We start from the raw sequence: 72,089 nt of genomic DNA, 5'->3' as shown, positions 1-72,089 counted from the left end.
CACATATGTTGGATCATTTTCCTCAATAAATAAATGAGTCTAATATTTTTGTCTCATTTTTTTCATTTGGTTCTATTTATCTACTTTATTTATCTACTGTATGTCAACTTGACATCAAAGTTGACTAAAGCAGCTTTTGTCACAGCTGACTCTAGTTGGATTAAGCATTTATAATTGTTTGTGTGTCATTTGTCATGTAGATGTCATGCAGCCTTCGATATCTTGCCCTTTAATAAAGTGTTACTGAAAGTGCTAGAAACAAGGTAAAGCAACTTCTGCTGATACTGGGTGGAATTTGCACTGTGTTATGATCTGGTTTCATACAGAGATCAATTTAAAATTCAAATAAAAGAAAGAGAAAAAGCATTAGTCAAATATATGTGCAAGGATAGAAAAATGAAAAGAAGGTGGGTGGGAAAGAGCTAGTTGTTGATTTTTCAATGCTAATACACGATATAAGAGTTAATCCACACTAAGTGAGACTGATGTGCTCTGCCTGATGCCACTTATATACTCCTGTTCTCATCAGGGAAGAATAAGACTCTTGTCAGCTACACAGGGAATCCACTCTGTGAAAGTATAAATAGTAAGGTACTCCTCTTAGCAGTGAGTAGGGATACTGTACTCCAATTGAAGAGCTCTCTTATAGTGCAACAAAATGCTGAATCTGATTTTATCTGCTTTTGACCTCTTTGCGCACAATATTTTTTTATTGACTTGAATCCTAGAATCACTGATGTGTGTATTTGAAACTTGACTTGAGTTGCTTTACACTGTTGTTTCATATATCTGAAATATATAATGTCATTGAATGAGTCAAACCCTTCCATATGAACTTGAAGACCAACAGCAATGTGGGGATGCAGGCCTGTTGTCATCTTAGGATGAGTAAGTTTATATATATATATATATATATATATATATATATATATATATATATATATATATATATATATATATATATATACACACACACATTTATATATACATTTATAAAATGTGTATGTATGTAGTATAGTTTTCATATGAAATGCTGTTCATGCATTAACATTTTGAACCAGAAGGTGTTTACATTTTACATTTCTTCACAGAGGATAATCACATACTTTTCTAAACATCTCCCATACAGTTTAACTGTATCCTTGCAGTTTAATTGTTTAACAGTCTATATATGACTACACCCTGATGGAAAATACAGATTCTAAAATTAGACATTTTTCATGTCCCCAGGAATTGTAGCTTCGTTCTGCAGGTTTGCATCAAAGAGACATGATGGACTGGAGACAAGCTCTGAAGAACATTTCAAAATGTACTAACATTGAGTATCTTCCTAAATGAAGATTAATAATCTGATTATCTGTGTGACAACTAATGTGTGACAAGGCAAAAATCTTCTTAAGTTTTAGTCTACTGCAAATAAACAGAAGAGTTCTCTGGGCGCCCAGCTGTCCTTCAACCACGGCTGTCCATTTGTCCCCACGTGTCCCATCTTGTCACTGAGATATACTGACACCTGTCTGCCTTTTTGAACAGTACCTGGGGGATCAAAAATGGATTGCCTCATCAGCTGAAATCTGTTGTTACCATCCAGCAACACTTCATGGCTCCTGCTCCACATGCTCAACATGCTCAAGAAGGGGATGTCCAGCAGGTCTGTGGGGCCCCACTTTCACCCTGCTGTTGGCTGTCTAGCTCATCTTCTACCTTTCCATCTGCTCACACCCAGTGAGACACTGATTTCATTTCTTTTCTTTTTCTTTTTTTTTGCCCATCAGCACTAGGTTGGGATGAAGGGTGCAGTAAAGGGCCATGTGGGTCATTAGAGTGCTGAGAGTAGACTTAGGAATTATCTCACCAGAAAAGTGTTGTGTCAGTCAGGGGTTATGATTGAGTGCAATGTATGGAATAGGCTTCCCTTACATAGAGGGCAGATCTGACAGAACGAGGAGTGAACATGAAATCACACAGTAGTTACCCGCCATCCTACCCACACTCAAGAGCTTAGAGAGCAGCAGTGAGTTAATACTTTATGAAGGACATAAATAATAAAAACCAAATATATGAGCAAAATGAAGAGTTTCCTGAAAATGCATATTCTGATCATAGTGCTAGACATTCATTTCGTTTATCAAACATTTTGACAGTATAATGGAAATAAAACATTGGTGCCAATCAAAATGGATCCACATATCTGGCTGTATGGATTACTCCTAAATCATTACACTTTCTATAATTCTATGTCAGTTGACTTTCTTTAATTTCATTGCTTTGTTAATGCTTTGAGTCAGCATTCATGATTATCGACCTGCTCCCCATTTGAGCACCCTAATCTCCATGTGTTAACGTCTCAGAAGTGCTTCATGAGTGTCATGCATTCCTAGTGCATACACATTTGCCCTGCTGTCTGAACAGGCTGCTTATGTGGATGGAAACATAACATTTCAGTGCCTATCTGCGAGCGTGAGGAAGCGCAGCTGTTCTCCTGTGGCGTTTTTATAGTGGACATGGCAGGGTTCCCACCAGTTCCCCGGAGGTAACCATGGCCCTGCTCAGATTATAATGAGGTGAACGATTTACAGTCTCTGCCTTTTACCCTTCTTTAATTCCATATGAAGTCCCCTCTCCCTCGGCAAGCATCACGGAGTGCTCCGGGAAAGACTGAGCGCACACCTTGGCTTCGGAATGTCAACGAACACCCGCTTTTTGGCGGCAGCTCGAGGAGATGTCTGAGGATGAATAATGAAAAGACGAGCAGATGAACATATTTTTTTCACAGGTCGCTGCCCACAGAGAATGTCACCCAGCATGAAAGGCGCAGTTGTGTTTAAATTCCATGCTGTGGTCCCGGAGTGTGCATCAACATGCTCACATAGAGTGGACAGTGGAATACTAATATACACTGTGTAGCACATTCACATATCTCATGTTCTCTTCTGTTCTCATGGTGAGAAAGTAGTGTTTGGTTGAAGTGTTTGTAGCAAGCTTCAGCAATTACCTCAATAAACTCTATTTAACTGTGGGTTTTTGTGATAGGGGAAGCTGCATATATGCAGGTGAAGCATTAGTTTTTGCAGGTTTCAGATGTGCTTATATAATGCTGAGATGTCTTCAGACCAGTACACGATTGGCATGTAATTGAAAAGTATAGCCAGGCGTTGTGTGTCTAAGGTGGAAAAGCTCTATAAATGACCATTCATAACCTGGTAAATCAGGGACGACAGGCTGTCCTGCAGTTGAGTGATTTCTCTGCTCAAACGTACCTGATTCAACTCATCAGTTAAATGTTAGGTTTAGTAGGTGCATAGTACATATGTAGAAGTTAGTAGGCCTGGTGAACCAAATAGAAACATTGATAAACAATAACTTTATTCTGTTCCCATATTTTACTAACCTAACAAGCCAGCTATTATGAAATTGTGTATATGTAATGCTTTAAAAGTTTCTTTATAAACAAAACTGATTATTATGGGTAACTATGGGTATTTCACATTATTTAAAAAAAAAGATTTGTTGTAATTTGTTGTAATTCTTTTTCACTTTTTCAACTTACCCCGTATGTTATTGAGCTTTTAAAATATATTGTAGGCTTCTGACCAGACTCTTAAAGCAGCAGGGCATTACTGCCATGAAATATTTTTGACTGGAAAGTATCCTGAAATTTTATGACTTTAAATGCACATGAAGAAACAGTGTTTGCTTAGTAATTGGAATCATAATCTGTTCACATTAGTTTGAAATTCAGCAGGCTTATCTCTCTTTTATAGCAAGCAAATCGAAATTCAGTTGTGCTTTTGCTTATCAATATACAACATGTGTTTTGTCAAAGGCACATGATGTATACAAAGGGCCCATTATCAAAATTTCTGTTTTGTAGAAATAACTGCAAACTAGGGAGTCTTTTCAGAACTTTTATAGAACATTATAGATTATTCTCTTTCTCTCAATGTCTAATTACATTCCTACATGCAGGGGAAAAAACAATTAACATTTTTTTCCTTTTTTTTTTCTCCTTCGATCAATGTTCATCATAAAACAAGAAAGTCCCTATTCTTTGATTTCAGTAATTGGTATTCTTAGAGTAATTTTCATTTATAAAGTTTAGAAGACTCTTCTGGCTTCCTTCAAAATAAGAGAATTAAACTTATGTATTGTGTGGCCTAGCTGTCTGAGAAATTGTTTGTTTGTTTTTGGTAAAAAAAAAGGAAACAATATTGGCTTTACACTTGCTAACAACACTATGTTCTAGAAACGAAGAAAAACACGTTATGACTAAAAAATTATTTTAACCATTTGTTGTGTTGAAGTGAATGATGTATTCACAAGAGTGCTACAGTGAAGCAAAACAACGTTTGAGTGTCTCTAGCTGTTAGTCTAGCATAGTGGAACTGGAAGGGTCAATAATGAAAGCAATAAGGGCCTCGGGATGTTAAAGTTTTAATCTTTTATCACTCAGTTCTGGCGCCCGTCTTGTTGTCCTTCATGCTGAGCTGTCTCTCACCTCTCTGGACTTCTCCCGAGGTCTTCCATGATGAGCAGGCGGGCAGGCTCCTCCCTGCCGCTCTTTGAAGGGAGTCGGCGTTTCTATAGATACAGCGCAAAAAATCAATTTCCCATTGACCCCGGCTCTATTCCATGCGGTTCTGCCGAAACGCATGCTTTGGTTTGGCTGGACGGCTGTGCAGATTGTTCAGTGATGAGGTCACAGGCATTCAGTGGGCCTCTCTGCTGAAGTGAGAACCACCAATGCCCTCCGCAGCTTCTTTCTCTCTTTTAAAAGAGCAAATAAATAACCACCTGCTCATTCTCAGAGCGGCGGAACTTTTTCGTCTCTTAAATTGGGATGTGTCTTATTGCATTGCTCTGGCACGACTGTTCCTGGTAAGCTCACCTCCCTTGGGACCCAGGCATTGCTGAATGCTGTCTGCAGTCTGGCTTCATTTACCTTTCTGTCAGCAAGTGATGGAGTAATTGATCTCTGAAGGGGAGGCTTAAGCATCCAGGGTTAAGGCAATATGTTGCATTTCCAAGTTGCCTTTTTGCAGCCAATTTTCAGTTTGTTGGCATGGACATCTGGTGAACAAACTCATTCAGTGCTGGCTTTCCTCATTCCTGGCTCTCCTAGACAAGATTATGAGCCAAGCACAGTATTATCTCTCACTGTGTTTGCCATGCGCTGCGTTGACACACGCCGCTTCATGTGTTCGACCACATACACACACACACACACACACCCACCTTTTGTCACTAAATGGGATGGGCTGAGAGAGGCCTGCACTTATTTTGGCAGCTGCATATCGTAAATGATGCGTATACTATGAGAGTTATCTGCTATGGCAGCTTGACCTTTGTAAGTTACATCGCTTTTGACTGTGCAGCAGACATCAGCTGGGATGAGTCAAGCTGCATCTCAGCGTACGTGAAGCTGCTTCCTGGTTAACCTGCTAATTTGCCTTCCCTATGTATAATTAGATTTACATTTTTCACTAATAGACTCCCCATAATTACTGATTGTAGTTCATTTTAATATCCTTGGTGACAAATCAAACCATACTGCAGCCATCAGGTAGGGTAATGAATTTTGGGCTCATGTTCTGTTACAGGTGCATGTGTCTATTATGAATTTAAATATTGTCATACAGCGTGACTGAATGAACAATTTAATGTTTTGCCCATACTAATAGAGGTGAACTGTGGGCAAAAATAACTAATTGTCTTTTCCCTGCCAATGTCATAGGGTGCTATTTGAGCTACAGCCAGTACGCTCTAAGTTTAAAGCAAAGCAGCGAGTGATTGGTGCAGTAATTTATGATAACCTATGAATTCAGTTCTGTTTCTATTTGTTTCTCTTTGAACTAAAATGCACATAAACTTAAACATAAGAACATGTCCACCCTCACATGTCTGACATCAAGCTAACATACTGATAAAAGTAAATATGTGTACAAAGTGATTTCGATTAACATGAGTTTAAATAAAGTATCAGTCTCCATCCTGCTTACCTTTCAGGTCTGCTCAGTGAGGTGAGCAGAGGGTTAGTTCCTGCATTGTGTGCCATAGCCTCTGGCATGTCTCTCCGCTCTACACATAATTGCCCCAGTATTTTCCCCTCTGTGATTGAATTCATCAGACCTTCTTTGTGTGCAAAGCATGGACTTGAGAGGCAGGGCTGTGAAGCTGCTTATTTATATTTATGAATTCACACTGTTTGCCCTAGTGTGAAATAATGGGTCATTCCAACACAACATGGAGTGTGCAGACCGAATTTCAAATGGATTTCCAGTTTTGCACCACTGAGCTCTATGAATGCAGAGTGCTGGAGTGGGGGTGTGAGAGAGTGAGAGAAGGGCACTGGAGAGTATGAGTTTAAAAAGCCGAGTGGGCGTTCATACAGGACTGGCATTGTTCCGGTCACTGGCTTTATTATTAAGAGCTGTGGTACAAGTGTAGTGGCCTCCTGTAGCATATATCTGATACAGCACCAGTACTCACAGCAACACTGGTAAGGGTTACATACCACAGAAAATGACCCACGATCCTAGCAGCTATGGAGTGCATTTTTAGCTCCAAACACCACAACTTTATAAAATCACCACCATTACTGAATTTTGGCTTTAACAAAGTCTTAAAAACTTATATGTCTGAGGGCCAGTCCGAAAGTCTCTACATCAGTCAACCATTGGCCAGCTGCCTTACTGCTCGGACATGCCTCGCCGAGGCTCCTGTGGGCTGTGACCGACTCTGACAGCTAGGTGCATGCCATGACGAGCAGCACCACATCCCGAGCATACACAGCTGGGCTCCTTCATCCCCCCCACCTATGTACCCTGGCAAATGCATGGAAACAACATGCCCTGTGAAGCCAGGAAGAGGGACATGAGTCGGCAGAGCCAGAAGGAATAAATCAGACAAATTGCTCCCTAAAAGAGATGTCTGTTGAGTGCAACTCTAAAAGTCTAAATGCTGCACTAAACACACTGCCAGAAAACATTAATTACCAACAATAAAACTTTGTCGAGGTAATGTATTTGTGGTATATTTGTGAGAAGTGTAATGTTCTTGCTTGAAAGGGTAGTGAACCAGATTTAAGAGCCATCCTATAATTATACAAAAATATGTTTTTTAAAACCAAAATGGTTGGACTATTAGAGACTTGTCTGATATGATACTAGGACCCTTATGGCTGCAGCATTTTAAGCCTTGTTAACACTTTTCAGTAGACCTTCCAATTCCAACCTGTTTCCTTAATGGGCGATCCATCTCTCTAACAAGCTGTCAATACTGAAGAGACAAAGTCAAATAACCTAATCCCTTTTGCAGCATTAATGCCATTTGGGGTCTCCAGAGCAGAGAGCAGACTTGGTACATGGCAATGAGTCATGAGTTCTTCCCGAAATACGTACAGGATTATTTCTAAAGGCTCACTGGAGTCCTCGGTGCTGAGCATATACTTCAAGCTTTTGAGTAGTTTTACTGCCTACAAATGCTCTTTAACACTGCTCATTTCTGAGGTCTACTTTATGCTCAATACAGCCATTAAAGATCCCTGGGCTTACTCACCAGTCAGGTCTGATGACCAGTATTCCATCAATACCCAGACTTCATGCTTCGTTTAAGGGAGCGGTGACGATTGATGCCCCTTGAAAAATCAAGACACCAAATGCTTTCTTCTCCTCACCAACATTGAACCATTCTCATGGCCCCATAAGATTCAGCGCACGCAGATCTGTGTGAAGTGAAGCTGGGCTGCTGCTCTGAGATTGCAGTCTTCATGCTGTGTCTGTACGCGGGGTGGGTGTGTTGCACCACAGTGAGCGCAGGTGTTCGTCTGTTAGCAGTTTTGCCCTGCTGCTGTCCTCTGCTCCTCTCACCCCTTTGCAGCTGTGGCCGCCATGGCTCGGGTGGCTGGAGCTGCTCCATCCAAGACCTCCGGGAGGGCGGAAGTGAGCTACACCACAGAGAGTCACACAATGGCGGTAAATGCTGGAGACGCCATTAAGGGGCCCACGTGGCTTAGAAAATGGCACAAGTACAAAGAAGCTCTGCGCTCAATAGCTAATTAAGTGGCTTGCATCCATTCCCAGCAGTGAACGTGGGAGCCGGCAGAGCTGGACCAGCTGTGCCTGTCCTGATAACCAGTGCCACGTTGAGACTCGAAACCTGCTGACACCAGTGTCGCATCCACCTGGCTTGGCCTGAAGGCACGGAAAGTACAGAAAGGCTGTGCCAGTGGTTAGAGGAAGTGGAAAAACAGCGAGACACACAACTGTCCTCTCGAGCACTCCTCCCTGTAAGCACTGAGCCAGGAAGATGGGCTGTCTCACATATGGATTTATGAGCGCTGTCACTCTGTGATCTTCTTTTCCCAGAGCCAAACAACGACGCCTAACCTGAGCAGACAGAGAGACACTCATTATTCACACCGTGGCTCAGTCCTTAGAGGCTGCACCAGCAGAGAACTGGATGCTGCCAGTTCTCCACTCTGTATGCCCTGCCATTTGGCAATTAGGAGGCTGATACTAATGAGAAACTGTCAGCAGAAAGTTTCAGTCACTCCAAAGGCATATAAAACATAAACAAGGTGAGTGTCAATGAGAAATACAAATGAGAGAGGAGCCCAAAGATATCAGTGAAGAACATTTAGTTATATTGTTTGCTATGTTATCACTGGTCTCTGGTGGGTTGTGGGTTGTACTTTAGACAAATCCCTGTCACACTGGTGCTGTGACCCAAATCACATCCTGCTGACACTTGTCAGACTCAAAGGGCACTGCTGAGAAAACAGAGATGGCTTACTGTAATAAAGCAAAACTGGGACATGAGAAGTTGTAGTAGAGCATGTGCTCCTTGGAACTTGAGATTGCTACATTGTAAAAAGCAGAGTAAAATTAAGTTGGATATTCATTCACCATTCAGTGTGAACTCCTGCTGTGTTTGTACATCTTTTAAGAATATTACCTCCGCACCTGCTTATCAGGTTCTCTCTACACTGATTGTCTGGGAATTCTGCAAATGCTTGCTTTACTCATGACCCTCAGGCCATCTATAACCTTGCTACTGGCCCCAGAGAATATAAAAATATTTGAAGTTAGGCTTTGCCTTCAGTGAGGTCTTTAGCCCCCCGAAAGGTTTAGCAGGGGTTCCACCAGCATAGAGCTTCATTGCTTGCACCCTGTATGAATCAGAGGCAGTTCTATTTCTGTCTATTGAGTTAATGGATCTGAATTCACTGTTCCTATGCCTTAGACACAGCCAGACCTCAGATCTTTGTTGGCATGGGAACAGATTTAAAGTCCCACTATGGCACACAAGAGGGACAGAGTCATGATTGCCTGCAGCGCAAAAACACTTGGTACTGTTTCCATCAGTGCATCCAGGCAACGTCTCACACTCAGGAAGGATAAGAGCAGAGATAGGATGACTAAACTTACACTAATGTCACAGAGTCCTCTCATCCTCAAATGACTCTAATAAAGAAGGAAGCATGTACTTCACAAGTCAGTCCCTGAAGCTGTCCATTGCAACATAGAGGGCATGCTGAAATCATAATTGTTAAAAGAAGCATCCTGCTAAGTTTGCCAAGAAAATTATACTTATTTACAGTAATTCATTTTGGCATGAAAAATCCACTGAGTCTAAATAGGATCTGCTAATTTGGTTTATGTTGAGTGTCCAGTCCTCTCTCCTTGCATGTCCTTTCTGTAACGCATGGTAGCCCAAGTGCGGAAGGGGCGAGGGGCAGGACGCACAGACTTCAGCGATGTGGACGAACATTTATTTACATATAACGACATCGGCACTGACAAGTATTACACATGACAAACACAAACATGAAACGGTTAACAATAAACACAGACGATAAACACGGATACGTTTAACAATGACGGAAAGAACATTAACCTTAACATTAACACGTTACATCCACATTTTACATTAACAATGACCAACACTGCACACTTCGACATGGGTTTAAATACATATAAACAAACAAGGTGCAGGTGTGTGCAGGTGTGGCCACAAACAGATCCTCCCACTACACGTGGCTGGTCAAACCACATGACTCGCGGAAGGCGACCGTTCCGTGACACTTTCCTCTGCTCTTACTCAGGTTAGGTTATTCTATTCTATTGTGCTTTCTGCTGTGTTCTGCATAGGTCACATGTTCTGTACATGTCTAGCACCATGGTCACTGTTTAAGTGATACCGGCCATCAGATCAGCACACAGTGCCATGACTTTAAGAAGCTTTCTGTGGCCTGCAGTGCAATGAGTAATAAGATGTGTTTTCTGCAGGACCCTCGAGGCAGATCAATACAGTGTACTGTTTCTAAGCTGCCAGGGTTGGGTAAATAGGCTAAGGAAATGAGACAGATAGATGGGCCCAATACTAGGTTAGGCCACTTTGTATTAAAGGTTCTGAATACTTTATCAGGGAAGAATTATGTGCCAGAGTTGCCTGATGACTTCTGGACTACATTTGTTTCTTTCTACAGGTGTATCAAAAAGAATCCATTCCTCAGATGCCAGACAGGCTTATTAGGTAGAGAACTTCACTAGGGACATTCATACATCACTCAGAAACACTTCCGTGTGCATAGGGCTAAAATCCTCCCAGTCCAGCTAGGAGCCGGGTGCTATATTAATGTGGTACCTGAAGCTGGCTTGGCTTCTCCTGTGCAGTGGGCAGTGATAGGCAGTGGTGTGTTTAATCACCAGCACTGTCTCAAATTCATATTCTGTCCTCTGCTTCTGCTTTCTCATCCTCTTACTTCCCCTCCCCTCTGTGTTCATGGTAATGGGATCTCTTTATGTTCTCCAGACTCAGAATGCACATATATTATAGCTCCTTAACTCTCTCTCTCTCTCTCTCTCTCTCTCTCTCTCTCTCTCTCTCTCTCTCTCTCTATATATATATATATATATATATATATATATATATATATATATATATATATATATGTGTGTGTGTATGTGTGTGTGTGTGTGTGTGTTTGTGTGTGTGTGTGTGTGTGTGTGTGTGTGTGTTTATATGACACACACACGTCTGCTAACATATGTGGTAAAACAACAAGGCCAAAGCATAGTAGAATAGTGGCATTCTAATTACACAATTCAAATTGCACATATCTCTAGTCCACACAAAAACCCAATGGATCTGACTATTTTTTCTATTAAGCTTGCCTGCATATGTGTATGTGCACGTGTCTCTCTCTCTCTCTGTGTGTGTGTGTGTAAGAGAGAAAGAAACAGAGAGGACAGTTCTGTGGACAGTCTGACAGTGTGTGAAGGGGCTCGCTCCTTTGTCCTGTGCCTCTCTAGCTCTACACAGATGCGGTTGAAGTGTTTACATCATGGCTTTAATCCAGCTATCCTCTCTGCTTTAATAAGATTATCTGCTTTTCATCATGTTCTTTTCTTCCCTGTTTCTTTCTATAATGCTCCATCTGTACAGAAGGGGTTTGAGGGTAATAGAGTGAACATAAGTGGCCATGTCCCTGTGAGTTCACATCCTGTCATTGTTTCCAGTGCCATCTCCCAGTGGCCACTGTCCTCACTGTTTCCCATGTGGAGGTGCTGATCCACACACCACATTATTCCTGATGCTCTGATATGAGGCTCAGGCTGAGGTAATTTTACTAAATGTTACGAGGTATGAATGATTTAAAGCAACTATTTGCTGCATGTATCCTGGATGTGCGAGCCGTTTTCAACCACCAGAGTATTATGGCGAGGGATCCAACTTATCATCCATTATTTACACTCATGAAACTGGCATAATGAATCGACCGGCCCATGGTTTGACAGCAGCCTTCAGTTTCTCGTTTTACCTGTGGTTCAGACATGATGTTCCTCACTACGGATCATTGATCACGGATGAGTCCAAACTGTGCAGCACTGATATATGGTTCTATCAGGTACAGCAGACTCCTGCTCTGAACTAACTGGTTTACACCTGAACTAAAAAGTCTCTCACTGTCTAATTAATCAAATTAAACACACAAAATGTTTAACCATAAAATGTCAAAAATTTTGGAAAATCTTTCCAACCTATTTTATGGAATTCTCTTTTATGGATTTCTTTTCTGAAAAATATTTTGAATCATGCAAAACTAAAATAGCTTACTGAGTGCTTACACTACAGCAGTCACAATATTGGATTTCCACTACACCATTATTGTGGCCGAAATAATTCATGATAACAATATTATTGCAATAATTATAGAAAATATGAACAAAATAATAATAATGCCATCAGTCAAATTCACCTTTATTTGTTTGTGTGTTTCTTTTTTGGCAAATTAATCATAATCAAAATAGAAGAGAGAGTGAGTTTCAGTTTCAGTTTTTGCAGTGTTTGTCTATTTTCATGTCTGCTGTAGTCATATAGTCATATATAGTCATATATACTGGTGTATATACCAGTGCAGTTGACCTTAATATTTTCCTGTGCACAGTGTTTTCAGCAAGCACTTGGCGATGCATTAGTTTTTCTTAAAATAAATTTTAGACAAGTCCATATCATGTAGAGGACATGCCTTTTAAAGTGACATTAGATCATGTTGAATCTTTGAGCGCATAGTGATTGGCAGGGGGGCAGAGCTGCTTGTCCTGTTGATGATGAGTGTCTGGTTTCATGGCCCTCTCTAGTCCTGGTCCGAGTGGCATGGTCTTTCCTGACCTCATCACAGTGTGCATTGGAAGCAATTCCAAGCGCTGCATCTTCACACTGCCATTTCTTTGCTATCCATATTGTTTCAAGACACGCCAGAAAGCCGAAACACATCCCTTCCCTTTCCACGGCAGCTATTCTTCTATTAGCTTGTTCCTGATTCACCAACCAGATTTTTCTGGCTGCCCCTGAGAGCCTCTATTCTACCATTCCATTCAGAGTATTTACCTTCGGAAAAAGTCAAAGGCCATTAGTGGTCTACATAATGGAGTATATAAATTGGTATTGCATCTCAGTGTATGTGATTTATGTGGTATGAAGGGGTTCGTGAATAAATATTAAAACACTGGTGTGGCATAGGCTGCCAGTAATGACAGGCTGCCTGGTTTCCTCTGCTGTGTTTGATTGCCTCCTACCTGCAGAGATCCTGACAGGGACTGCAGGAGAAACAGTGGGGACTGGCAGAAGGATATGAACTGGCCATAGTCTGTCTATACAATCACTTTAAATCATGGATGCAAGGTCTTCTAGACCACTGCACATATCAGATGCTGATATTTTGTGTTCTTATGCTCTTAATACCACTTCTCTTCTGTGGGTGCAGGGCATTGGGTCAAGCAGTGAGGGTAAACCTGACCCTGTGCACATGTAAACACAGACCCTGGGGCTGTCAGTCAGCACTACCCCACCCTGCCCCAACTCTAGTCCTGCACCCTGCACTGGTATCCTGCAGGGCTGAGTGCGGGAGCCAGAGGCCATTGAGGAGCTCATTCCAAGCAGGGGTAAACGCACCAGGAGCGGGTGTGTGCTGCTGACAAGAGGGGCCATTAGAATTCATAATTATCATTTCGTGTTGCCGCATGCATGGTTTCTATGCTAATTAACTTGCAGGAAGCGGAGAACGGATGGTGCTGAATGTGTTGTTTTCTTTATGTCTCGCCTGGCTTGGTGGTTGGTGTGAGTGCTTAAACCGGCTGACACACACGCCCACATACACGCACATGTGTGTAAGAGAGGCTGTTTGCGTGGTTGTGGCTGCCATTCATTAGCTGTTTGACAGTACGGGAGCGTGCGTGCTGTGCATGGGTGATGGATCTGAGCAGCAGATGCTCCATCATGAGCTGTGAGTGCCACAAGCACAGCCACATCAGTCCTGATGGCACACAAATGGGACACATTCCTTCCCTCTTAGTATTTCAAATGAGAGTAAACACTCAATGAGAAGACCCTCTATCATGCACTACCTGGGAGGGAGAGAGGGGAAGGAAAGAAAAAGAAAGAAAGAAAAAGGAAAGGAAGGAAAGAAAAAGAAGAGAAAGAATGAGGGCAAGGAAGAAATATAAAACAGAAGTATAGTCTGTCATGCAGGGTTGACCTACAGTGGTATTGTGTTGTATTCATACACCATGTACTGAACTATGCTGTAATAAACCACAGTTCCATAAACCTGGTGCACAGCACGCTGACCTGCTTAGTTTTCTTTTTTAGCTGTATTATTTTTTTATTTGTCACTGCATAATACAATGATGCTAATGCATTCACATCCCAGCAGCAGTCCTGGAGGGTCACAGTCAAGCACAGATTGGTGATTTCCCTGCTCTTACACACTTACTAAACCTAATAACTAAACAATTAACTGATTTGAATCAATGAATTGATTCAGCTGAACTGAGTTGACTCAGATGGGATTAGGCAGGGAAATTGCTGAGCTCTGCTGGAATCTGGCCATTCAGGACTGGAGCTGCCACTCAAATCAGCATTTTATTTGAACCATATCTTTTTAATTATTATCTTATTGAACTGTTCTTCACAAGAAGTACTTTGTTTGACTTATTTGAAATATTATTTAATTGTTCTCTTTGTACTATAAACAAATTCAAAGATTCAAGCTTATTCTGCAACAGCTTCTCTCTTGTGTAGTTCTCCCCCACTCACTCAAATGGAGTAAAGGCACATTTTAAAATAGCTCATTATTCTTCATTGATTATATTCCTCTAATTTACTTTTCAAATATAATCATCATATTGTATATATAATCACATATATTTTGCAGTCTATTATTGATCTATGCATTAACTCATTTATGCAAAACCCAGTTACCTAACAGGGCATTGTCTTTAATGCATTCACGCTACATGAATATTTAGTTCTAGTTTATAGTTATTTTATTATATACCTTCAAATTATACACATGCCAAAGCAAGAGCAAGATTAACTCCCATGATCCTCCTTGCTTCAGCGCTGCCGGGAGTCAGTTGTTCCCAACGTGTCATCCAGCCAGTGGAATTTCCTCCTACTGGATCCTGCGTTACACGAGTTGCTTATGTAAATGGCCCTAAAGCTGTGAGCGTTGCCTGCCGTCAGACGGAGTGAGCTGCGGGAAGCAGCACACCGCAACTCCTCATCTTCACAAAGGAACAGTGCCTCAGCTTTTAAGAGGAGGAAGTGGGTGGGGGGTGGGGGGCACCACAGACTCCTGGCCGCCGAGAGAAGAGAAGATGTTTGGATTAGGCTCAGGGTGATAGAGAGGGAAGAGTACAAGGAGCGCTGAATGGGGGGGGGGGGACTTAAAGTGTTTGGAAGTACTGCTGAAGGTCTGCTTTTATAGAAAAATGATGGGCTTCCATGATTTCAGGGTAGATCCACTTGTGGTTAATGCAGGATGCATTAGTGTGCTCACTCTTTGTTTTCAGATCCATTCTGTAGCCTCCTATTTTGGTGAAGTGCACTTAGTGCATTTTGAAAGAAAAAATTGAAAATCTTGAATATCAAATTGATTTTCTATATCAAACTTATATTTCACTTTCATGTGTTCAATGTCAGTAGCAATATTTCTCATTTATGTAAAAGGTCCCTTTAGAATGGTTAGAAATGCAGTCAGTCTGGTATTCTTGTGCCTGTACTTGCATTAATGATTGATCACAGTGGAGGATGTGAAAGGATCTATCAGCTCTGTAGGGCTACTGACTTGGTAACCCTCTGACCATGGGTCTCATCATTAGTCCACGGTAACCTTTAACCTTTGCACTTGCCTTGTCCTCTCATACTTGTGTACATTTGGCTCCATGTTCAACTCCATGTTAAACAATACTCCCCCGCAGCCATGCTAGCTACAGGGACACCTTTTGATAGACACGACTCATTAATGTCCTACTGTGTCATAATCAGACATATGAATGAATGATTTTGATCCATATGCTCTCCCCCCATGAGCTTTCAGCAGCTCTGCACTGCGGTGCACACTCGCTGCCAGCCTGAGCTCTGCCCATGTGGCGGCTGACGGCTGCTGGCGAAATAATGCTGAGTGCTTCTGACAGGGAGGCAGCACCCCTGGACTAGATTTCTAATGTGCACTTTTATCATCTCGCTGCACGGCGTGCCTCACCCAAACATAGCGGACTGGTGCGAATCTGGAGGAAGAGGACTTCTCATTTCCAAAGGCTCTGACCCTTCCTTTGATCTGCCACTGCCGATTCCTGCTCTGCTTCGGCGCTAAGCTCTTCTTTAAAGTCCGACAGAATGGTTCGTCTCTTCCCCCACTTCACTAAGCTCTGGCTTACACAGCTGTGCCTTTCATACACTTGTACAGACTGATCTTTCTGCCAGAGCTTTTACCACGAAATAGGCTTGAAGAGGACAAATGGCTGGTGACCCGAAGAAATGGGTCTTACCATACCTCTTAGCTATTTTTGCAAGGTTGTGCTGTACTTAATATATTGTAGGTATATTAATATAATAGCAATCATTTTGGCCTCATTGCATCTGGAGAGAGATCTGTAATATTAGTGAAACTATTATGAACAGACAGAGTACCAGTCCACCTATGATTAAGAGTTGATTTATAATATGCAGTTTCTCTTTCTTTATTCTTTACTTTATTCTTGTACAATTCTGTCAATACAAAATGTCATCAAATACTAGTGAACAGCATATCATCAAATGGTTCATTTCAGCAGTAATTGGCATGACAGGATCTCTCTTTCATAAAATGTTGTTAGAAGATACAAACTATTCAAAAATGCTTGTTTGGAAGAAATGTTTCTCATTTCACCTCATATTAATTTGCATATCCACATTGACCTTGTGAATACTGCTGGTGTGCAGTAAAGATGACAAATGAAATGCTCAAAGAAATTAGTCAATTATTAAGCCACCCTGCATGCTCATTATGCTCTGCACCCTAAGTCTCTCACTCAGTTTTTTTTTTTTATATGAATGACTGGGAGGACGTTTACATGCAGTATATGTGTGCTCCAAATGACTAATGCACTAGTAATTGTCTTGGCTTTTTACACATTCTTTTGTCTTTACCACTGTGCTTTTTGATTCTGCCTCTCTAGGACTCTGTTCTTGCCACAACACGTGGCTCCACTCCCATGTCTACTGTCTGCTCCGAAATGAGTTTAATGACAATCAGTCAAGCTGAAATGCTGTGCCGTAGTCTTGACCCTGACCATATAGTGCAGTGCTGCTGCCTGCCAAGGTGTGAGTGGAGAGGGTTCTGTCAGGGTGGGGTAAACTGAACGAGAGCAGAGGCTTACAGGAAGTCTTTTGAGAGTGAATGAGATCTGGCTGTATGGAAAGTGTGTCCTATTCCACACTAAAGAGATGGTGTCCCAGACCTCTGGCCTCACAATTCAGAGGGCTGTGAACATTAAATGCCATTAGCGAGTGTGGCACTGCTAATAAGAGCACCATTCAGCCTAGCCAAGCGGCTGGTACACATCGGCATGCACTACTCTGTTGTGATTTTCTCTTCAGGGAGTACAAATGGCAAATATCATAGTTGCACTGTGATCATATTCATTTTCTTTTTACTATTTTGCTGCACAATGTAATACCTCACATTGAGAGTGAATTAACCCTGTTAATACATTGTGGACAGAATGAAAGTGTAATGAAATGAAAGTGTTTGTTATTCTCTGACACCTATTTCCTTTAGTCCTTTGGTTATGAAGAAGACATTGTCCTAAATTATACTTAACAACTAACCTTTTCTGAAAATATGTTATTTCAGAGCATTTTGTAGTGGTAATGTGAGGGAACCTCTTGAGTTAATCTGCCTGTCTTAGATAAATCAATTTGGGCCCTTTAAAACCCCAAAAGATAAATTTTGATCTGCAATTAGAGAGGGCACCTTAATACTTTAGTTATGCCAGTGTGTACCTGAAGTTTAACAACTTATATTATAATTAAATGTTTATTCAGATTGTTTATAGAAAACTGGCTGACTTGTTCAAACTGAGTTGTTTTTACTTGCTCAGATAAATGTATATGTTCATGTCAGATACGATTATAGAAATTATAGTTATTGCAACTCAAATGAGACAAGGCAGTGGTTCTTCCGGCAGCGCTGACCTGTGGAGTGGCCAGCAGGGGACACTGTGAATGTGGTGCCGGGTCAGTTGCAGTGGCATGTGTGATGTCATGTGCCTGGTGTGTGTAACCCTCCCAGGCCATAGTGGCTCATGCATCAGCTTGGTGTTGGGGCGCATCAAACACTGCGCTGCTCACAGTCTGTGGAGAGGAGCAGAACTCCCTGCAAATCCTCCACATCCTGCTCCCCTCCTCTCCTCTCCCCACTAACACTAACCTAAACAACGTCACCCTCCTCCACCTCCCCAATGACCCCGTGTGTGGGAATATACACTACTATATACACACCCTGCTGTCCATAAACATAAATTACTCCAAGAATGACAAAGACATGGGAGACTACTGCTTTAGTTCACAGTTTTTCATCTTCTCTGTCTGGTTATTTATTTATTTTGGAATGTGCACAAGTCAGGGAGTCGTATGAAAAGTGATTCGATGAGTCTAAATCGTTGATGTCTGTCAGCTCTTTATCTGCCTGTCAGTAGCTGGCACTGATATCCTGTTTTATGTAAGTCATTAAATGCTTAGTATGAAGAGAATGTCTGCTGCTGTCATGCAGGTGTTCCCTGCATGCATTCCTCCCCCTGGAGCTGTGAGGCCCAACGTGAGCTCACTGTTTACATTCCCTGTTTCTCAGGCACTAAAGTGCCATTGCCTCAAGTATGTTAGCTTAGCTTATCTAAATTAGCTGAACTCCTCAGTGACGGGCCATCTGTATTGCCCTGTCTTGTGAGAAGGGACTATTGTTGTCATTTACAGGCCCTATTTACAGATTTTCTTCCCCTTTTGTGCCTGTAATTTGTTCTGCAATCATTCTGCTGCCCATACTCACATACTGACCCACATGCCCACACATGCACAAACACACACACACACAAACACACACAGAGACATTCCGAAGCAAAACAAACAAAAAAAACCCACCTTCTTCGGTGGTTCTCTGCTGCTTAACCAAGGCCCTCCCCAAGTACTGAGCATAATAGATTGTTTGAGCAGCAAGATAAACAGGTTTGGTGACTTGAGGTTGAAGAATGTTTTCACCAGGTCAGTGTGCATGATTTATGGCTTCCTATGATGAATTGTCTCCTTTTTCCAGTAAGGACATAATGATCAGTATGGCCCACCTAAATGCAGCCCAGTAATGCCCAGTTATCTGCAGATTTAGTTGCACCCAATACACCCCCACGCTTACAGCTGATGAGAGATGGAGGTATGTTTGTTTAATTTGACCCTCCCTCACCTCCCCTTTTCTCTCCCAGTCTGAGAATCTATTCAACCCAGGCAGCATGGCCAAAGGGATAGGGGGAAAAACTGCTTCCAGATCTGTAAGGGTATTAATTCCCTTCTGTTTAGCCTGTGTTCCTCTCTAAGGCAACTACGTACCTTTATATGAGTACGTCTGATTGACCAGATGCACCAATTCATTAAGATCCAGGAAGATGTGGATTCAACTTTAATGGACCACCTAATAGGCCATTGATCCCATGAACAAGTTAAATCTAGTTAACTGGCATCTGTCACTGCTTGATGATGTAAGGGAGTAGCAATACGGGTCATCAGACCTTATCATTGAGTTACAAATCATGAGAATCTAATCATTATGCTGTTTGTACAGTCTAAATGTCCAGAGACATTTGGTAGGAGAGGAATAAGGCCATCAGACTGGGGCCTGTACCTCCATTAGCTTCCCCAGTAAGAGACCCGTTTGTGCATATTCAGATAGGCATCTCTATTTCCTGAAAGGATTCTGAAATGACCGTCCAGCTGCAACTCCTGCCATCACACATAAGACCTGAAATTTGGGTCATGCCTGAGCTAATGCAGTGTCTTATGGGGACACACACTAATACACGTGCACACATGGATGCGCACTGCCAGAGGTGCGTTCTGAATTTAACATGCTGGCCTGTGCTGATATGACTGTGGCTTGAGGCATGGGACACACACACACACACACACACACACACACACACACACACACAGTGATCATTCTCCCTTTCTTATTCCAGTCATGTTCCAGTTGTTGTAGAAGAAAAAAAAAACAGTTGAATGAGTGTTCACTTGCTGAGGTCAGAACGATGCGTTTGGTCTTTTGAGGACAATATACTTCCATTATGCATTAGCACAGCATCACAAACTTGTATCTATGACTGATCTCAGGCATCTGTAACCAATGAAAAACACCACACTGATTAAACAGGAGTGTGGATCTGGCAGAATGCATAAAAGCTTCATAGCTGGAGCTGGATGCTGGGGTTCTGGTGGTCATAGTGTTATTAAAGCAGTCCTGGGAGGTGTAGCAAACCTGGCTTACGTAGATTTTCTCTCCCACTAGAATGAACAGAGAGAAAATCAGGGTGCTGGCTTTTGATTTTGGTCACTGACTCATATGTCAATCTGGAGAAACAGTTCACTTCAGTGGGTGTTGGAATAACCACTGGTTGAGTACACATTCAACCTTGCATTCACACACACTCACACATGTTGAAACCCTCATGCATGCACATGCAGTGGCACACTTCTATAGTGAAATAAAAAGATTCAGAAGAGTAATCCATCTTTAATTTACACCTTATTAACTGATCTGACATCGCTGTGGCTGGCAATACTATGAGAGAAGAGCACTGGAGAAAAAAACACACCTGTTAGTCAGATCCAGATCTCAGCTTTATTATGTCAGCACACATTTTTCTAATGAGGAATTAGGTAAATAGCCCCGCCAAAAAAGTAAACAAGCAGCCAGATGTGCTGGCGCTGGGCACTGTGGGGCAGAGCCCAGCCAGCTGATGGGGCGTTGCTCAAACTCAATTTCCAAAGCTGTGTGAGGTAGCGGAGATCAATACATTTCATTTTTTACAGAGGGGTGCTATTGATCCCAGGGAGTACATTTACACAGGGCCATCTCATTGTTGCACGCTAAGGCACGTATTATTTTAATCATCGAGATGTTTCATCTGACAGCCTGGCCTCTCCACGCTGATGATGGGTACACTTTTGAAATGCAAGCAGAGGCAGGCAAGAGAGAAGAGTCCAGATGCTGGGTCTCAAAGTGAAGCTGAACAGATTCTCTGCAGCGAAAATGTATTTTTCATGTAATTTGGTGTGCGATTCTGCTCTTTCTTCCACCCCACCTTTCTTAGTTGCCTTGGTCCTCCTTTCATTCCCTCCATATTTTTTGTCCATTCTTTCTCATTCTTTCCCTTTCACACTTTCAGTGTTTCGTTTTCCAGTCTCACTCTTTCTCATGAACGCAGTCGGACACACTCGCACTCACTTGCACACACCAAAACCTGCTTTCTCCCTACACACAGAGACATGTGCAAACGCACAGACAAAGGCATGCTATGGACTGTGACAAATTAGCTGGCCAAATCGCATGATATGTGAATGAAATATTCATCCCCAAATCGTTTTCATCTGTAAAGCCCCATTAACCCAATTCCCATCCATCAGGGGCCTCTCGGGATGCTGAGAGAACTGTCTGTCACTCCAAGACGAGGAGCCAGGGTGTGATCTCTGCCTTACGTGCCCGGCTCCATGTCTGCATGACTGACAACTTGCTGCCTCCTCACAGGTGAGGACATAACATCACACTCTCTTATCCTCCCTACCCAACAAACAGCTCACAGCCATTAGGGTGTGCTGATCCAGCTGGTAAATACCACAGTCATTAGAATAGTGCGAAATGGCATAAGGAGCTCTCGCTGAGGTCAGACTAAATGCCATGGGGGTACTGCACTGGCTTGCTGGCTTTTGGAAACAGTTCACCTCTGCCTATAGGATTTATGCCAGGGAAGGACCAGTCTTAATGGACCAGAGGAACTAGCATCTCCTGCCTTGCATGTGGTTACTCAACCAGTCAACTTAGGCTGGGAGTCAGTTCGGTCTAGTAACACTATGTTGTTATGCTTTCAGAGTATGTTGCTCTAATCCACTGAACAGTAAATGCATACAGATACTTTATCTATAGTAGTTTCTGACTGTGGTTGCTGACTTGTTTGTCATAATGCATTTGTCCAGTTTATCAGTGATATTACGTGTATTAAGCACTTTGCTTGCACAGCAATGAAGGACCTCTGTGTGAAATGTCCTGTTTCACTGGAAACCTTGCATACTACATTGCAATTGTTGCTACTCCCCCTCTCTAGAAGCACAGAGAGAGAGAGAGAGAGAGATAGAGAGAGATAGAGAGAGAAGCAGCCCTGCACTGTTCATTTAGATGCTGTGAAATCGATGTAGACACAATAAGGAAGTTACCATGCAACCATATGTAAGTGCTTAGTTAATATTTGTCAAATGTCGTATGCAGGGGGTAGGTTGGAACATCACAAACAGTTAATCATTCTGAGTGGTGAACCCAACACTCCCACCCAGTGTAGCGTAATTTTATTCACTCATCAAATTTGCAAATGAAAGGAATGTCATATTCATAACGTGCAAATGGGCATGGACAGAAAGCAATCACAGACTATGTTGCAGCTTGCCCAGAGATTCATAAGCCAGGGCTGCTAGAAGCTGCTGCACGGAGTTTCTTCTCCAAGGACAGACGTGCAGACATGCAGAAGTGGCAGTGTGCAGTGTTTTAGCTGGGGACTAGCTCCGTTAAAGGCTCAGATACTCTCATTCATACTACAGGTTCATTATTTCAGGTTATCTCAACATTTTACTCATTGAGCATGCATGTTTAAAAGGACAAAGGCAAAGGGACAAAAATGCAATGGGTTTAAATAACTAGCTTGATTTGGTTGGGTTTGGTCCAGTGTAGATGACCTCATAAATCCTCAGGTTGGAGTTATGCACTGTCTATGTTTAGCCGTGAAGCTGGGAGCATTTACCGCCCTGCTACTGACCTGGATCATATCTATCCCAGCCTTTTTTTCTCCTTCTCATATCTCAGGAATCTTTCCATATGTCTGTGTTTTCTCTGAATACCTCTTCCTTAAAACTGTCCGAGTCCCTTGATCTTTTTTTGCATATGCAGCAGTGTAAAATTCATACTCTTCTCTTCACAAGATTTTCGGGTGTTTGAAATGAATGATGACGGCACCTTTCCCACAGTGTGATTGGAAAAGTGGGAGACTGGGAGATGGTGGCCCACGCCCAGGCTCTTGGTGTGCTGCATTTAAATAAGAAGCTCTCCCTCTCACATATCATTACAGAGAGTGCACTGGAGACCATAAATCTCCACTCCTCATCTCATTTCGGCATCACCCTCTATTTCAGCCACTTGGCTACCACAGTCTCCCATATGCCTTGCTTCCATCGAAGAGCCACTATGCCGACTACTCTTTCCTACAAAGAATGAGTTGTGAGGTGCACAGAGGCCTTGATCTGACCCCGCACCAACCCCTGGCCTCATTAGAATGTCTGCCTAATCCCGCAGAGCACATTTCTACAGTTACTAGTCAAAAGAAAAACCCAGCTCTGAAAAGTACACCTTCTCCTCATCTTTACGGGGGAGGTCTCAAAAGGGAGCACAGCTGCGGAACCTGCGTTAAAACCACTGGTACTCAACAGCTTCTCATAAACATGTTTTTTTTTTTTGTGTGTATAAACATAAACTCAAGCTGTGTGTGTGTGTATGTATATGTGTGTGTGTGTGTGTGTGCGTGTGCATGTGCGTGTGTGTGTTCTGGTGTGTGTGTGTGTGCGAGTGTTTGTGCCTGCCACTGTTAATGTGTGTTCTATAGCAGGGCTCTGGAGAGAGTGCGCTGGGTGCACATGGCGGGCAGCCTGTGTTTGGGGTTAGCTGGATTAAGGTGTCACATATAAAGCTCTGCATGCGCCCTCTCCCTGATGAACCAAACTTGTTCTATGTACTGACCCTGCCTGCCACGGCTGTGTGTGGCATTGCTGCCTGGGAGAATGGCACCTTGTTTTCGTTGCTGCTTTTGACTAATGGGCGCATTAAAAAGGAACCTGCTCAGTGCGGAGAGTGAGGGAGAAATAGTGCGGTGGGAGCCATGCACAGTGTGGTGCAGCAGCAACCTGATGATGTCCAGGCTCCTGTGGGCCACCCTCTGCTGAGCGCCTGCCTTTTGAAATCTGTCTTCACATGTTTACCATTCTCTGAACTAGCACTGTCATACTGGGATTAGGAGTCGCTATGGCATGCATCGTATATGAGCGACTCAGTAAAAACCACAGTTTTAGCTGGGATCCGAGCAATTGATACAAGCTCATTTTAAAACAAGCCTTGGTAGGAGAGTAGGGTTAAGAAAGTGTGAGAAGAAATAAGCATGTGGCTGTAAATGTGTGTGTGTGTGTGTGTATGTGTATGTGTGAAAGAGAGAGAGTGTGGAGGAAAGAGAGCTACAGAGCACTTGACACTTTCTGGCACTAATGCATCCTGACAGGGTGAGTGAAGAGGCAGCTCATTATTATGCCATGCATCAGGAGTGTGGTTGTGACCCTTGACTCTGTCCAACCCTGGTCCAACATGAACCCCACGCTCTCCAGCTCCCTGCTCCGCAGCCTGCAGTTGACAGACCCAATGATGTGGCCTTTTGCAGGAGAAACTACCATTATTATTTCATATCTGTAGGCACACAAAACTAGGCTCGGTGGACACTGTTCACTTTGAACTCTGTACTTGAACTGTTAGACGTAGAAGAGGGCTAAAAACTAATTAATCACAAGAATGGCAGATATCGTAAATCTTAATAAGGAAGCTATTAGGCACATCAAGAAACCAATAAATCAACGTTTGGCGTCAACAACGTTTACCTCATCCATTTTTAATGAGGGCTGAGAATTCAGAGGTACGACAGAAGCTTTCAAGGGTTGACAGCAGGCAGCCTGATGCCACTGATTATTTGCTGTAGTGTTGTGTTTGATCCTAGCTGGCCGAGATGTGGTCACCTTGTGATCCACTGTTCTGTGGAAGATGGAGCGGCGTGGTCTTCATAATCACTCACCCGTGACATGGCTGTGTGGAGAAAGCAGCTGCTCACTGTTTTATATGCCACAATAACTTTATTGAGTGAATGAAAGATACTCTGTTTTAAAGGGGAGGTTGAGGGAGGATCTGACCTATTGTTAGTTGGCGTGGATGAGAATGGGATAAGTGGTGAGCTCATCTGATAAGAGATGAGAATACTTCTGCATAGCTGGCTAGAGACTGATATATTATAGTGTTCCAGGATCCATCTTAATTGGTCCCCAGTGAACCCATTGAATTTTCCAGCTATAGGATAGATGAAACCACAGAAGCGAGTCTTCAACAGTCTTTCCAGCCTAATTACACCAGTGTCTTCTGTTCTTAACACAAAACAGTCAGAATCTGCACCGTTATTATCGCCTCTTCAAAGCTCTTTCAAAGCGACTGCTTCTGTCAATCACATGCTCAAGAATGTACAGGGAATGACTTGAGCAGACAGTGTCTTTTCAGGCAGTGGAGAAGGCCACCTCTGGCCCTCTAGCTTTACGGAAATACGTCTGTCTGTTTCATTCATGCTCAGCTGCTCCCATAGGAGGGTCAGGTGTCTCTCTGAATTGAAGCCAGACATTCCTTTTTCCCAGTGTATTCCTATTGTGCCACACAGACCATGTCATGTTCAGGTCCTTGTGTGCACCGGGGAACTCCCGGCTGGTCTCATGTGATGAGGAGCATGGTGTTGTCTCTCTCACACATGACTTTGTGGATCTGCTGTCCATCTGTGAGCGCTCATGCCCTCCTCAGACCAAACTGGTCCCTCCCCTTATGCCTGTCCTCAACAAGTGCCTCCTCCAGTAGAAATACTTTATATCAAATAATGTTTAGGAGGATTATGTCTGCTCACTTATGAATCATGCAGAGAAAATAGAAAAAGCATTGTCTTTCCTAATGTGTCTGATGAATACATTTGTGAAATTTGATGATAAGTTCTAGCCTTTAGCTAAAATTATAGTCTTAAATGATAATGCTCCATACCTACTGTATCTGCGTGATGTCATAGTTTTGAATCTGCTTGGATGGAGCCTTCTTTTTTTACATACATATTTCATAGGACTTCCCCTTACAGCATCTAATTCACATATATTTTTGCTAGTTTGAAGTTAAAAGATCCCCATGGGTTTGATACAGTAGAGGCTGAAAGGAAGTCCTGTAATACTTCCTGACTTGCATTTCTTTATCTGTTGGCCTGTCATCTGAGAATGTGCTCTGAGACAGGGATTTACCCAAATGAAGTCAGTCTAGTCTAGTGAGCAAGCTGAGCCAAGCTGGCTGAATGAATCCAGGCTCTTGTGTTCTGATCTGGCTCTGTCAGCAGCACGGCCCGCAACGCTGATGCCTTTCTCCTCCCCCATGCCACACTTCGGATCAGAGCCATGTTGCCTGTCTCCACGGCAACGCTAAACCATGGCGAGAACTTCCTGCTCTGAAATAGCTGGTGCGCTGATGTCAACAGCTCTTGCTTTGCATCCAACGAGTTCTAGGGAAAGAGGCCAGTGTGCATCATGGCCACTCGTACCTGACTGCAGGGACAAAAAACAAGTGTGGTATATGAAATTAGCATCCTATGTACACCTCCCTGCATGCAAGCAGGTGAGTACCAGTGCACATGACACAGGGGTAACTTAAAGAGAAGCGAGCACAGTGAGTCAGGGAGGCCACATGCGCATCAAAAATAAATCACGTTTGTACACGTCCAAGTGGCTTGTTTGAAGCCGAGGCTTAGGGATAGTCTGCCAGGGCTCCGGCCTCTGGCTCTGAGTAGGCAAAGTAAAATTATCTCCAAGAGTCCGAAAATAGCCTCTTGCATTTTTAGTTAAGGGCTTTAGCACCTTATTATCATGGCTTCAATAAAGTGTTTTCTTCTCTTTTCTGGATAATTGTGTGATTTACTTCTGACTATATTTTTGGTGCCTGTTTATAAGGCATCCACTTAGTTTTTATGTACTGCTAATAGACATTAATTTAATAACTCATTATGGTATCTTAATATCATGTTCAGTGAAGCGATATTGGCAATTGACATTATATGGCCAGGCAATTATCTTTTCTGACAGTTAATAGTTGCCGTTTCTCGTGTGAATCCCATTAAATTTTACATATTATGTTTTCTAGTTTTCCCATTCACTTCAAATTATCTTTATTGCTGAGCCTGTGCTGTAATCTATTTTGTACAGACATATTTTAGATGCTTCCTGCTAGCAGAGCTATCAAGCATTGGCCACATTTTTCAAAAGAGGAGACTGCATCAGAGTTTAGATCTGCCATTATCAGTGGTCACATGGAACATGTCGAGGTAATCAATGATTAAACCCAGCCTCACTCCTCCCCACTCTCACACCAGCAGTGACCTCATAGCCTGTATCCATCATGCTTGCTCTCTCTCTCTCTCTCTCTCTCTCTCTCTCTCTCTCTCTCTCTTTCACTTTCCTTCACATTCCCCCCCTCCCCCTTCTTTTTCACGACATTGTTGAATTTTGCTCTTCCTTCTCTAAAACCCCTTGAATCTGGACACACCCAGCTGGAGTCATTCAAATGAGACTGTAAGACTTAGCTTGCTAGGACACAGACATCTGTGGGCTTTGCCGGGGAAGAGATAACCATTCATTCCACCAGGAGGGGCTTGTCGACCAGAGAGCACTGCAAGGGGAACTGCTCTCAGAGAGGAGGACCCATGAGCAGAAGAGAATGGTGCTATGCTTCAAACGAACTGAAATTTAGAAGATACTTCACAAAACATGCTACACCAGTGAAAAAAGGACTGTACATTTTTATTTGAAATTATAGTAGATTAAATTAGATCTGTATGAATGTCTTTGCTGGTTTTCCAAAAAAGCACTCAAATACATATGTGAATGCTTTTATTGGAGAGTAGATCTTACATATAAAATTTGAGACTCATGCAAGGATAATCAAAGAAATGCTTTTGGGTGCTCATTTTCTCTCAAATGGGGAATGTGAGATGTATTCAAAGATTTTCATGCTGGAATTGTGCAGTTATGATGTCCTTACTCAGAGCTGCCTTTGTTATAAACGGAGGAACAGTTTTAATCTACACATCATTTCTAGTATTTCCTAAACTGAATATGCATCTCAGGCATTTCCCTTCAGTGCCTTTGTGTGCATATTTACACTTACCTGACACTTTTATACAAAGCAACTTATAATTATGAGTGAGTACAACTTGAGGGCCCCCACCAGTGGGGCTTGAACCAGCAACCTTCTGACTACTAGTCAAGTACCTTAACCACTGAGCTATGTGTAAAGGGATTACAGTGGATTGATTGAACTGGACTTTTGGCTCTTCTGTTCTGAATTTTAAAAACATTATTTTGTCTTTTTGTGGACCTGCATGTATCTCAGCTAAATAGAAGTGATAAATCCATTCTGAGATTAGGTGAGTTGAAAGTGATTGTTGACCTCTTAATGAGACATATTAGCAGGACATCACATTCTCAGTAGTCAGTCCTGTGAGATCGTTGATTTCTTTACTGCACACCAGATAATTTATCAGTCTGTAAAGACAGACAGACAGACAGACACACACTCTCTCTCTCTCTCTCTCTCTCTCTCTCTATATATATATATATATATATATATATATATATATATATATATATATATATATATATATATATATATATATATATATATATATATAGCCTAGGCAGTTACAACGCACAAACATATATCTATGACCGCTTTTCTGTCACTCCACTACGGGGCGTGTTATGGCTTTTCGCAGATGTCAGATTCAGTGCTGTATAGTACAACGACTGTAATGAAAATGAACTAAATTACATAACCTGTGATACAAAAAAATTGTAGAAATATATTGAGAAACAATTTAATTTACGGAACGTAAATTTGTTCTGCCACATTTTGTGCCACAGAGGAGTTAATTTCCGCATAAAATAATCTACAACCAAATCTAGTCCCATAAATATCGAAATGGTGTAACAAATCTAAATAAACTGTGTAGCGGATGTAAACATGTCAACAAAATACTTGGACGGCCCTGTACTTAGACAAGTCTTTGAAAGTCTCAAAATAGTCAACAATTTTAGTATTAATTTAGCGGTATTTTATTTTGAGTTTTATTTTTGCTTATTATTATCATAATTGTACCTGTATGATTTATCCACTCCATCTAACCTATGCAATGAATTATCTGACAAACGAAGGAGGATATACCCCCCCTTTGGAGGAGGGCTGTTGTTTCTGTAAGCGAGACGCCCATCATTCAAAATGCAAGCCAATGGGACTGCGCTCGATCCTGAAACTGTACCCTTGCTCTCAGGGAAAGCATGGCTTAAGCGTTTAGCAGTTGATTCCGAGGATCTCAGCTGTACGAAGAGTTACAATATTGCGCGCAGTTTTATATGTTCGTAGTGTAATTTGTTTAAATATCCAGGAGTTGAAACATAGTAGGTTTCAGTGGCGAACTGAAAGGCATTATTCACCGCATGTTGTGTGCATTCGGGTCTTTCGATTTTAATTTCTCCGTCAAACCTGACAGTTTGAAGACAACGCTGAGACAGAGAGCAGAAGCAGAAATTCAGCTTCAAGAACAACGCTGGATGATAAACCAAATTCATGCTGATGAATAGTTTCTGCATTTCTTCTCCGACAGTGGAAACCGTGTTAGGAAGGGACATGCGACTGTTAATTCACAAAACTCTTACAGTTTGAGTAGTAACAGTATTTACGAACTCTTTTGTTCTGGGCAAAGAATTTGTCGGAGCCGGAAAGGGAACAAAAATATTTCAAAATAGATAGAAGTCGCTTTGTTTGTTAATTTTTGTCTGGATAACGAAATTCTTCTGCATTCCGCAATAGCCTGATCGCGGCGTGCGAAGATCTGCGCTTCTACGAGGGATGCGCTCGCCGTCAAACGGGACGGTAGACTGAAACGCAAAATATAAAACGTGAAACTGTAGCATTTTAATCCATCGTATTCTTTGGCATAATTTTCCTCAGAACTTTGACCATACGAAGGACTTCGTTGGTATTGGCACTACAAACATTCTCGTTCATTTAGTATAACAGGATCTGTTTTTACGGCCATTTATAGGCAGTGTACATATTCACACGTGGAAATATTAAATAAAGACCCGGCCAAAAGGCCCCAGATGTGAACTGACTGGCATTTTGCCTACTCAAGCCACCTCAAGATACATCCAAACACTGTAGTTGGACTGAGTCTAAGACTTCTAGAAATGCCGCAGGTGGGGATGTTTCTTTGTGTTTTCGTTATCTTCTGGATGGCTGTGTTCGGCCAGGAGCCTGCTTCTAAGGTTGTGGCAGATCGCTATGCAGTCTACTGGAACCGTACAAACCCAAGGTGAGTTTCGCGCACTGGTAGAGTCCTCATTAAGTGGGCAAGCTGTAATTTGAGAATTTAAGACCACTGTCATATTTACTGTAACGTCTAGTGGTACGTGTTCTTATACGAGCTTTATGTGTTTAATGCTTGTTGTTAATGCTTGTAAGAAGGCTTTCCAAAGGATGCTGTGTGCTGTATGTTTACGCATAAAGCGCTGCGTATGCAAGAAGTGGCAATAGAAGATTATTTTCACACCTATCACAGCAAACACTTGTTACGGCTGCTTTACACATAACAGCGTTCACGTCTGTTGAGAAACCCTCGAAAAATCTAAAGATTTTCCGCGCACGAACATTTCTACTGATTCAACGTGCGCACGAACTCCTCAAAAAATCTAACTACTCTTTGACACTAGAATAATTCAAAATTCAGAACTGACAAGATACCATAATGAGTTATTAAATGAATGTCTTTTAGATTAGTTCTTGTTCGCTGTCAGGTATAAGTGACTTAATTGATAGCCTACATGGTAACGTGCGTGGTAAATGTAAGAGAAACATACTCACCTGTTGGATCTAAATGTTTAAAATATATCTGTGTTGGTTTATGGAGTGTTTGAAGATTAGCTAACAGTTGATCACTAGTAGATACTTAATTACTTAATACCTTCTAACAACCTGTAGCCAATATTGGCCACTGTTGTTATTAATTGGCAGATGGTGAATTTAATGTCTTGCTTGCGAATGTGAATTTCTTTTAGATTTTTTATTTGTTTTTTGTGTGCGATTTTGTTGTACATTTCTAAGTTATCACAGAGTAATTTGGTTGGTTGTAGTTTGTGTGTGCATGCGGTGTGTGTGTGTGTGTGTGTGTGTGTGTGTGTGTGTGTGTGTGTGTGTGTGTGTGTGTGAGTGTGTGTGTGTGTGTGTGTGTGTGTTTTAACATCGAAAAGAAGCATAAGAAAATTTCCCAGTATATGCTTCTAGAAGAAACTCTTACAGGGTAGGCTTCTTGTTCAAAATCATATATATGTGCATTCTTGGTTACGATTTCCTAAAGTTACATGATAATAATAAAGCCCAATAAAATGTGAGTGAGTACTTACCTTTAAAAAAAAAAAAAAAAAAAAACTTAGTCAATAACTTTATTGGCTTAATCATTATTAGGCAACTAAATGTGCAGAATGAATTCACAAACAGGAGTAGGTACTTTAGAATGACTATAGAATTGTTAGTAACGCTAATCCATCCTATCCTTTTACGATTATCCCCTACCACCAAGCCCCTCCAAAATAACAGGTCATCCCTGAGAGCACATCTAAAATGGAAGGCCTAGTGTCCCCTACTCTTTGCAGGACTCCACAGTTTGTCCCCGAGTGTCCTGAAATGAGCTCTTCCCCATTCCCAGTTCTCCCGCTCAGTTGCCATGGGGCTCCCTCCGAGCTAGGCTGTACAGCCCCATGCAGGACTGAGACAATGGCCCAGGCTCCGAGAGGCCTGCAGGAGTGGCTGCTACCCAGCTGGGGGCCTGCTCGTGAGAGTGGAGTGCCTGCTGTGATCACACATTCTGCCCTAACAGCACTGGGCCCATGTTAACCATCAACGGAGCGGCACTGGGTTCATGTTAGGGTGCAACCCCAGGGCAAGCCATGCCTCAAGGGCTAGGCAATGCATGTACGGTGGTGCTGTGTGTGCGTGTGTGTGTGTGTGTGTGTGTCTGTTGGAAGCACCCTGCCTGGGTTTTATCCGGGCAGAATGAGGCCCCTCTGGTAAATAAATGAGTTACTCTAAATGAGTGTCTCTCATTCGCATGCATGCAATCACCCAGTGGCCTAATGCAAAATCTGGCTGTGTTGTATAATGTTGCAGTGCTGTGTGTCATGACCTTGTGCCCCTGGATCTGTCTACATGTCAGTCATAAACCTCAACACAAGTCACTTCCTCTGCAGTTTCCATTACCCAAGACAATGACTGTCTCCACTGTCACATGTGTGCCCCGGGACATTAAACTCCTCTCAATAACCTTGACCTTACAGTTTAAAGTAGTCTTGTTAAAATGTAAAAGACAAATTTTGATCATCCATTTCCTGAGCACATGAGCAATCTGCACTTCATCGGTTAGTAATTTAACATTTTGGATGAAAGATATTGGATCTTGACTCCAACCACTCCTTTTGCTCAGAAGCAGCTGCATCTTCTCCTCTGAATATAGCTCATTAATGTGAACAAATTATAGGCATTAGAAAGTGTATTATGAGAGATCAAAAACAAGATTTAGCCAGGCATGCTGTGAATTATTAGTGTAGCAGTCGGTAACAGAAAGTGATTGCATACATTAGTATGGAGTTCTAAATTGTTTAATGATATTTTAAGAACTAATACTTTTCTACAGTGACTATAGATGCAATCCAATTTTAATTTGGTCTTTAAAGACCACATTTCCACAGTTACTTTTATTTTTTTATTTGCTCACATCAATAACAGTTGGATCTTTCTCTTTATATTTGAACACAAGGAACCTGGTCTTTTCTGGTTTGGAAACACTGCATTTGTGTTTCTATGAACAAATGACCTATAAACTGGTTGCCTTTTTAAAACACACACACATTAAACTAGAACGTAACTAGAATCTATTTGAGCGATACGTATTAATACCTAAACTGTTTTATAGAAATGAATCAGCACTGTAGTAGTTGCCATTTTTTTTCACTCAGGTAGTCCCTAAAAATTAGTTGGGCAATGTGGAAGGGAGCTGCACCTTCTGTTTTACAGCTGAGTTTAGAGGCAGTGCCACTAAGATGCAAGCCTCCCTCCCTCTCTACATATGGTCTCCCAGTCTTCACTGGTTTTCTGGGCTTTCTGAAAATATTGTCAGAGCCAGTCACAATTACAGATCCGGTCAATTCAAGTTGACACACTTTCCTTAAATGCCTCCTGGTTCATTTTCCGCTTTTTTCTTGGGTTAGGGGTTGGTCTTTGAAATGAGTCATGTGCTGAGTAGGAAACACTTGTATTTCTCCTATTTCTTGCTTACTTCCAGCAGCATTTGTAAAAGCAATTATTGCATACATGCATATATAGCTAAAATGATGTATGTGTTGTTAGTTGTATTTATTTTGTTAGTTGTTAAGCATATTTTTTGAAGTGTGTTCTTGCAAGGAAATCATCCTGTGATGAAAATGAGTCTTGTTTATTTGTTGCTGATGGGATGGATCAGTCAAGAATCAGTATTGAATTCCAGTCATAATCTTCTGGGTGTTTGTGTATGTGGTGCCATGGAAGCTGATACCTCCACCCATCTAAGAAATCCATGGAACAGGACTAAGTACTCAGCCTAAGGAACAGCTGGGGAGGGAGATCTTCAGGAGAACAGAACCAGTCTGTGGGTACTGTATTAATCTCAGTTAATACCTTTTAAATCTTTCTGGCAACAGATGTGAAACACTTTTTCTTTCAGATTTCGCAAACTTATTATTCTTAATCTGTAAACCAGTTTCGAAATGTCTGTGGTTCTCACATCCTGCAACTGTCCAATTCAGCAATTTTTCAGTCTTTATCTGTCCTCCGCAGAAATGTAAAATGAGATGGATTTCTTTTAAAGCCCCCTCTTTTCCACCTCGTCACCCCAGCCTCTCATGCACATCCTTAGTTAAGCACTGCGCAAAATGACCTCAAATGTTTTTCTTTATGTACGAGTTCAGTTTTAATCTCCACTTAAAACACAAAGCCCCCTTTTCACTTTGTGGCCAGTTGATGTGATAGCTGTTCAGTGGCATTGTCTGATGTGGGGTTTATATTGTTCCCCATGTTTACCGTGCTTTTACCGCTCAGATGCTCATGCTCCCTGTTGGTTGGTTCTGCTGGAATTAAAAAAAAAAGAAACTCTTGCATCCAAATATTGACTGGGTTTTAGGGTCTTAGCTCTCCCTTAGCCAGGATTTAACCCACGTGAAAGGGTGCCATTGTTCCTTGGTGGATCTTTGCCAGGGTCTAAAGTATGCACGCTTGTACACATGGGAAAGGCATACCATACAGCTTGTATGTAGGAATATGGAGGGACATACAACAGAGGCAAGACACATTCTGGAAGTAGGACAGCCCCCACAGACAATGGAAAAGGGGAATCGGGGGGCCTCAGGGGTCATAGCCCACTATCCCACAGCCCGTCTTGGAGGAAACCTCAGGGGCTGGAAAGTGCTGGAACTCTCTCAAGAGACATGGGGTGCCAGAAGAATGCTCTCTGCTCAGAGAAAGTTTTCCTGCAGGGGAACTAGCACATCCTGCTGCTTGGTGACCCCTCACACACAGAAAAGTTCCTGGCCTCTTACCTCTGTGTTCTCCCTTGGGCTCTTATGTTAATAGGCCTGGAAGATGATTTGTTACCACTTATTGCAAGACCACTGAAAAAAATGGGCTGTGCTACTTGTTCACTAATTTAAAAAATCAATTATATTTTATTTTTGTATTTAAAGAATATTGTTTAGGTTGCCTTAGCAGTCCCTCGTTCTCATGGGACTCTTGGGCTGCTAACAGACACTTTTCATCTGTCCATGTTTACTTGTGGTAAGCTGTTTGTACTTTTCTGTGCAGTTTTAAAAATGTGAGTGTTGAAATGGCTTCTCTGGGGCCTTTGAAGATCTGGCTGAAGGTATTAACGGGGAGACTAAAGGGCTTAAGAGGTCATTGGCCTATTGTGTAAAAACACAAAACACTTCCTCTGGACTCCTTTACCCTTCTATCTCTCCTCCAGTGAGCCACAACCTCACTGGCCATTCATATTCATCTGCCTTGGGCCCTAAAGACCCTGATAAACTTCTTGAAAGGATCCTAAAGTTTGCTAAGCTTGCGTGATAGGCAATGGAGGAAAATGTGGCCATGTGGTAACGACTACTTTGCACATTTTGGCGGGCAAAAGCGCCAGGCAGCGCAGAGCAGGAGATCTTTGTGCTCGTCAGTATGGCGCATTTCATCCCTAAAGGAAATAATGAAGAAAGTGTTTGGCCAGCACACTAAGCTAATAAGAATTGACTGACTTGGCAGGGGTCATCAAGAAAAGAGAACAGAGAATGAGAACAAGCACAATATATACTATCACTGTCTTAGTGATATAGGTTTGCACATCCATTTTGAAGGCAATTGTCATTGGAAACTGATTGGAGACAGTATTTCGAATACTAAAAATAGCGATAATTTTCCTCCATTTTATTTTGAGTGAATGCTAAGTGCATTTGAGTCAGTGCGTTTGTTTTTGTTTTGGGAATATTAGAGTGGTTTTCAAAACAGTGCTCCATGATGATCTTAGTTTGGCATGTTGGTCAATATTTGCCTTGGAATTGAAAATCACCTCAGGGTCTGTGGTGAATGAACCTTTTATGTCCTTTGTGTAAGCCTGTTTTTGGAGAACTTAGCCCCTTATTTGCATCTATATGCCAGCCAGTTCACTGGCAGCGCTATCATATCCATATCATTAAGGTGGAGCTTCAACTAGGGGTGGAAGATTATGATGATACATTAATGTTATCACAGTAAACCATGTCGCCGTGTGCATTTCTTAGCATATAGTAGAGATTGGCTAGAAGCACGGACCAACTGTATGCTCTAGTAAAAAAGAGATCTTATAAGCAAAGAGCAATGTTGTTACACTAATTAGTATTATTTTATTTTTGTAGTGTAAACTATTTTAAACACTAAAAAATATAGTAACATGGTACCTTATTATTAGAGGGTGCTATTTTATTTGTTTGTTTATTTGTTTTCTCCAAATGTTTCTTCATTCATAGTTTTAAATACTAAAGTAAAAAAACATTATAATATCCATAAACCTTTTTAAAATGTGGTACTTATTTATTAGCAATCCTCAAAAAACTGTATATTGTCACATGCACCATGAGCTGTGAAAAAAGTGTTCAAGTATCAATATTTATAGTCAAAATGCAAAATACTGTTTAGTGCAACAGTACAACTAATGTAATTAATCATATTCTTCTTTTCCTTTCTTTTTTTTTTTTGGTAAGATAATTTTTGTTAAGCCTCCAAGAGAACTTTAATATAGTTTTATTGAGCAGTCAATTAAAACTTGATGAAAAACAGAGATGGTTCATTTAATTGCTGATCTGTTGTGTCATGTTTCCTAACAGCATCAACCAAAGAGAATTACTGCTTTTGAGGCAGTATTTCCTGAGGACTGCATGCTCTTATTAACATCCACCCAAAAAATATCATATAACTGTTTTTCAGTGTAGTTTCAGGTCTTCGTGTTGGAAGTCATGCAGCTGTATTCTTTTTTATTTTGTAACAAGAAGAAAAAGAACTGAAGGTCAGCGATAATGACTCTTCTTTTTCAAACCTGAAAATCAGCAACATCTCACATAACAATAAACACTGTATTCATAGTCTTGTGCTGACTTTGTGGAACCTTTGTATGTAGATTATTAGCCTGTGGAGAACAACATAAGGCATGTTCTTCTGTTGAATTTGAGTCCTCTCAGAGCTTTGGGATGGATGAAATATTAAAACCTCCTTTGCAATCTCAGAATCAAGCCTAGCCAACAAACCTTCACATGCAATATGGGGAAAACGAGGTCAAGACAGCCACGGTTGGAATGTCGAGGTCGCCATTTTGTCTTAATGCTGTGTTGCATTTGGCTTGACTTACTGTTAATTTTTCTGTCCTTTTCCATTTTTCACTGTCAATCTTAACAGTTATTTTACTTCTTTATGATTATGTTTGACAATACTGAGTTACAGTACTGGACAACACGATAGGGAGTTTTAATGATAGGGAGTTTTAATGATAGGGAGTTTTTTGTCAATCTTAGTATCTTCTTTCGTTTATACAGAGCACAGACTACAGGAGCAGCCATTTCCCAACTTTCCTCCATTTTGTTTTTTGAGTGAAACAGCTTCGGCAGATATGGGATTACTCTTCAGATATGGGATTACTCTTCAGATATGGGATTACTCTTCAGGCTTTTAGAGACACAACAATGAGCTTTTGTCATTCATTAATTGCTACTTAACTTGGTGATTTACTGTCAGCGACCACAAAACAGTCAAATTTCATATTTTAGTAAGTGCATTCGGAGTTAATCAAAGTCTTGATTGAAGTTTAACTTTGATTTTGATTTATGCCAAAGTCAACAAGATAGAACCAATAACTAATTCAACTGTACTCTTAAACACTAAGTGTAACAGCACTAGCATGGTTGCTGTGCATTGGCCTCCTAGACATTTGCTACACTATCACTGCTACACTGATGCCGATCGTCCGCGTGGCTGGCATGCTGGAGAGCGTGTCCTGCCAGTGCCAGCGTGCCTCTCTGTGCCCATGCCCGCTCTGCTCTAATATCCCGGCGCTCGTATCACTGCTAGGGCAAGCACGCGGGCGCACTGCGCAATCATAGGGATTCGCCGGCCTCCTTTATGCCCGGGCCGAGGACAGGCCTCAGTTATTCTTGTGCATAATTGATGGAAAAGTTAGAATAGCAGAAGTAATGCGATGAGAGGGTGCAGCGAAGCGGAAAGGCGTACAAGTGTGGTGCCGGCAGCCAGGAGAGGGATCGCGTGCGTGGGACAGCAAGACTGGAGGAGGAGAGGAACAAAGTGTCAGCCTCCAGTCAGTCAACCCACAGAACGACCTTATGGCCAACATTCTCGCCAAACAGTAAGTCATGCACCCTAGACCCTTAGAACGCAGTTTCCTAACAGCCAGTTGAAAAAAAGAGCAATTTAGTACTTCATAAGGGAGAAATAACATCTTTTTAATGAGGCCATTACAGGACAACTTTTTGTCTTTATTCTCTTGTAGTGTTGTTATATCTGGCATGGTTGTTTTTTTTTTGTTTGTTTGTTTTTTAAACTTTTTTAGTTATTGTTCTTTTTCTTTTATCTGAGTTCTTGTGTGGTATTGATAAAGGGATGTGTAAGGGTGTGTCACCAGAGTCTCCTTTGTGATGCTGTCTTTAAGATGAGTCGGAGATTGTATATCACACCTTCAACAGCCATTACAAAGAGGTGCTAATAGGTGCACAGCCTGTCTTTGTCTCATGGACAAAGAGGTGCACTAACCTGGATCATCGTGTTTCAAAGCGCCCCGACCAATGTTCACAAGACTTAAAAAAACATAGGGATATTTCATGGATACTGCTTTGATCTGCTCAGCAATGAACCAGTAGGAAAGAAACAATTACATTGCTCTTTAAGAATGTTTCAAGTTTCAAGTTCGATTTATTCGTCACATACATAGTCATACACAGTATAACGCGCAGTGAAATGGTGGTGATATTACTGCTAAGGTTTAAAATATTTTTTTAATACTGGAGTTTTTATTAGTGAATTTATGCAGCATATATACTTGATAATGCACAAATTGTGACAGTGTGTATAAATTATGACCATCACAGACCATGGCAAAAAAAACAAACAAAAACATTTTTATGAGTCCTTTTTATAGAATCTTTTTAGCCTGAATTGATGTTCATGAGTATCTTGAATCTACACATGTACATAGCTGATTAATAAAGGTTATTAACTAGATTATTTCCTTGATGCCAATGTGAAGAACACTGGGTCTTGATTATATTATATAAAAATAACACCAATAGAATTTTAATAAGCTATTGAATTCGAGCTCATATTAGTATATATTTCAGTTTCATCCACAGTAAGCAGAACTAAGAAGTTGGGAAAGTGACTCTGATATAATGGAAAGGAAACCATCTGTCTTGGGCATAAATATTGCAGAGAAGCTATAAAGACTTGTGATGGAAACATAAGCATTGAATGTGCTCAGGAAACAAATGAAGCAGCTTTATCACTGCACCTGAAGCCCACAGGCCTCTACTGCCTAGTCTCATGCTGGCATCTTAAGCCTATATACAGCTTTCTGCAATATAATTTACTGACTTCTTATTCTTCCTGTATTATTCTCAGAGACATTTTAAAGCAAATATTAATTTTGTAGTTGTATATAGTTCCATCAAAAGGGTTCAACATTTGGGCAGTATAGAAACGGTTTACAGAAGTCATTGTCAAGACATCTCATACATTTTTCAACCAATGTGTTTGCAATTTTATTGAGCTGGAAAATAAGTATGACAGAAGCAATTTCTGTATTTTTCAGAATTAATCAAACTCTCTATATAAACTATATAGGAATGTAATATAAAGAGGGATGCTTAAAATGTAGACCTTAATTATTATTACACTTAGATTATTAATTAAAAGTATCAAAAAGAAAAAAAAAAGAAAAAGATCTATTTTGACATATTTCTGTAAATCTGTGACAGTAATGATCGGTGGGCAGTGGTCTCTTTTCCTGTTCCCAAATTAAAAAAAAATTTATTTAATAATTTTTAAAATAACATTAATTAATTACATAAACTAATCCTATTAAAGTTATGTCTGTGTAATGTTTTTGTTACTTACACATTATTATAAGTACTTGTAATTGTAATTAATTTTTTATATACTTAGGTCATTGACTTTCATTATTGTTGAAATAAAAAAAAAACGTTCTGAGATCAGAAGTATTTTATTTCTTACATATCTAGGTTTTCTATAGACATATGTGTCTCATTGAACATACTGGTCGGTTCAATTCCTGCAATTACATGAACATTTCAATACGTTTACAATAAATGGTTTAAAATCTAAGAACAGTTCAGACCAGACTAGAAAATGATTTCCGTTAACTAACACTATTAATACTTAAAAAAGTATTGTTTAATAGTATGCTTCATCTGTGTGTGTAATGGATAAGCACAGGAGCTGAAGGGTTAAGTCCAACTCTTTTGTGACTTTCGTGACTCTCACTTGTCCTCTGTTATGCTCCTATGAGCATCAGAAATGATTTGAGGACTTAAGAGAACCTGCTGTAAAGTGCTCTTGTATGCGTGACTGTGAGGTAGTCGCATGGATGTGAGAGCTTGTCTTGGTGAAGTGGAGACACGCAATGCACATGGGACATTCAGTCCAGCTTGGCTGTCCTCAAATATCAAATAGTCAGTAAGATGTTTTAGTCTGTTGTCTTGAATTTTTCTGCTGTTTTGACTAGCACCAATGGGAAAAAGGTTGATTTGTTTGTGTATTTTCAAGAGCTCAGTATTGTGTTTGGTGAAATAATATCATTGTTATTCTCTTAAGTAGTCGTTTACCCTTCAGCAGACTGTGTTATTTAATTTATGCTGTTCCTTTATTCCTTAATGATTATCTTTGTTACTGTTATAATGACTGTAGACTTCATTAAACTAGGTCACGAAATGGAGAAATCAGTGGGCGTGGTCAGAAAGATCAACCAATAGAACCACTGATACACACTCTGCAGATGTGGGATACCCAATAAGATTCTGAGGGGCTGAATATTTTCAGGCAGATCAGAGTGACATGCTATAGTAACTTGAAGTGGGCTGTCAGCTCTTAGAGGTTCACATTAGCTTTCATTTACATAAAGTTCCTACACATATAGTATTGAAATCAGCTGCTGCTGTTGAATTTTTTCTACTGACTCAGACCACAGCTGAGAGTTAACTCTCAGTGTTCAAGGACACACACACCCTCCTGAAGACCTCTTGCTTTCTCTGAGAGATCCGGTTTGAATGTAACAATATTATAGGACACAGGGGCCTCCCACAGATACATTGCCCTCCCCTAACTCTCTCTCTCTCTCTCTCTCTCTCTCTCTCTCTCTCTCTGTCTCTCTTTGTCGCCAATTGTCTGCCATGGCCAACAGATGCGTTTTAAGGGTGGATATCAAATTATGTGAGGGCAGAAATGCTTTAGACTGGGCCTCAGCCGTGGCTCAGCTGATTTATTCCCCTTTTTTATTCTCTGCAGATCTTCTGATGTCCGCCCCCCACCCCATCTCCTATCAAGACAACCTTGCTGAACTGATAATAATCTATTGTCAACGCTCCCTTATCCCAGTAGTTCCCACATGTGCTCAGTGCTCACTGTGTCTCTGTGAGATCTTGGAATATACGTCTTATACTGGTGTTATTTTACAAGCATACCTCCCCTAGTTTCGCCTTCCCAGAGGGGTTGCAACTCCCTCCCACCCCATTTACTCAACCTGATCACACATTTCATTATGTCATGTTTTCCTTTCCTTGTGTTTCATTGTTTGGCAGCTTATGGCATCACTACCTGTCGAGTGCAATATTGCTCAGGGGCTGCAAAATGCTGTGTGTAGAGCAGTGGGCTGCAAGCTTCGTTGAGTCCAGATGCTCTTCAGATGATTGTGATGCATTGCTTGACTTTAATCCGAATCTGCGCCGTTGCACAGTCACAGCGGCTAATTTAATTTGCTGTGAGATCGCGTGAGCAGACGGGGTGGAGACACTGCACAAGGCCCTGTGTGACCAGAGCCCTTTCTTGCCAGCGTCACACTCCGCAGGAATAGCAGCCTGTTAATTACTCCTTGGATTTGATTTTATGCGACATCCTGGCCCAGAACGCCTGTTTCCACTGGCAGGCCCAGTGTTATTCAGCTGAAACAAGACACTCTGAACAAATCTCCACTGCTGAATCTTATCAGGTAGTATTGAACGAACAAATTGTGAATAGTTTACTTACCTTCAACACTCTGAATACATTTCTCCACAGCCTTTTGTTACACTCTGGAATGGAGAGGTAACGTGGGGGACCAGACATGTGATTCAGAGCCCAGTGGTACATTATTTTGGTCTTTTCTTACTAAGAAATGGGGGGGAGTTTTCATTGAAGAAAGATTGGGACGCTGACATTGTGGCAGCAGTATGACGTTAGATCCAGAGGTTTATGAGCCGGGGGTCACCCTCAAATGACTGTAAGCTGTCATCTCATACCAGATGAGGGGTGTGTTATCCTCCAGCCTGGGAAAAGGTTCCGGACCCAGACTAATCACTGCAGCCCACTCTGAGATGTTTATGATGCATTAAGAATGTTTTATGTTTCTTAGAAGCCAGGTGAAAAAATCAGTCTTCTTACTCAGAAGCAGTAATTCAGGTTGATATTGTCATGCCCCGGCCGGTATCCAGGTATCCAACACTGCACAGACCCCACATCAATCAAAGTCCTCAGCCACTCCCACAATCCCAATCACGAAATTATTAAATTATCACACACACCTATGCTTTATTCTGCTTCCTTTCATTTTAAACCCAACAGGTGCCATAAGTCTACCTAGAATCTGAGCAAGCCAGGTCTTCTTTACTAGAAGCCTGTCTTTTTTCACTTCACTTTTGTCAACCATTTCTGAATAAATATTTTATGTTTTATTTTGCACACGCATCTCTCTCCTGCTTCATCAAAATGTCACTGATTCATGGAGCTTTTTTGTTTTGGCTTAGACATCATTCAAAGATCAAGGTCATCTTGAGCCTGCAAGGTGTAAATGTTTTTCTCATAATACACACATGATAAAAGCCTTCTGGAAACACCAGTCTTGGAAATGCTGCTTTAAACATGCTTTAGATTCCCTGTCCACTGGAGACTTTTAGTATGTAGTTAAGCTGGGTGTATATTTAGAGGCTAAATAAGTATTTATTTGTTTGTGTGTGTGTGTGTCTGTGTGTATGTTTGTGTCTCTTTATTCAGCTCTGTTAGCTTGCGGCACTACTCAAATGACCCTGCATGGCTGGGAGATTTGCAGTGTCAGGGAGAAGTCAGTTCAGTCTTTAGCAGTCAATGTGCTCTACTATCAAATAACTGAACACATCTCTCTCTGGCCTGCAGGCTTTGACTAACTACAGAAACAACGACACAGACCTTTTTCAAATACTTGATATATTACCTACACCTCCTTTAAAAAAAGGTTTATATGACCCTGTCGATGCAGTCGTTCCACTCACCCCTCATTTTCTCTCCGTAAGCCACTCAAATGAGCTTCAGTCAGGGATTTAATGGTAGTTGCACTGTGTTAATGAAAGCTCGACAGTCTGATGGAAACAGCCATACAGTGTCCACTTACGGTCTCCTCACAGTGATTAATGGGAGTTGGGCGCATCCAGTTAGTCATAAGCATCACCTAGAGACTGCCTCAAACCTACCTCGAGTCTGACTCGATCCTCAACCTGCCATATACATTCACTGCAAAAGTAGGGCTCGAAGCAAACGAAGGACAATAGAGAACTGGGCCAAGCACAGGCCAGCACTGGTGAAGGCTGGGGCTCCCAGACAAATGGGCTCCCAGAATCCCTCAATTAAAGAGCATGAAAACAAGTTGGCATGATTGCCCTGAGGAGTCCAGTGTCTTTCAGGTGTTAATTGAATTGGTGCGAGTGCCAACAAAAACTTGCCCGTTTATGCAAGAGAGATAGTGAGACAAAAGAAAGGAAAAGTGAGAGAGAGAGAGTGAGCGAGAGAGAGAGAGTGAGAGAGAGAGAGAGAGAGAGCAAGAGAGAGCAAGAGAGAGAGAGTAGCCTGCTTAGTCCCATGACTGTGTTAAAACCACAGGCATTTTAACAGGGCGTACTGGTGGTGTTTTGAGAGAAAATATGCTAACTGTGCGATATCTGATATATCTGATAGTGAGTCGTTCCCTCCTGGGACTTATCAAACCAGTAACCTGTGAGTGCCCTGTTAAAGGGGTTGTTTAGAAAAAACGAGTCATGTTACGAGAGTGTATAACCCTGTCTCAGACCGATTATCTCTGATAACTGATAACCATTCTAGAACACTGAAATGACTGTTTAGCTACTTTTAGCTAAGGTCTGTGTTTTTAGCTAAGGTCTGTGTTTTTAGCTAAGGTCTGTGTTTTTGTTTTGTGGGTAAGGGTAAAAATATCACTGGGTAAAAGTGCTTTTGTTTTTGGTGCAGTCTTCTCCAGTTAGCATGTGGAAGTAGACAAGGGAAGCACTGAGTGAAATCATTGTAAATGAGGGGAGACAAGAAGCACTTTTGTCCACGCAGACCACAGCACAAGCATTTAATAGTGTCTGGCACCTTGCTCTGGCCTAGACAGGAGATCTCAGCATGCTCGGGCAGGGTGGGAGAGTAGAACTCAGCTTAATCTTTTCTGACTCTTCACTGTCTTACATCGGAAGATTCTATACATCCACGACCATAAAGCTCTGCTCAGTTAGGAGGTTATGTTCCATGTGAGTGGCTTGAGTTTATAGTGCTTTTTTGGCCTATTAGCTGCATAAATAAATACGGTGCCGAGGCGTTTGTAAGCAGAAACTCTGGGAGAGATTGGAATCTGGAGCCAGAATTGCAACTCCACCCTGTGTTTGTGTGTGTGTGTGTGTGTGTGTGTGTGTCTCCTCTTGGTCAGTAGTGTAGGCTGTTTCTCACAGATGGAGGAAACTGCACGCCAAGAGAGTGACTATCAGCAGCATCACAGGGTCTTTTCCTCTGGCACAGTTACTTCTGGGCACTCCTTCTCCATGGTTCCTCAGAGGAGGCACCCCAAAGCCTACTGACACCACAGCCCAAACACACATTTGCAGCTGCCCTTTAAAGCAAACCCTCTCATATCTGAATGTGATTTCCCACTGCTCTGCCCTCATGTCTTCTGCTGGCTAAATGCTAATTCCATTTTGCTTTGGCCAACTAAGCATGGATTTTTTACTTGAACACCTTGGGAAGGTCTTAAGCATGCAGAAGAGCATGTATCTATGCACATGAGCACTCACACATGCCCCCCAGTGCCAGCCTAATTATGTGTGTCTAAAAAGGCCTTTGTTGGTGATTTCCTGTACAGAAGATTGGTGGGCAGGGTCGAGCGGCCCAGGCTCATCCAGCATGACCCTGCTTTTGTAGCTCCTACTGACCCCTGTCGGCCTTCCATTGCCATGGCAACGTGGCCCCCACTAACCCTAGAGAAGGGTTTGAATCACAGGCGAAGCACTGTGCATCAATACATGGATCAAAGATCTGTCTGGACATGCAGGACATTCAATTAAACAGATTTTGTTCCCATCGCCTCTATGGCACACGAGTGGTTACAGATGCGAGTCCACCAGGTGTGTCCCAATGAGCACGTGCTGTGAGTGCACTGCCTCCATCTCAGCACTCACTGACAGCCACAGCAATGTCTGCATGACAGGCAAATAATCCCCGAGATTAAGTTGGCCTGCTGTCGTGGCTTGATGCGGCCTGAGATCTGCTTTTACGAGCCTGGGTAAGTGCTGCGTGAACCTGGCCATAAAGCTGCCTCCACATAAAGGAAACCCTCAGAGCTGTGTGCCCCTTCTCTTTCACATATGTGGACCTGACCATGTCCAGAGCAGTGATCACGGCCACTCCTGCCTGTACATTAGGTAGAAATACATAAACATTGGTGCTCATGCTGTTAGTCAACATCTGGGCCCTTTCAGACACCTGCTGCTGGTGGTTTCAGATGGCCTGGGAATATTCTGAGATGCATGATGAAATATGACTGCAAAGGACATGCACGAATAAGAGTGTAGCGTGATCGCCACGCACATGGCTATTCGGGGAACTGTTGTCATGGTACCAGCAAATATGGTTACTTATCTGGTGCGTTGAGTCTAGGCAGTGTTTGAGCAGAGTGGGCACCTTTGTTCTTGTAACACTTTTTGCTGTGCTGGAGTCCACTGGCATCTATAGCCTTTAAATGTCCTCCCAGACATAACTTATCCGAGTAAGCTGGCCATGAAACTGCGTGACGCAGTAAATGCATGCCCCTGTGCTCAGCATGAGACAAAAAAGAAACCTTCAATCCCAGACTTCCTGTGGGAATTACACATACACTGAACTACAAAAAGGAGAGAGTTCTTCCTGTGGTAAATAGAGGCTGGTTTATATACAATTATGGTTTGAATGAGCATTGTGAAGTGACCGGGTCCCTATTTACATTTGTGCTAAATGCACTGAAGCGCCTATTAAACCTTGAGGTACCCAGAACATGAAAGGCTTCATTGTGATACCAAAGAAATTCTGGTGGCACCTAATCACAAAATAAAGGGGCTGAAAATCCCAGGATCTCACAGCAATCTCTCTGGGTTATCTTGAGGCAGCGTGACCTTTGTGACATTGATAGGATTTTACACACACACACACACACACACACACACACACACACACACACACACACCCACCCACCCACACACACACACACACACACACACGTGCCCGCAGACACTTACACACACAGATACACACAAACTTGCCAAAGCACACTCAAATGTGTCTAAAAACACACACCCCAGGCGTTTTAGTTGTGTGTTGCTGTGTGGTGTGTGTTTCTCTTTGAAGCAGCAGGGGTCTTTGGGCAGACAGCTTCATGGTGTTGCACTCCACTGTTTGTTTTTGGAAAACACAGTTCTGGATTTGGAGCTACCTCTCTGCAAACCAGAGAAAATAGACACAATAAACATGGTTTGTTTTTATAAGATTTTACACAAGTCAAAACTAGCAGTGATAGCTACATTTTTTGCACATAATGGCCACTGGACACTTCATAAAAATTTGATTAATCGAAATCTATGCACATGTTGTTAATATCTCTTCACTGTGGCACTGGCCGGACAGCGGTGGAATCATCCCAGACCCAGCTTTCTCACAGCCTCTCAGCTGACAGTCACCTCTTATGTGAGGCCAAACATGTGCTTTGTTTTAATGCTGGTCCTCTGATAACCTGCAGTGTCTTATTCTCTGACGCCTTCATTTTTCCACGGGCTGTAAATAAAATAAACATCTCTTTTTATTTTTGGCACACATGGCCAGACAGATGAGGTGTTCCCGTCTCCTGTGTTAAATCATAGGCCAGTGCAGAAGGACCTGCATTGGGCTTCTGCGTCAGCCAGACTGAGGAATGCAACTCTCAGGCTGATTATTAGTTGTGGACTCTAGACTCCAGCTCCTCAGTGCTTCCTTTTGCAGCCATGCCAACAGCGATTACAGCTGTCTCAACATGGACACAGGATTAGTAAGAATTCGTAAGAATTTGCACTAGCCAACGTACATAAAAAGTTTATCTTAGGGAATAGGGGGAGTGGTGGAGATTGGGGGGGGGGGGGGGGGGGGTCATAGCTTTTCTTACATTTGGACAAAATCCGAATGAAATCGCCTCGTAGCAATGTGGCATCTGGAGGTCATGTCACTGCGATGCATTCTCTTCCATCTGTGAGAGGAGAAACTAGGTTCTGGGCTGCTTGGTGAACTATGTTTTTTTTCCTTCCACACCTGTGGTTGGTGAAGCAGATGGTGCTGATATTGTACAGTCCAGAACCCCTGCAAGGGTTCCTGGTGAAATAGAGCATGCTTATTATTAGGGTGAATTGGCCAGTCACTAAGCAGCACAGAACAAGTGCGGCCATGGCCCTCTGAGGGCTGGAAGTGTGGGGTACAGGCTTATGCAGTTTAGAGTGTTGGGTACAGGCTGATTCAATGCAGGTAGAGGCTGATGCACTGCAGAGTGTTAGGTAGAGGCTAATGTAGTGTGGAGTGTTAGATAGTGGCTAATGCAGTGTGGTGTGTTAGGTAATGGCTTATGCAGTGTGAAGTGTTTGGTAGAGGCTGATGCAGTGAGGTCTTTTACCATCACATGTAAATGAGTGACTGCAGCCTCAGTGTGGGATTTGTAGGTTTGTAGTGGCATCCTCAGAGACTGTACCGACCGACACGCTGACCTTTTCTCTGCTGATATCTGCCGGGTCTCAAATGCCACTCATCTCAACATGACAACCGAGAGGGCCATCCTGCTCCACAGGACTGTGTGAATGTCAACCACCAGCCTCACATACGAAACCACTCACGATCACTCCTCCTGCCTGTGGTTCCCACAACATGGACAGCGAGGAGTGATGAAAGAGTATACTAGGTACATGGCAGTGGATCTAACCACTCATTCTTCTCCAGATCCACTATGAAAAGGCAATTGTTCCCCAGCCAGTCTTTGACTGAGATAATTACTGTGTACTACACAATGTTGATGTCTGTACGAGCAGCCTGTTTTTTGTCATGGGCAATTGTTTGGTAAGCTATTTAGTTAACAGTGTGAAAACTTGGGCGATATGCTGATATCGGTCCTATCATCTGTGTTCCTGTCTGTTTGTATGTCTCTTGATCTCATTTATGTGGTTTTGCATCTCAGGGATGCCTGCTTTCCAGCATCATGCACTGCTTTCCAGCTTCATGGCACTAGTGTCAGACAGTGAAGGCCTGTCCAACAGGACTGACTAGAATTCTAGAGTCATATGGTGTGACTTAAGTTTCAGTGAAGGGCCTGAGGGAAGCGTTTCATGATTCTGGATGTGTGTGTGTATTTGTATGGAGGTGCGGGTGTGTGTTCACACATACATGCACATGCAGCTGAAACCACATTGTCGGCCGTTTGCATTGCCTAGCATGATAAAAGATGAAAAGAGTTTAAGCAAGCCAAGATAAATCCCATAAAGGCTCTGGGGTGACTGGAATGTACTGTGTGTTCCATCTATTATGGTCTAGAGGAAGGAAAGACAAGCACGAAGTAGGAGGAAATCCCTTATCTCTCTATAGAGCTCCATGTGCCTTTGATGAAAGTGACATGTGTAGTGTTATCTGTACATTAAGGGGGGGAGCACCACCTCACCAGGCTTGACTTTACACCCTGCCATCATCTTCCTCAGAGGCAAACAGTAGCTCTAATGACCCCCCAGATATTCTAGATCTGTGGAACATTCACAAAAAGATCAATAATTCATAGGGATGTGCATTTAATCTCAATTACCCGGGAGCATTTTGGTGAATGGCCAGCACATTCAGCACATCTTTTTCAGGAGGCCATTTAGAGATCACATGTGTCTATTCACGTCACCTGCCATTGGCAGTGTGGCTCAGTAATAAGGGTGGACCATGGGGCTTCTGCAGGAATGAAGGCTGCTTCAGACAGTAAACTATTATTGCTCCTTTGGGACAGAGCCGGACTCTTGTGGTTAGATTTAAATGCCCTGCTGTAGTGCTCTCTATATTGGTGAAGTCCAAGGGTGGAGAGGCCACTTTAGCACAAGCGATTTAGAGTGTGCTGTGTGGAATGAAGTGAAGCTGGACCCAATTTCCAGCCAGTCAGGGTGGATGACTCTGGAGATGCTGCATCAGTCAAAAAATAAGACTCTCTCAAGCTTTGCAGTGCTAGTTCAACTCAAGCATCACGGTGCTTGCTCAAATCAAGCACCACAGTGCTAGCTCAGATCAAGCATTGCAGTGCTAGCTCAAATCAAGCACCACAGTGCTAGCTCAGATCAAGCATTGCAGTGCTAGCTCAAATCAAGCATCACAGTGCTAGCTCAGATTAAGCATTGCAGTGCTAGCTCAAATCAAGCATTGGTGTGCTAGCTCAAATCAAACATCACAGTGCTAGCTCAAATCAAGTGCATCCAAAGATGATGACAGCACTTGCCCTTTCGTCATGAGTCATATGTGACCACCCCCATCACCACTGTGTTGTGTCCTCAGCCTGTGGATGTAAAATGCTGACTGTGCAGGATGAAAACTCTAGCAGGCCTTGTGAATCACTGGCTGTTCTAGAGCTGCACGTTTGGTCACCATAAAATTGTGGCCATTCTTTGTGGTGACATCAAAGCAGCACATTAATCCGTGATGTGGAGAGGAGGACGCAGGAGAGGATCCCAAACTCCATCGCTCCATCACTTGTAATTAAAGGTCTTTCTGCTGCGGCTGGCCATCCCCCACTTCCCTCAGAGAATTTATGGGACAGATCTATTAGCCTTTGACCCAATAGGGTTGGTGTGCAGTGTTGCAGAATGGTAGTTCACCAGGCCAAGATCCTGATCAGTATTCCTGAAATGCTCTCCATTTGGCTAATGGACATGGTGTCATAAGTGTTCTGCTTGAGGAAAGTGCCATGAGGTCATGTGTGACCTGATGTGTTAGTTAGGAAACAAGGTTTTATCATGAGGTAAACCTGAGAGCTGGTCGACACCCACAATTCTGTGTTCTGCCTTTCCAAATTCTGTTTCTAGCCTAATGCTGTACTGTAATGACATTTAACTTTAATCAATCATCTAATTAACAAGAGCATGAATGGTAATATCTTTCACTTACCAGTCAATCAATCATTCATTATTTTAATAGTGAGACATTTAAATTCAAATTTCTCATGTGTAGACACCCACACTTTTACAGAGCGTAAATATTAAATGGCAATGTACTTATTGTGGTATTTCTGTCAAAGATCAGCTGTTTAGGTGCTAAGACATCCTGACAGCTGAATAATATGATGTAACGGGAATGGAAAACAGTAAATAAATAAACTCTCCTCTCCCTCTTTCACTTCCTCTCTTCCTTCAATGCTGTGTGCCTTCAGCTCAGGTAAGACACTGAGCCTCAGAAACATACCACCACTCACAGCCCATGGTCAAGTGTTGGTCTCGTCTTGTCTGTTTCTTAAGCTGTCAAGCCCCAAGATGCTTTGCGTGTCTGTGTGTTGTAGGTCATTGTCTCACCCTTGTAGACTGGCAGAGCCACAAGGCACAAGCTCCCGTCAGGTGCCTATGCTCGGCTGGTACGTGTGGGGGCTCTGTATAAGCAGCCCACTGCCACGCACTAACAAGGCCATTTGCTCTGCTCCATTCACTAGGTGATGCGGAGGATCCGGCAGTGGAGCGTGTACACTGAGGCAGATTGGTGTCTGTCAGAGGTTCCTCCACTCCCCTCCTCCAGATCTGCCACTTTTTTTTGGGGGGGGGAGGGGGGGGGAGTAGGTGGGGTTGCTGGTAGTGAATGTATGGGGGGAGTATGTGGGAGTGAGGGTGGTGTATGTATGGGGGGAGTATGTGGGAGTGAGGGTGGTGTATGGATGGGGGAGAACGGGGGATAGGGTGGTGTATAGATGGAAGGAGTTGGTGGGTGGGTGAGGGGGGGAGTAGGTGGGGGGTGGGGTGGTGTATGGATGGGGGGAGTATGTGGGAGTGAGGGTGGTGTATGTATGGGGGGAGTATGTGGGAGTGAGGGTGGTGTATGGATGGGGGAGAACGGGGGATAGGGTGGTGTATAGATGGAAGGAGTTGGTGGGTGGGTGAGGGGGGAGTAGGTGGGGGGTGGGGTGGTGTATGGATGGGGGGAGTATGTGGGAGTGAGGGTGGTGTATGGATGAGGAGAAGGGGGGATAGGGTGGTGTATGGATGGAAGGAGTTGGTGGGTGAGTGAGGGGAGAGTAGGTTGGAGTTGAGGGTGGTGTATGGATGGGGGTTATTGATGGCTAGCAGCACAGTCATTAATGGAGTGCGAGAGAGAGAGAGAGAGAGAGAGAGAGAGAGAGAGAGAGAGAGAGAGAAACGAAAGAGAAATAAAAAGGGAGACAAAAACAAATCTCTGTGGGCTCATTCATCTGGCGGGGCCACTGCATGCCCTCCCTGAGCTGAAAAACAGAAAGAAAGGGGGGGGGGGGGGGGGGACTGGGAGAAGAATGAATAAATGATCATTTACAGAGGTAGAGAGATAGTTGGGAAGAGAAGACAGAATAGGAGGTACAGAACATGGGCCATGAGCCCCCTTCTCTTACCCTGGCTGCTTATTTTAGCATGTAAATAGGTACCGAGAAAAGCTCTGTGGCTTGGGTCAATAGTTACTGATCTGTGTTTTGGTAGTGGATTATGGGGATTTGGGAGGTTGAAAGATGCTCCTGCATGTTTGAGCTGTCCCTCTGGACAGCCTTGCTCCATCTGCTAGAAACAGAGGCTCCTTGCATGTCCTTTTTAAAAAGTGTTTGCAGTCATAATTTTCTTGATTCTTTGTACTTGTACTTGTAACTTTTGCAGATCCCACACCTTTATTGACTTTTTTTTTTTCTTGAAGATAAACTGTACTGCCTGTTGTCATTTCATTGGTATACCTTTAAAACACAGACGTTATTTGAAAATAATGGTGGTGAGTTTAGCGTCTTTCTACTATTAACCATTCTGTCCTTGCTAAACACATACTACAAGTCTGTAAAGGTTTTCATGTCACTTTGCAATGCTTTTCTCTATTGTTCTCACCCTCTTTTTGTTGATCCGGCTGCAGGGCAGGGTTTGGGCAGCTGCTGCCCAGCCACCCTTGCTGGGCTCTGAAACAGTGAGACAGAGAGCAGTGCCTGAGGCTCAGGGAGAGGGCTGGGGAGATGATAGGTGTGGAGAGACGAAGCTTTGAGCCAGATCCCTAATCAGGGCCTGCCTCTGCTCCTGGCATTCTCCACCAGCCCAAGGTGTCCATCTGAAGAGGCAGACTGTCATCACGGAGGGTCTTCTCTCAGGCCTGGAGTGTTCCGCAGATTAGATTCCCACATTCCAAAGATAGAGTGTGGGGGGTGTGGGGCTGGAGTTGGGGTGAGAGGGTGGGGGTGGGGTCAGTGCTCCTTAGCTCTGTAGTAACACCATGGCTGGAGGAGGAGTTGGAGGTGATATGCTTCCTGAGAAAGAATAAGGTATAGATAAGTATATCTGTTCCTCATGTGCCACAGACAGTATCCATTTGTATATCATCTGAAGGTGGCCTCTGACAACTAGATGGCATCACCCTGAGGAGTTTGTGCCTAGTTCCACCTCACAGGAGAGAGGTCACACTGTCTCTCTCAGTGTAGAATAAGTTTGGTGTGGATGTTTAGTGTGTGAAGGAATGCCTTTCAGTTTATTTATCCTTTTGCTTCACATTTTCATTATGACACACCTAGCATACACACTGACTAGCATACTTATTGGCTAGCATACACACTGGCTGGTATTCAGACTGACATATATGCTAACTTTTTGTTTTACTCAGTTACAGGTCATCCCTTGCAGGCTTTTCAGAAGTGCACTCTGGAATGCCACCCATGCAGCGGTTCTAACCCTCCGACATCGGCCTCTCACTGCGCAGTCACCCACTCTGTTATTCTGCCTGCAGCACAACACACCGAAGCCAGTTGGCTTAAAAAATACTCAGAATTATTCACACCCTGATCATTTACAGTATGCCTTTGTTCTGCTTCCTCGACATACAAAAAAGGGTCTCCTCTTCTCACTGCCTCTTAGCCAGCCATTGATGAAACCAAATCCTTTGTGTTTTTCCTGTTAACCATTTCCATATCCTCTTAACTCTCACTGTATAAGCTCATAGCTCAGGGCTGATCTAGCACTTTGATTATGATCCTTGTGCTGAGCCTACGGATGGTGGCACTGGAGCCTTTCCCATTTGGGTGTGTTTGGACGGGGGGAAGCTTAAGTCTCATTAGGCCTGAACGAAGACTGAGCTGGAGGACCTGTTTGTGTTTGGAAGCTTGCCTGACCCTCACGCACAGGCCAGTGAGAGAAAGCTCCAAGCTGCAGTGCAGGACCAGCTCGACCACATCTCGTATTTCAAATCCACTCAGATGAGGAGGATAGTAGCGCTGTGAAACGGAGATGATCATGTGTAGTCTATACAGCAGCACACAACAGCCGCATGTGGCAGGGAAGTCCTTTGATAAAGGGAAGTAGACATGAAGAGCAGATGAAAGCCAGCTATGAACTCTGAAATGGCTTAAGGCTAGATGCTTCATATGTTACACTGACACCCAACCCAAGAACATATTTTGATGCATGTAGAACAGGTTGTCTTGTAATGACTCTCCAGGCATAGACATCTACAGCTCTACTCATTGAGTCACAGCCATATGCCTGGTAAACAGGAAGGGTGGCTACCAGCTACTGAATTTCTTTGGGGGGGGTAGAGGAAACGCTTTGTCTGTCAGGCTACCATCCTCCTATTCTTTCATAAACACTTGCACCTGGTTTGCCCTCCCTTCATAAGGGATTCTGTGCTCCTGGAATCCACTAAGCCCCTCGACCTTCCTGCTATATTTGCACATGGATTTGTAGAGGAAATTACCAAATCTGCAAAGCGCTTTGTGTTGCGTTTTTATTCAGTGCGGTGCGTCTGGTCTCCCAGCTGACTAGCTCTGTCTAAACTGTGTTAAATACCTCAGCATGAGCTGCTGACAGAAGAAAGACCTGGCAACCCTCATGTCTTCCACTATGGCAGTGTGAAAGACCTGGCAACCCCTCACTGCGAACACTACAGCGCTGTGAAAGACTCATTAGGGGCTACTGTTCGCTTCTAGTGAGAAAACAGCTTTCCGGCAGTGACACACAAAAGAAATGGATGAGAGATTGAAGAAGACAACGTGTTTGCCTAATAGCACTATTAATGTTACAGTGAAATTTAGGCACACAAGTTGCAGCCACCTGCATTTGTATCAGATTTTCAGCAAGGGATTTATTGTACCATTGAGGAAAAAACCCCATCTTTCTGGCTCTGCTAATACAAACCTGTTGTACATGTGTCCTGTTTCCTGCTTGCTGCCGTCTCCTACTTGTCATCTCTGTGCTGCCATCTCTTTCTTGTCATCTCTGTGCGTTTCGGAGCAGTGCTGGCAATCCCCAGCTTTAGCAGGAAGTCTTAAATAAAGAGAAGCAGAAGGAGGCTAGAAACCCACAGCCAGATGGTGCTAAATGCTGATTAAACCTTGGATCTTTGAACCCCATAGATCTTTCCAATTAGCCATTGTGCGGACACCGGGCTGAAGTGGTGGGGGGACTAGAGCCCCCTGCGAGGCTCTAGGCCCAGCTTTGTCACCTGACACTCCCCCCGTGCTAACAGGCCCGGTAAGAGACTCTTCAGATGACTCAAAAACATTAGAGTGGCTGAGTTTCAGTGGGACAAGTGTGAAGCAACAAGAGCCAGCAGGCCCAGAGGAATGCTATGCATGGGAGGATTGAATGTGGGCCCAGCCTTTTCTGTGTGTGTGTGTGTGTGTGTGTGTGTGTGTTTGTGTGTGTGTGTGTGTGTGTGTGTGGGTGTGTGGGTGGGGGGGTGGGGTGTGGTGGGTGGGGGGGGCTGCGTGCGGCCAGTGGTCAAATTGTTTAAAAAAAAAAATATCCAGGGTGAATGGTTGGTTTCATAACAGTTTGTCTCAATCATGATTTTGTTTCAAAAAACTTCTTTATAGATATAATTAAAATACTGACAATAGACATCTTATGTGATATAATAAAAGTGATCAGAAGGGAATGCAAAGGGGGAATGGCAATTTTAAAATTTTTCTCTATTTTTATTGGGGAGATGACATCCCTTTGTATCCCCCTCAAATCAAGCCCAGCATGGGGCTCTATCTATATACAAGTGACTATATCTGTTTGTATGCTTGATTTCTATGCTTTCATGTAGGATCGAATATGGAGCGATTTCTTAGAATGAGGTTCATGGTTGGATTGTATTTTCCACCATAAAAAAGGACTACGAAATGCTTCCTCAGCTGCGTTATCGCAGTTTATTTTTCTGGGGTTTATGTACCTTGCTTAGGTAAGTGTGTTTATGTGTGTATGAGTATATATATATATATATATATATATATATATATATATATATATATATATATATATATATATATATATATATATATATATATATATATATGTATGTGTGTGTATGTGTGTGTGTGTGTGTGTGTGTGTGTGTGTGTGTGTGTGTGTGTGTGTGTGTGTGTCTCTATGCTGCATCACTGCTCACCTGCCTCTCATTCTCATTAGCAGCAAAAAAAAGAGCAATTGTGTAATTCTGCCTGACATGATAAAGAGCAGCATCATCAGGCTGCCTATGCCAGTGCTTCACATGTCCACATTAGCCTCGTGCAGCCTGCACAGCTTTAGCCTGCTCCTGTCAGCCAAGCCCTCCTGCACTCTCCTCTGAATTCACTGTCACACTCTGGAATGTTAGCCAGCCTCTACCCTGCCTCTTCACCACCAAACAGGTATGGCACGCGGGTAATCACCCAGGCTGCCCTCACTAAGTTCCCCACTCCATGCTCTAAGATGGAACTGTGAGCAGTCACCTCTCTCCTGAAAGCCATCTTCCAGAGGGTTGAAGAAGTAGAGAGTCTCTATGTTGTTAGCTTGGGGGGAGGGGGGGGGTGTTTATAGCACAGTGGAGGGAAATGAAGCCAGAACAGATCTTTTGTCTTGCAATAATCTCAGCTTGCTTAATAATATCATTTTTCCATTCATTAACAATTCTTTGCTTGTATTATGGCTTTTTGAGCTCTGTTGAAACCCTGTTGAGCTGCTCAAATATTTATAGTTCAATAAATTAATAGACATTATTTCATTTGAAGGTTCCAAGACCAATTCATTTGGCCCTGGAACACAGCCATTTTCCTCGCATTTGTGTCAGTAAGAGCCAGATGCATTGTTTGTCAATAACAGCCTAATAGCAAAATCATAAATTCAGTACCCCAAACTACTGTCTCTGGATAGCTCGTGAAGGTCCACTATTACTATAAAGAAGTGCTGTGCAGGTAGGTATCAGGTTTCTTGGCGTGTTGAGAACTGTGTGCGGTGATTTGGTGTGTTGTGAACTGTATGAGGTGCTTTTGGTGTATTGAGAACAGTGTGAGGTGCTTTGATGTATTGCAAACTGTGAGGTACTTTGATGTATTGAAAACTATGTGATTTGCTTTTGCATGTTGAGAACTGTGTGAGGTGGTTTGCTATATTGAGATCCGTGTGAGGTGGTTTGTTGTGTTGAAAATTGTCTGAGGTGTTTTTGATGTGTTGGGAACTGTGTGAGGTGGTTTGGTGTGCTGAGAACTGTGTGAGTGTGTAAACTTTTTTGTCAGGTCAATATGTAGTATGGTGAGAACAGAAAATGCAAGAAAGCACCTTAGGTCTTGGATGCCATAGAGGCCTCACACTCAGAACCTCTATGGCATCCAAGACCTAAAGTGCTTTCTTGCATTTTCTGTTCTCACCATACCACATATTGACCTGACAAAAAAGTTTATTTTGTTATTATTTTTCTAAATAAGGCAAGCAAACATAAACCTTTGGCAGGCATTTTCTGGTTGGACAAATTACTGTTTCCAACATAAGGGGAACAACTTCAATACTACAACGAGCAGAGTTACAAGTGTGTTGCTATATTAAGTAAAGAGGAGGGATGACTATCATAGTCCGTAACAACTCTCATCTCCCCTTCTCCTGCTACCCATGTGCTAGACGAGACATGGGCATGCCTGCCTTTCAGGTGGCCTGGGTATTAATACCCAGCATTGTGAGTGTCAACATGCCACCTCACCATTCTTTCCTGTTAGTGTTTCCCCTCTCCTGTCTCTGGGGCAAGGCCACGCTATACATCTTTTAAAGTGAGAACAGGCAAGGCATTTGTCAGCTAACAATAGAGTAGTAACTGCCACATAGCTATAACACTTGAGGTGATGGGTTAAATCTAATGGTGTGTGGTTTCTTGGGTATTGGTAATTACTTTACATATCCAGTCTGGATGCTAAATAAATGACTCTGTGTATCTGATGGATTACAGTTCCATATTAACATGCAATTGACCTCAAATTAATGTCTAGCAAGTTAATCAGGCTTGCTAGATGAGAACCGTGATAAATATGGCTGTGATGATTATGCACTTGCTAAATGTCACTTGTCCTCAACAGACAAAAATATTCCAAACATAGATTTATTACATTTGTATTACAGGCTATAATTCGTCACTTCAAAGAATACCACACCAATTGCAGTATTTTAAACTATGATATTATCTTATGATGTCAATCATGCAATCACACGCCATAATAAATATTTTCTCAAAAGGGCTTGTTGAACTTGGAGCTGTCCGTTCAGGATGTAGATATGAGAGGAGGGTGTGTGGGATCATGCGGAACACACAGTGCGCTCAGACGTGAATGCCCCCATCACAGAGCTGTAAGCATTCCTCATGTCCACCTTCTATGTGAGATAGAAAACATCTGTCTCTGACCTTCCTCTCGCCGCTGTCTGCCTCCATGAGGCGTGGTGCACTGTTTGGTTCAGGCTGCAGCGAGTCAGTGGGGCACTTGATTAATGGAAAGCTGCTCTTCCCTGCTTCATCACCTCCCATCCAATGGAGATAGTAAATCCCAGTGTTCACGAGAGGCCGTCGACAGAGGGCTGGACTTGGCTCGCGGACCATGGGCTCCCACTGTGACTGCAGCTTGGGCCGTAGTGACCAAGCATCCCAGCATGCACTGCATGACTGAGCTGAGCCCTGCAAGCAGGGGATGAGGGAAATTCAGATGAGGGCTGCAGGTGTTGCTCATCAGGAAACAGCAAGCCCCAAACTGCTCAAGCGAAGTCTGCCTAAGCCCACATGCCTCTCACGTGTTTCCAAAAAAAAAAAAAAATGTTATTGGAATGAATGAGGAGAGAATATAGGATAGATTGTTTTGTAAGATAGTTAGTTCCAGTCTTAGAGTATGTGTACAGTTCAAGAACAACTGTTTACAGCTTATAGTAATACAGTCCCAGACTTAAGATATGTAATTCGAAATCATGATGGTGTTATGACTGTCTGCCACTTTATTTTATTTGAAAATATTTGGTTTTGTTGTTTGTAAAAACATGCCTTATTTGAATGTAATTTATAAAACTGGTAAAATTGAGGTGTGTGTGTGTGTGTATGTGTGTGCATGTGTGTGCGTGTGTGAGCGTGTGTGGGTGAGTGTTCTGGCTGTGGGCCCTGCAGGCTGGCTGGCTGATGAAGGTAGCTCTGACAGCTTCTGAGGGAGAAGGGTCTGGGCAGGCAATGAGAGATTGAGGGCACCAGGTGTCTGGGGCCTGAGCATGCATGTTCACCACTCTAAGGCCACTCTATGTTTAGATGTTACATGACGTTACATATGCTGGTTTTTTTTTTTTTTTTTTTTTTTTTTTTTTGTAGCTGCTGCGTTTGTTGAAGATAAAAACGGTTTGCCTGCTGGCATGTGGACCACCCTCTTGCTCGCTCCCCGATCTTTTTCTCTGAGTCCGCATGATCAGCCGGCATGCAGCTCACTCTCCCACGTCCGCCCCCTCACAGGACTGCCTCCCTGCTGATCAATCAGGCCTTGTCTTTCTAAGAACACCCTAGCAATATTCCTAAAACAGCGCTGTCACATCGTGCTGGTGGCTGTATTACAAATCACCCATATTCGGGGGAGGGAGCACAGCAAGGACATTTACCGCAGCTTGTTGATTTGAAACCGGGATTTGTGGTTTGTTAATGGCATCCTTCATTTTAATTGATTCAGCGCTGACTTGCTTGTGTGCAGCGCAGACCCTCCCAGTCCCGAGAAAGGGGATCTGTCGCGCCGTGTTGCGGCTTGAGTCCTGTGGGACAGCTCAGCTCCACCGCCTGTGGTTGGAGGCAGGTTGGAGTTTCACTTACAAGCTGGCCGCTTCGGGCTCCTGCTCTGCTCCTGTTGCTCATGCTGCCGACTCTCTGCTTGTTTGTTCTGCTGGATGGATCGCCAGGGCGGGATTGCCAACCCGCCACTCCGGCCTGCTTGCCACATTAAGCGCACTTCCCACTCAGTGTGTGATGCGTGACCTTCGCAGACGCCCCAAAGATGGACGAGCCAGGGGTCACCGCCATTGCCCTTTTCGGTCTCTCCTGAATAATGGGGCCTTCATTAATAATAAGCACTTCATGACCCCCGACCTTTGGTTCCGACCTCACAGGGGGCCCAGTGTTCCATCAGTCCCACTAGAGTTTATGTCAGGTACTCATTCTCCTCAATCTAGTTAGGACAGATCCATAACAAACTAAAATGCTTCTCACTCGTAGTGATGAGGTTTTTTTTTTAGAGGAGTGTATTATTTTATTAATGCAGCCACGCACAGCTGGATGTGCAAACGGCAAAAATGAGACAAGGAATGCAGGCGTAATGCCGTGAGACAACAACATGGAAATGTATGAGAAGGTCTGCCACCAGAGCGTTTTGTGTGAGTGTGTGTGTGTGTGTGTGTGTGTGTGTGTGTGTGTGTATGTGTTGTTGGTTGTCAGCCCCTAGGGTTAACCACAGTGGGAGCAACAGAGCCCTGCTGGGTGGTGTGTGTGGGTGGGGGGTGATGACTGACGCACACCATGCTGCAGCAGACACTCACTGCTAATCACAGCGACATGAGAATGGCCAGACTGACCTGTGCCACTGCAAATACCTTCCACATATTGTACATGTAAAACATGCACCAATCTCACACAAGCTGACACAGCCGTTCTCAGTCACTCAGACTCTCTTTCCCCTTCATTGCTCGAAGTGATAGATCTCTCTCATACCTTCTTTCTCACTATTACACAGCTACAGATCTATCCAGGTTCTAGCCATTATTCTTTCATCCAATTATATTCAAGTCTCTCACCAACATCAAGCATTTACTATGTAAAAAGCAATATTTCTTGTATCTACGCATAGAATTTACAGATTAAGTGGGAAATACACCGAACAAGGGACATGTCACTTCTTTATTTGCCTTTTTACCCCACCTTCATCTGTCTTTTGAGGCTTTTGCCAAGCTAGCTCAGTATGGCATCAGGGGCAGACTATTGTGTGTGTAAACGTTAATGCTTCTGGAGGGACATTTGCTTAGAAGGAGGGAATGAGCGATATGTGAAGCCCTTGAAGGTTTGCCACTGCTTCTATTGGCTGAGTGATGGGCCAACTGTGTGTGAGCAGTCTAGTGCTGCTCAGGGAGCTGTAATATGAGGAGGGGGCCCTCCATCTGCGACTCTAAAAGGGCCACAGGGCCAGAGGCTTAGCTGGTCTGTGCCCGAGGGAGTCATGGCTGTAATTACCTAAAGAGCTCCCTCTAGAGGCCTGGGAGATTAGGCACCGGTTGAGTGAATGCAGGTGGCCTGCACATCTCAATTCTGTGCACTCAGTGTGGCATGGAGCAGAGTGACTGAGTGATGATAAGCTGGTCTTCAGCTGCCTTATTATGTTACCTGCCTGTTTCCTGACCTGTGTCTAATATTATACCTTTTGCTATCATGTAGATATAAATAACCAGGTGGCATTTCTATACTCCATATTATCCTCCAATACATTATGGAGTCAAAAGCTTTCCTTGTTTTTCAATCTCTTCAGTCTCTCTAAATTTGACCTTGTCTTGACCCAGTTTCAATCATGAGATGTAGGAAACACCAGGAGTGTTTCCACGCCAAGCCACTTGCCTTTCTGGAGATAATAGTCTGCCCCGGTCATCACCTACCCAACCCCATGTGTGTCAGGTCACACACAGAGATTGAGACAGTGTGAGTGTGTGTCTGAATATCGTTATGGGGCTGCTTTGATGCAGGACTTGCTATGAGGTCAGCCCTGTTCTGTGTTTGTGTAAGTAACTGTGATAGATGCCTCTAATGAGTTCTTTTTTTTAATCTTAATGATAAATTGCAGTAGCATTGTGTGCCTTACTGAGCAGCTGTCCCATTGCTCTTCACTCAGTGAATGAAGAAATGAATGAACGTCATGTTGATGAGTTGTTTGTTTTGTTCCAGTACTCTAATGGGGTCAACCTTCTTTATGAATCACCAGAGCAGCTCTTATGGTCACTGAAAACATATGACAGAGGTGAAATTTACTTCAACAATGAACATATTCCATATTTATGCTTCTTCTTTATTGATTTTACAATATATAACAAAGCGACCCATGTTTGTCTAGGACTTTGTGTTCCAAAGAGCTGAATAATTCTTTGCTATTTGTCTTTTAATGTTTGTTACCAATACTTACCTCCAGTGACCTGGAGAAGATGACCCTTCACTGTCCTTCAGCAAAAAGCTGTTTTAGAACTTGCTGTTGGTAATCCTATCAAATGCCTGTAATGGTCTCAGGTAAGAAGTGATGGACATGTAAATGCTGCTGTGCTTTTACCGCAGTCATTTGCTGCTCTAATTGGAAGCCTCGATTGGAGTATTGAATGGGAAAAGCAGTTTCTCAGGGTGCTAATAGCTGTGTTGGCGTAACGTACACCAGTTCAGTCAGCAGACCTGTCTCTGGCCTCCGAGATGGATGTTGACGGCATCTCTTCAGTGGCTGCCTCAAGCTGAATCTCCCTTCCTGAAATTATAGGAAATGTAAGACAGTAATGATTTGGCTGAGGAAATAGCTGACTTCTCACTGCCGATGACTCGTGATGGATGGAATGACACAGAAAAAACAACAATGTACACCTACCTACTGCAACGTCAGATGTCCCAAATCTGTGTTAAGTCAAATACTTATATATGAGAGGAAAATCAAAATATGAATGTACTGAATAAAGTAAGGATTGAACATGAAAGAGGCGATATTTAGTCTTACCATAGGTTTTGTTTTCAGTTAGGATCAGGAGCTCTGGTTAAGCAGTGATTCTCAAAACTGGTTCCATAAGTTTTCTGCATAATGAGTTTGAGCAGCACACATTTCCACACACACACACACACACACACACACACACACACACACACAAACATCAATGCCAGGCTTGCCAAACTGGCAGGGACACTCAGTATTCCAGCGGTGCATTTGAAATCCACATAACGATAATCTGATAGCTCTCGAGCTCCATCTGTGCTCAATAGGCTTTTATTGTCCCTAATGAGTGGAAATCTTTGTGTCAGAGCACCCAGCTGTGCTGCTGCCCACAGCAGGGTCCCAGCACTACGATCACATGAATCCGCCTGCTCGCCTGGCGCTCTCCTGGATGCCCGCGGGGCATCAGCAGACTCGGGCCTCTCTTCTTGGATGTAGTGAGCCTCCCTCTGAGTTACAGATACCACCATCAGATTGTCCCCTCATGCATGCACAGGCACTAGCAATCTTATACTGTGTTACATTAGAGCAGTGTCACGAGTGAGCAGAGGGCCAGTTTCTGAAGACGCCTGCGATGGGGCTCTTCTATTACACTGAGCCAGCTCATCCCCACTAGGGCTGGAGGGGTGCCACACTACACTGTGCCTTGGGGAGTGTATGTTTTCGAATTGCTTCCTCGTTCAGCAGTGAATACTTTGCATGTCTCACTGACGTTTATGCTTGGCGGGATACTCCTGAGGTCCTTTCTCTTTGCAATAAACAAGATGTAAATCTGGAACAGTATGCTACTTTGACATCTGAAATGCACATCTTTCCCCTTTCTGAAATTCCTCTGTGTGTCATTATTCAAAATGTCATATTTCTCTGAGACAAACCTCATACTTTTAGACAATTTAAAACTGCGATGTCAACGAAAAGATTAATAATTTCTCTGCTGATCCTTAGCCAAAGATGGGTGATTCAATTCCCTTTCACATTTATGATAATTACTCTTAAATAAGAGGTTTCATCCAGCTGCAGCCATTTAGTGTAGCTGCTTATGAATACGGTGACTCATTAAAAAAAAGGAGCAATAGGACTTTTACATGTCTTTATCATCTCCCATCTAGTAGAGGACTGAAAATGTATTATGTCCTTCTTTCCACAGATTCTACCGGGGAGATTATCACATTGATGTGTGCATAAATGACTACCTGGACGTCTACTGTCCCCACTACATGGACTCTGTGCCAGAGGAGAGGACGGAGCGCTACATGCTCTACATGGTCAACTACGATGGCTACAGCTCCTGCGACCACACCGCCACGGGCTTCAAGCGCTGGGAGTGCAACCGGCCCCACTCGCCCAGCGGGCCGCTCAAGTTCTCAGAGAAGTTCCAGCTCTTCACACCATTCTCTCTGGGCTTCGAGTTCCGGCCGGGCAGGGAATACTACTACATATGTGAGTGTGGATGGTTGTGAGAGAAGTCACCACTGTGGTTCAGCAGTTGTACTGCTGTCATATCTTGTTTGGGTATATGTACATCTTCTTTGGGTTTGCAAGGAAGGTTATTCATCTTACACTCCAGCTGTAGGAGGCTCATAAAAAGATATTGTGCTCGCATCCTTATGGAATACTGGTAATATTTGAAGATAAGTATTCCAAGTGAGGAGGAGAACCGCCATCAGCAAGTATGAATTTGTGCTTTGGGAGGCCTGGCAAAACATATTTAAACAAAAACCCAAGCCTGAGTGGAAAACCGTCTTGACTCTCGGGGTCTTCCTGTAAGGCGTCTTTGTTTGCGAGTTCCCAGTCTCAGCTTTCCTTTGCTCGTGAGAGGGCCCTTCAAAACAAGCACCAAAAGCCATGTTTTTACAACTGGAGTCAGATCCCTGCGGAGTGGGAGAGGGAAGACAAAATAAGACGCTAGAGTGGTGCGCCGGCTTGGCCCGGTGCAGCCCAACATGGCTTCATTTACACACACACACACACACACACACACACACACACACACACACACACACACACACACACACATACAAGCACAGAGAAGAGAGGCAGGCTGAGCGAGTCAACCTGATGAACTGACAGAACATACAGGAACATCAAAACATGTTTATTTTGTGGAATGTGAAAAAGAGATGAGGGAGAAACCAAAAGAACAGAGATGGGTATAAGCAGGGAGTGAGAGAAGGTTCTGCACAGTAAACAATGATTAGGGGTGAGATCTTAGCAGGAGATTAGAGTGCATTTTTTATATGGGTGCGCATAAAAGGCAAAGTCACAATGTAGAACAGAGTTCATTTCTCCGGGGGGCTTTGAGTCAAGACAGTAGGATGTGATACATCTCAGATGAAATGCTGGAGCTGTCAGGTAATCTGAAGTTTTTACAGGAATGGCGAGTGAGGGGATATGAACTAGGGCCACTAAGAGCTCCTTTCTGTGTGACTCAGTTTTATGATTCAACTGTTGTGAACTCGCTTAGACAAAAAGCCATTTTCTCCAACGAACACTGCAACTAACGGGAGAAGGAAATAATCTGTCATTTTGGCTCACATTATGTTATAAAGTGTTAAAGTAACACTCATAGTGCAAGGAATTTAACCTCACTAGAACACACAAACCTGTCTAGACATAAGGCTGGATGTATAATGAGATAGCCAGCAATTTTTAAAATATTCTCTTATTCAGACCGTTATTTTAGTTGAGCTTTATATATATATATATATATATATATATATATATATATATATATATATATATATATATATATATATATATATATATATATATATATATATAAACACACACTGGTTAAGCTCTGGTTTTAGCTGTGAATTAGTTTGTATTTGTACCATTGGTTAGTTGCATAGCTGTGTGTCTGCATTAAGTAGACAGAGTTTCTTTGTTAGATTCTGTGATGGTTAATGATTCAGAGTGAGAGGTCACTTTCGCAGAGCCGGAGGGTGACATGGGCAGCCTCTGTGCTGTCAGTCAATGGGTCCAGCCTCCTCAGGAAACGATCAGAGGGGATCACAGGGCCGCCCCTCCAGGGTCAAATGTGAACATGCTCTGGTGACTGCAGTTGAACTCTGAATCCTGAATGGCTTAAGGCAGCATGTTTTTCCAATATGGCCCGGGTGGAAGTCTGATCTTAATCTTGGAGGATAGAAATCCAATTTCAAGGGAGGTTTTTGGTCTGTCTCCCCACCCCCTGTGTGAGAGGCGCTGACTGCAGTATGGAGCTGTCTGATACGGGCCTGCTTCAAAAACCCAAGTCTGGTTGTGATGATACGATAGACCAGGAGCGTTTAAACTAAGTGGGCCAGCTCAGATCTGCCCACTCAATAGAAATGTAGGTCTTTGCAGTTGACTTAAAAGAAGCTCTTTAATGAGTGACTTAACCTAATTTTCCTTTATGTCGCAAAGCACTCTTAGAGCCCCAAGAATGTGGCAGAACAGAAGTCATTAGAAGACATCTTATCAAGCCATCTTCCTCACACTTATCAACCTTCTCAGTTTCATCACATCTGATCTGTTAGCCCAGAGATGGGGGTGTCTAGGAGGTTTGCTAAACCCCGGGCATCCGCGTCCCGGCTGGGAGACTCTGCAGTGGATCTGATGTCTGGAGGCATCGAGAAGCTGCTAAGACTGTACACAGCACGGCATGCACTGTGGCCTCCGATGGCCTGAGCTGTAGTGTCTAGCCTAAGCGTCTGCTGCTGCAGCAGGGCGAGGTGAGTTACGCGATACAGCACAGGCTGACTATGGCTCGCTGTCCGGGCTTGACAGGACTTGAGTGCTTTTATCAGACACCAGACCAATTATCTTAATGCAGCACGCAGTTCTGGTAACTGTTCATTTAAACTATTGCAAACTCAGAAAGAGAAGTTACAGTGCCAGGAGCCTGTAATTCTGCTGTGAGCATGACAGGGAAAGAGTTCAATTGAAATAAAATATCTCCAACACTGCAACATGCAGATGTTTGCACAGCACATGCATGTGCTGCCATTCTGGAGCTTTCCTGAGGCCATGTTTGCAGCCAGTACTGGCTTTATGCTCTGCCACACTTGAGAAATGAGACAAAAGCAGTCAAAGTTTATATTTACTCAAAGTAAATATGCTTGTGGGGACATGATTAAGGGTTCTAAAAAGTCCCAGTGTGTCACTGTAGACAACATATAAGCACTTTGATTTAACCCGTCCTCTTCCCACAGTTGGGGGGGGGGGGTGTGTGAAAGGGGAGACAGCAAGGCAGATTAGGAGCATCTGGAGACCCCACACAGCAGGGACACATGTAAGCCTGAGCTGACAGCAACACACTGCATTCTGGTGGAAATAATGGGACTTAGGGATTAGTTGGTCTATACAGTAATATGTGATTACTTCAGTGATATTACTTCAAGTGTACATTTTTAATTCATCAGACACTGATGCCATTCCAGTATGATTCTTTTTTCTTATTTGACTCAATAATAATGTTCACTGATGTGCAGAATAATCAAAGACTTGGAATCTAATCACTGAGTAGATAGTGCAGTCTGAGTTTGAACAGAGGTCATTTGTATCATCAGTACAGATCTTTTGGCAACAGGTGTAGCTTTCAATGAACTGTCATTTGCAGCTGTTGATGTTGTTAGCAGTCAATAGGAGTTTAAGTAGCAGGTGTTGATGTACGAAGTAGCCAATCAAGGTTCAGGGGCAGGTGGAAAGATTATATTCAGCCAGCAGAAGTCAAAAAGGCCAAAGGCGGTATACATTTTCCACACAGCCATTTGAAAGCATTTTGCTTACATTAGTTGTGTCCAAGACAAAGTATTTGACTTTCCATTTTTATGCCAATTGTGAACTTAAATCACATGTGATTTTGTAGTCCTGCATGTCAACAAAAGTCATTTTTAACAATTCAGTCAACAGCATGCTGTTTTGACTGTGTGAACTGCTTGTTCTGTGATGTGCCTTTGAGTGGGGGAATTTACTTGAAGTGTTTTCCATTGCTCATTACTTACTCACCTTTACCTCTAGTGTGATGTGTGCGAGAAATACCAAAGCACTCCCTCTCGCTCCTCGACCCTCATTTGCATTGGCAGGAGATTGCATTACCTGCAACACAAAGACATGGGGGCGAGGAGAGGAGCTCATCCCCCTGTTCCTCTTTAAGCACTAATAGGCTTTCCTTTATGGTGAGGACAAATTGAGAAGCATGGCCCATGGCTAAGATGACAGGGGAAACAGCATATCCAATATAGCGCTGCCTGCGTATATGGCTGGGTAATGAAATGAATGCTGATTGTGTTTCCCTCTGAGGACAGAGCTAGTGCAGGCAGTTAAATGAGGCCATGGAGCATGTGGCGACAGCCAGACATCGGTGTCTCAGCTTAGACAGGTAATAGCTGAGGAGAGGCAGACTGTTCAGGTATCGAACTGCCTCTCACCACTCCAAATGGGATGTTTTCTGTCGGCCGTCTTGATTTCCGCAGTTATTTTTGCCTGGGCAGTGTTCAACTTGTAAAAGGCAGCTTATGTTGTCCTGCCATTTGATCTTGGTGGGAGGGACCTCAGATTCAGACTTATTTATAAATAATCCTTAAAAGTTAAAAATAATAAACTTTCCTACATTGCTTTCCTGTAAAAATCATTATTCTGATGTCTTTGGGCACAGGTGGAATGGATTTATTGGGTGTGATAGTAAACATGTTAATTGTTTTCACAGCCTCTACAGTTGCTGAAAATGGGAGAAGAACATGCCTGAGGTTGAAAGTTTTTGTGAGACCAGCAAGTAAGTTTATGATCTCCCCCAAAACTAACTCCCCCCAGATCTCTTGTCATTATTTTGTTTTCGCACTCTAATCACACCATTTATCAAAGCATGAAATTCACAAGGAGATCTGGATACAGTACTGATATAATGAAGCCTGTCCTGACAACACCCTGTTTTATGTTTCTCTTGCAGACAACTGTGTGAAAACTGTCAGCGTTCATGACCGCCTCTTCGATGTCAATGAAAGAATGGATAACTCTATAGAGCCCAGAGGTTTGTGTGTTCCAGGGAGTTTCCCTTCTTTGGCTGCATGTATTGGGATATTTTCTTGTGTGTCTTCTCAGTCCCCAACTAAAGTATTTCCCTTTCGCTGTTCAGATGACACGAGCCATGAATCGGCAGAACCGTCCCGAGGCGATGTCAGCTCAGCGGTGCATGCGCCCATAGCTGGTGCCATGCTGGCCTCCACCCTGCTCCTCCTCCTCTCTCTCTTACAGTTATAGCGTCCTGTGTGAATGCACTCACACATCCCAACCTTAACACACAGGAGGACTCAGAAAAGAGCACTTTTTAGTAGACATTGGAGCTGCTCATTATCTCAACTGAGATTCAGAACATCGTCTAACAAGAAGGTGCCACACGTCTTCTGACTCTGCCTGTGAGAGAGTGTGTCTCACTGCCCAGTGGTATTGCTGGGTCGATTCTGGTGGATTTCAATTATTATGTGCAACACCCTTCCCCCAAACCCCACCCCCATGTTTATTTGACACACAAAAGAAACAGAAACAGACATGCACACATAAAACAAACAGACACACAAAAACAGACATTGAACCAAACACACTAACATATATTCGCAAACAGCCTCTCTCCCTTATAGCCCTACACATCACCTCTAAGGGCTTATCTTGAAATGTAGGCTTGAAAAAGGAAATGACTTTTTGGAGAGACTGATTTCTATGCCACAAACTGGCTGCGTTTGACAATGTGAAGAAGTCTTACGACAGAGCGATACAGGACTCCTGTCTATGAGTTTATGAGACCATGTCATGTCGAGAAGGACTATCCACTGGAAACATGGGCACTATTGGGGACTACAGACACAAGTGTTTACAGGACTGAAGGGGAACCAGTAGTCTAAGAGTGTATCTTCTATCAAAAAAGAAGAAGTGAGTTATTTTAATGGGGCAAGTAACTGAGGACTCCTTTTCAGAGGAATAGTAGTTTTTGAAGAGTTTTCTTAGCTAAAGAAATAAGCACTCATTTTGTACAGTGTGTACAGTTATGGGAATAAGAAGTGGATAATGTATTCTTGAAGTGAATTGCTCAGTTCAAGTGTAGTTATTACATTGCTATTTTGTCATAGAGTTTGGAGCCTCACCAATATCAATTGTTTAAGTGAATATACTAATTTGTTTGGCTAAGCATATTTCCCTCCCTATTTATTGCCAAGTCTTTAAGCTCTCCACACACTGCCACTGTAGCTGGTAGCCAGGATTCAGGAGGAGCATCACAAATGCTGAGTCTCAGCACTAGTGTAACCACGATCTGAGTGTCTGATCCAGCCTGCTCTTATTGTTAGCTAATGTTTTCAGTTACTTTAATTGATCCTTAAACTGATATCAGGGAAGAGCAGTCTGAGAATGTGGCCATGTTTTCAGTCAACATCTAATTTGTATCATTTCAAAGCAAATTATTATTTGCTTTAGTTATTTTTAAAGCAAAGTATGTGAATCTGTTTAGTTGTTAACTGGGGTCCATGTTTAAAATGAGTAGTGCATTAATTGATTTATTAACATTATACTGGCAGTTCTGTCTGTCCTCTCTTCCCAAAGCCTTTAAAATGAACATAAACTTAATTTGTGCTAATGACATCACACATATTGCCAACTGAACAATAAATTTACAAACACTGCATATCAAAGCAAAGTTTTCAGGGAAATTTTTAATGCACCAAGCGTTTTAGAAGTTCATGCATTTCAGTTCTTTTTTTTGGGCACTGAGCAGGCCATCATCATCTAAGGAGTGTCATCTGAACATGGGTGAAACAACGCTGACACAACGATGCTCCCATTCCTGATGGCAGCTGATGGCCCGGGGTGATTTAATAGGCTCTTTGATGTTGTGCAGGGTGTCAGCTATGTGGGCCACATACTGTGGCCCCATGCGGGTCATTTCTGGAATTAAAAATCGACTGCCGTGTGAGAGCTGGTCGGTGTCCGGTTTAGCTGCAGGCTAACGTTACTCTCATGTACTACGGAGAGACAGGGGAAAGACGAGCGCTCCTGCTGTGATCAATAGTCATGGGCTTCACACACAAAAAAAACAGTAAATATTTGCCCTGGTCTCTGTGCTTGCTAGTACGGTTTTCCTGCACCAGTAGTCACAGGTGATCAGACAGAGGACTTTTAAGGACTGCAGGCCTCTTGTCTTTCCTCTCTGGATGGATGGACTACAAAGCACAGTAGCTGATTGTGGTAGATTGGTTTGAGATTAATGTGGTGTGCTGCTATAACATAAAACTACTTTCATTGTTTAAAAAAAAAAAGAAGTTAACACAGGAGCATATGAATCCTAATTTTATGGATACTGTGTATCCGTAGGTTATCTATGGTATATACAGTGTTAGAACAGTTACATTTTGTACCTGTGCTTAGTAAAAATAAGAGCACTGAGACATTTAACAAGGATGACATTTAATATCAGTGTTCATTGTTCATTTCTTTTGTATTTGACACTAATGTCCCTGTTATGCTGATTTCACTTGTGCATGGTACATTCATTCTGAATAGGATGTTCTGACATTTAACCATCTGCCTTATCTAACTCAAGCACCCGAACCAGGTGCTGCTGTTGCGCTGACAGTGTGCTGTCCCTTGGCCAGAATCACAAAAATAACCAACTTAAAGGTCTGGAAGAGCCATTGCTACCCTTAATGCATAGAAATATATGTGTATTTCTACCCATCTTAAAGTTTTTGCCAAACATCCTAAATATCTTTGCAACTGTAAAAAAAATCCTGGTGTACATTTGTCACAAAAAGGAACCCTTGCCTTTTCTTGTAATATGACATAAATCAGGAAATACTACTTTTGTAGCACATTTTTTTCAGTGTTGACTGTTGGCCTAGAAGCATTGCTGTTTCATCTCTCTTTACTGTGTTTCAAGGTAGCACTCAAACTCCCTTTTGTCATACCCTGTTGGAAATACTTGGTGAAATGGAAGGTAATGACCATGGTGTGCTAGTCTTGTCTTTTAGCCTGAGTCCAGCTTGAGTCAGTGTGTCCCACTGTTTTGTTTTGTTTTTTTAATGGGGAGGGAGGTTTGTAGAGTTAGGGGCAGGATTCCTTTTGCAGCCCTTTCCTCCTCTGACCGTCTCCTCTGCGCTGTGGACCACCGTGGACGACATGGACCATCATTGGCCTGAACGAGTAAGCGTCGCTGCCTGGTCATGTGCCCTTGTGTTGGTCATGTAAGCAGCTCTCCTGCTGCCCTGATACATTATGTTCAAAACACATGTTCATGGCATTGTTTGTAAATACACTTGTCAAAAGCAGCTAAAACTAATTACAAGGAAAAAAAGATAAAATAAATCTTTGTCATTGTTGTAAGAACTGACTGTTGTTTTCTTGTTTTGCAAATCCATAACACACGCAAACATTTTCTCACAGTACCTGTGCCAAAATTCCTTAAGAGAGTCATTTTCGGCTGCAGTCTTTTCCATAGTGTTTGGGCATTAATCTCTAGCATGTAAAAGGGTACCACACTGCGAGCAGTTTAATGAAGGCTCGGGTCATGGATAATCCTATTTATATAAATCCTATGCCATTCCTCACATCCAGATTACACTAGCTGCAAAGTACTATAATACAGAGATTTTTTTCTCCATTCTGAATGACTACTAATTTCCTTTACAGGTGAGAAGCAATATTTGGGATACAAATATATGTAAAAATACTACATCTTTTTTTTTTTTATCTTTATCACTCTGTGAATTGACATGTAGTCAAAATCCA

General features: G+C 42.8%; 1 protein-coding gene across 1 annotated transcript; it reads left to right on the top strand.

Annotated features, from left to right (window-relative positions):
* The first annotated feature begins 29,308 nt into the window (after positions 1-29,308).
* On the top strand, positions 29,309-71,684 carry efna5a (ephrin-A5a). The gene is made up of 5 exons (XM_027012383.2): positions 29,309-30,320; positions 63,481-63,773; positions 68,026-68,091; positions 68,266-68,346; positions 68,452-71,684. Exons 1-5 carry the CDS (start codon positions 30,196-30,198, stop codon positions 68,574-68,576), a joined length of 690 nt encoding a protein of 229 aa, XP_026868184.1. The 5' UTR covers positions 29,309-30,195; the 3' UTR covers positions 68,577-71,684.
* The last annotated feature ends 405 nt before the right edge of the window (positions 71,685-72,089 follow it).

The sequence above is a fragment of the Electrophorus electricus genome, chromosome 6 (assembly GCF_013358815.1).
Source record: "Electrophorus electricus isolate fEleEle1 chromosome 6, fEleEle1.pri, whole genome shotgun sequence".
NCBI lineage: Eukaryota > Metazoa > Chordata > Actinopteri > Gymnotiformes > Gymnotidae > Electrophorus > Electrophorus electricus.
Note: the sequence above shows the minus strand (reverse complement) of the source record. Positions and strands in the feature narration are given on the sequence as shown.

Bases quoted from the DNA above. Each gene is read 5' to 3' on its own strand.
- efna5a (XM_027012383.2), top strand. From the start codon at position 30,196: ATGCCGCAGGTGGGGATGTTTCTTTGTGTTTTCGTTATCTTCTGGATG. The intron at 63,774-68,025 runs GTGAGTGTGGAT...TTGTTTTCACAG, and splicing joins CAGGGAATACTACTACATAT to CCTCTACAGTTGCTGAAAAT. The intron at 68,347-68,451 runs GTTTGTGTGTTC...TTCGCTGTTCAG, and splicing joins TAACTCTATAGAGCCCAGAG to ATGACACGAGCCATGAATCG.